The sequence below is a fragment of the Medicago sativa genome, chromosome 6, assembly GCF_051527215.1.
Source record: "Medicago sativa cultivar Bolivia chromosome 6, Bolivia_mono, whole genome shotgun sequence".
Taxonomy (NCBI): Eukaryota; Viridiplantae; Streptophyta; class Magnoliopsida; order Fabales; family Fabaceae; genus Medicago; species Medicago sativa.
In genome coordinates this window covers 28,348,184-28,420,272 of record NC_140754.1, presented here as the reverse complement: position 1 = coordinate 28,420,272, position 72,089 = coordinate 28,348,184, and the positions used below count along the sequence as shown (strand labels likewise).

General features: G+C 34.5%; 4 protein-coding genes and 3 pseudogenes across 4 annotated transcripts in view; 3 read left to right on the top strand and 4 right to left on the bottom strand.

Moving 5' to 3' along the window:
• Window positions 1-15,583: 15,583 nt before the first annotated feature.
• On the bottom strand, window positions 15,584-17,903 carry LOC146914337 (extradiol ring-cleavage dioxygenase-like). The gene is made up of 3 exons (XM_085717191.1): window positions 17,609-17,903; window positions 16,163-16,533; window positions 15,584-15,968 (listed from the first exon to the last, which is right to left on the bottom strand). The coding sequence occupies exons 1-3, from the start codon at window positions 17,837-17,839 to the stop codon at window positions 15,773-15,775; spliced, it is 798 nt and encodes a 265-aa protein (XP_085573317.1). The 5' UTR covers window positions 17,840-17,903; the 3' UTR covers window positions 15,584-15,772.
• An 8,193-nt stretch (window positions 17,904-26,096) lies between these two features.
• Window positions 26,097-27,122, top strand: LOC146914336 (uncharacterized). The gene has a single exon (XM_085721048.1). The coding sequence runs from the start codon at window positions 26,097-26,099 to the stop codon at window positions 27,120-27,122; it is 1,026 nt and encodes a 341-aa protein (XP_085577174.1).
• Window positions 27,123-35,382: 8,260 nt separating this feature from the next.
• Window positions 35,383-36,960, top strand: LOC146914335 (isoflavone 7-O-methyltransferase-like). The gene is made up of 2 exons (XM_085717190.1): window positions 35,383-35,991; window positions 36,526-36,960. Exons 1-2 carry the CDS (start codon window positions 35,422-35,424, stop codon window positions 36,823-36,825), a joined length of 870 nt encoding a protein of 289 aa, XP_085573316.1. The 5' UTR covers window positions 35,383-35,421; the 3' UTR covers window positions 36,826-36,960.
• A 2,211-nt stretch (window positions 36,961-39,171) lies between these two features.
• LOC146914334 (soyasaponin III rhamnosyltransferase pseudogene) lies at window positions 39,172-40,755 on the bottom strand (annotated as a pseudogene).
• A 2,403-nt stretch (window positions 40,756-43,158) lies between these two features.
• LOC146914333 (uncharacterized) lies at window positions 43,159-45,018 on the bottom strand (annotated as a pseudogene).
• Window positions 45,019-50,258: 5,240 nt separating this feature from the next.
• LOC146914332 (albumin-1 pseudogene) lies at window positions 50,259-50,649 on the top strand (annotated as a pseudogene).
• An 18,279-nt stretch (window positions 50,650-68,928) lies between these two features.
• Window positions 68,929-72,089, bottom strand: part of LOC146914331 (uncharacterized) — a 3,781-nt gene continuing 620 nt past the window's right edge. The window contains exons 2-3 of the mRNA XM_085721047.1: window positions 70,181-70,665; window positions 68,929-70,101 (exon numbers count right to left, since the gene is read on the bottom strand). Coding sequence (XP_085577173.1) covers window positions 69,073-70,101; window positions 70,181-70,665 — 1,514 coding nt within the window. The 3' untranslated portion in view covers window positions 68,929-69,072. The remainder of the gene's footprint in view (window positions 70,102-70,180; window positions 70,666-72,089) is intronic.

Sequence of the window (72,089 nt, the reverse complement as noted above, 5' to 3'; positions counted from 1 at the left end):
TTATGTAATATTTGTTTGAACTTTGAACCCATGTCATCCTGCATGCATGCATATACAAGTGCCAATCCTCTACTAAATTTTTTAAATTATATGAGGAAGCATCTTAGTGAAAATATGAAGTCTCTCCATAATCTTTCACAAATTTTGCAATAGAATTTATGTGTATTCTATCTACAACTAGTCACTAATTTTATTTTTATCTAATAATGGTATATTGTTCAAGTTTTTATTTGCTTCGCCTTTTACAGTAATGTTCCCGACGAAGAATATAGAAGCACAAAGTCGTAGCGGTCTTTGTACAAGACTTGGTGCAAGTTGCGGTGGTGGCAACTGTCGTTGTAAAGACGCTTTGCCAGTTGGTTATTGTGTCGTTGGATTAACATCTACAGATGTTATGGAAATGGACGAGGAACATCCTTACCTATGTCAGTCTCATGATGAATGCAACAAGAAGGGAATTGGGAGCTTTTGCGCTCATTCTCCTAATTTTGAATACAAAAATGGCTGGTGTTTTGCATCTTTCTCTCAGGCACAAGACTTCATGAAGTTTACCACCAAGTATAAATTCACAAGAGACTTCCTTAAAACAAGGTTATCAAAATCGGGACTTTACTTCAAGTCTAATGGGAGTAGCAAAATCGGGACTTGTAAAATCGCAATCAAAATCGAAGGACTTTACTCGAGGACTTTTGTAGAATCGATATAGGATAGTAAAGTCGGGACTCCTAAAATCGCAATCAAAATCGAGGATTCTACCAAAACAAAAATAATGCTAAATATATGTTTATTGAAGGAAAGGATGATGGATTGAAGGAAAGAGGCAATCTAGTTAGATTTAGTTCATTTTGAATTAGATGAAAAGTGAACAATCCCGTGTAACTATTAAGGAAGTGTGGGGGAAGTGAAAGATTGAAAATGTTTGGCCTTTAGGGTATTTATAGAACCGGATTATGGATTCAAATTGAGTCAATTTACAAACCATGTTAAAAATTGACCCTTATCAAAAAATGAACAAAATCCTTCAAAATCCATCAAAATCCTACGATTTTGAACGGATTTCACGATTTTGTGCGATTTTGTGCGATTTTGATAGGATTTTGCCTGTTTTTAGGACTTTGCTATAGATTTGAGTCGTTGAAGCTATGCAAAGTTGCAAAAACCAGGATTTGGGACTTAAGTTGCGTTTTTGATAACAATGCTTAAAATGCCTATCGCCGCTTAAAAAAAAGGCTTAATTGGATTTTTGGTCCCCTAACTAATTTGTTGTTTTCATTTTGGTCCCATAAGTTCTAAAATCAACGTTTTGGTCCCTTTGTTTTTGCTCCGTCAGTCAATATGGTCCTTTCCGTCAAATGGTTCTCTTTCCATTTAGTGACTGCCTAATTTTTTTTAAATTTATACCGTTCGATCTATTTTAAAAAAAGAGCATTGTTGATCACGAATGTCCATTGTATCTTATAGCGAGCCAACAACAGGTAATTTTTCTTTCCTTTCTTCATCTTCCTCCTTCATCTTCTTCATCATCCTCATACAACTTCATCATATCTTTATCAATTATACCCAGGAAAAAAACCCAGAAACATTCCTATTTTTCTTCTGTTTTCTTTCCAGATTCATTTGTTTTAAAAGTTCATTTTTTTAAAAAGCTCAATCTTCTTCATCTCTTATTCTCTCAAAAACCCAGCTGTGATTCAATAATCAGATTTGCAGAAAGGAAAAAAAATCATCATCTTCACTTTTATGCCATGTCCATCTTCTTCATCATAACACCATTTATCTTCTTCTCCAAATCAATCAAAACCCCCAAATCAGACAATACAAATCCAAAAACCCAATGAAGAAAGAAGCTGAAGAAATAGAAGGTTCTGATTCAGAATTTAAACTGAACCATAAAAAAGAAATCACGATTCACGACCTAGATTGAAAAGGTGGAAATAAATCAATTGTGTATGAAGCTATTGAAGCTTGCGAATTGATTGAATTGACTGTGGAAAGAAATCAAAAACCAGAACAATAAAACTAGTATGAACAATAAAACGAGTATGCACAACAACCTTGAACGGTAACCTCGACTGGGGTTTGGTTTCCGTCGCCAGATCTACAACCGTTTCTGTCCAGCGCCAAACGCTTTCTCTCTCTGATTTGCAAGCTATTTTAGTTCGCTCAAATCTGGATGAAGATGAGTAGAGAGGATTGGTCGATGGTGGTGGTGATGGTATACTGTAAGATACAGTAAACCTTCATGATCCAACAGTCATTTTTTGATAAGAAAATATCGAATGGTTAAAATTAAAAGAATCAACAAGGTCTATGGTGGACCAACAATGTTTTTATTCCACTTAAGACATTTGAAGTTAAAATTAACAGTTAGGACTAATTTGACTCACAAAGATGCTTGAATTACACTTCTCTCCCCTCTTATGTTAAAATATACACTCCCCTCCCCTCTTATTCAAAATATTTTAGAAAACATTTCACTCCTCTCCCTAAGAGAAGCTTGAATTACATTTCCTTCCCTTCTTATGTTAAAATCTACACTTTACTCCCTCATTTTTTTTTAAATTTTTAATAACCTATCCACTAATAATCTAACACACTTTGAAAAAAAAAAGTATTGTGAGTATATTTTAACACACTTTGAAAAAAAAAATAGTATTGTGAGTCTATTTTAATATAATCAAAATTTGAATACATATTTTTCGCTATTTTTTATTCACAATTTCTTTATCATATAGTTTTAAACACTAATATAAAATACGAAACAACCAAAAATAAAATTAAAATATGTGGAAAATTGCTAAAGACAATAAAGTATGGTTATTTAAAAATTAATTTTATACTATCAATTATAAACTTCATAGCAAAATATTTAAATTTCATTATGATCATTGACATTTAAATTATAAAGAAATGAATTTATTTTTCTTAAATGGTGGTTCAAAATTAGTATATATCATAAAAATATTTATTTATGTTAAAATAGATTAAAGTGTAGTGCATATTTAATTATTAAGGGGGAGGGTTGTAATTCAAGCATCTTATAGAGGAGGGGAGTGTAGATTTTACTATTCAAAGGAGGAAAGTGTATATTTTAACATAAGAGAGGAGGGGAGTGTAATTCAAGCATCTTTGAGGGAAGGGGAGTGTAATTTATTCTTTAATATATGCTGGTTTTGGTGTTTTATTTTCCTTTGGTGTTTTATGGATCTGCTTCGGCTATTTCTTCTAGTTATTATAGTATACACAATTTCCATTGTAATATTTTCTCCTATCTATCTATCTATTTCTTTTATCTATAATTGGAGAATAGTTACATTACAACTCCTGAATGCACTTTTTTTTTTCTTTCTATTATTAATCTTATATGATAAAAAAATATAAAATATATATCAACCGTATGATGTGCCCAAAAAAAACTAAGCTTGAGTTAAAAAAAAATTTCTCACCTTTTCTTATTCCAATGGTTTCCTTAAACGAGTGAGTTCAATTTTACTCACATAATCTTCTTATTTGTTGACATACCGTTAAATACATAAACTTCTTATTTGTTAACTTGCTTTAAAAAAAATATGTGCTTATTTATCTCTAACATAAATGCATTCAAGTTAATTATTTTTTTCGGTATAGACATTCAAAAGTTCAAACAATTAAAATATAGTCAAAATTATTTGATTGCACCAAAGCTTTTCACATATATAATCTCACTCTCAATTTTCGTCTATTATAGAAATACAAAGGTCAAAAGAGTAGGTAATTTTGTCCATCATTTTAAGTCCTTTTCAAAATTAGAACATAAAAATACAATTGATTTGGATGCATTTTATTTTATTTCTGTGTGTTGTTGTCTGTATGTTTTTAATGAAATTTTTATTAATTTTAATATATATTAAAATATAACACCCGTCGGTCGAACGGGTCGACTGTCTAGTAATTCAGTAACAAAGGAATATAGTCATGCAAACCCTAATTGTCAACACTAATATCTAATATGATAACCTCAAATATGATAATCCCCTGCTGAGAAAACATATGTGAAACTAAAAAACAAGGCTTAAATGCATGTTAAAAAATAAGATCAAACTTAGACACATAATTTTTAAAAAGGCATGTTGGATGGTGGTTTCATATATAGGGCGGTTTATGTTCGTTTCTTTCTTGAGAAGAAAGAAAGAAAATTAAAAGGAAAAATATTCAAAATTGGAATGCTCGATCTCTTTCACATGCAGGTAAGGAAGTACTCCTAAAGTCAATTGCCTAATCTATACCTACTTATTGTATGAGTGCTTTTATGCTCCCTACCTCATTTAGGGAAGAAATAGAGCGCATGATGAATTCATTTTATTGGGGTTCAAAGAAGAATGGTGGTAGAAGTATTAATTGGCTAAACTGGGATAAGATGACTGCTTGTAAAGATCACGGTGGTCTTAACTTTCGCGACCTTGAAGGTTTTAATCTTGCCATGCTAGGTAAGCAAGGATGGAAGCTCCTCACAAACTCTTCCTCTCTCCTCACCAAAGTTCTCAACGATAAATATTTCCCTAGAAGCGGGTTTTTGGGCACCACTATTGGTCATAGTCCAAGTTTTACGTGGAGGAGTATTTGGAGCACTATTCCATGTTATCTCTTTGTTATAGGTGGAAAATACGTGACGGTAATGATATTAATGTCTGGAATGACCCATGGATCCGCACTCGTCAGAATTTGCGACCTACCACATTACCGGCAAGCAATCTCATCAATCTGACTGTCTCTCAACTTTTCAATCCAACAACCAACACTTGGAATCATGACTTTATTGCTTCTATAATGAACACACAAGACACATCTGATATTTGTAAGTTGCCTTTGCATTCTCGAACTCACTCTGATACCATAATATGGAATGCATCACCTAATGGATCATACACGGTTAAATCTGCGTATAAGATGTGCGTGAGTATTGATGACATGCTGTCATTACGTAATTTTTAGGACTTATTTTGACATTTTGATAGAGTTCTAAGCAATATTAAGTATCCAGGAGATGTTAAAAGCAACAAAATTGGAAGAACTGGAAGCTGCCAATCGTATTGCGATTTTACCATCGTAATACGATTTCTTGAAGTCAGAAGCATGTTTTTGAAGGAGTTGGATCGCACTACGATCCATCTAATCGTGATACGATTTCAAGAAGGGCTTTAAAGGAAATTAGGGTTCAAAGTACCAATCGTGGTACGATTGTGCCATCTTCGTACAATTTTGGGCGATCCAGATTTGCCTATTCAAGCTGAAGTCAGTCTCAAACAAAGGGGATTACGATTTTGGAGAGCTAAAGTGCGATTTTAACACCCAGAAGACTGCAGCGGAGAGGATTTCATCATCTCTAACCCAGTTTATGTATGTTTTAATTCTTTCATTGATTATGCTATTTGTAAACTCAATTATGAGTAGCTAAATCTCTTAGAGATTAGGTCAGAGATGAATCTATGTAACCCTAATTGATCATATGTTGCTGTGAAACTCTATTGTTTATTAATGAATTTCTAGTCTTTATTCAATTCAATTGTTCTTAATGCTTTTTATATCCTGATCAAATATAAACATGATTTTGTGATAACGAATGACTACTGACCATAGCTTTTGACTTAGTCCTAATTGAATTGTTCTAATAAACATGGTTAGTCTATGAATGGATAATTGTTTGTTAGTGATATTAGGTTAACGTTCATAAAACCTTCAAGGATTATTAGACCACCTAAGGAATTAGGGGCTGTAGTTTAAGAAGAGGGTCCTAACTCAAGGGATTGATTAGGGCTAATTTGTTAACTATCGTGAAACTAGAGAATCATTAGTAATTATAGGTGCAGTAACCAATTAGGGGAAACATAGAGGATTCGACAGACCTGATCTCATCTCTCTCCATATTTTCTTAATCAAATATATTTCTTTTATTTGATTTCATAAAATCAAACCAAATCTACTGCCTAGTGGCAAACCAAAATAAACTTTTATACATCCTATTTTTATAACGCGATTGAATTATTGAAGTTAAAAACAGTCCTCGTGGGATCGATATTTTTACTACTTCGATACTATTTGGTGCACTTGCCAAACGCCTATCAAGTTTTTGGCGCAGTTGTCGGGGACTGTTGATTTATTTCAACAAGGCAATTACGTTATAATTTAGGATTTCTGCAATTTAATTTTCTGTTTTTATTTTATTTTTCTGTTTTAGTATTCATTGATTACTTTGCATTGTGCAGTGCTACTAAGGTATTTTGTTGTTTATGCGAGGTAAGGTGAGCGCCGACGATCTCGAATTCAATCCAGAAATTGAAAGGACTGCTAGAGCACTCCGGAAAGCTGTCCTGTTGCAAAGGTTGTCTCATTTCGTTCCACCGGGTGTTCGAGAACAAATACTGGAGCAAATCTCTCTTGAATCTGTAACATCTGCTATCATGGGAGACCAAGTACCACTGAGACCTAAGCTAGGAGACTATGGGTTAGCAACTCATCGCGGTCAACTGACCCACACTTTTCAACCAGCTAACCCCGTTGCTTTTGACATCAAGACCACTGTCCTCAACGGTTTGAGGGACAAACAATTCGATGGGACTGAAGCTATGAGTCCACATGAACACTTGAGCCGCTTTGCTGAAACTTGCAAGTTTTGTGTGCAACCAGCCTCCGTGACTGAAGCACAAAAGAAACTAAGGCTATTTCCTTTCACCTTGACGGGAAGAGCAAAAGATTGGTTGCTAACAATACCAAACGGGACTGTCCAAACATGGGAAGAGTTAGAGCTGAAGTTCTTGGAGAAATATTTCCCTATGTCTAAATATTGGGAAAAGAAGATGGAGATCTCTAACTTCAAGCAAGGGGAGAATGAGTCGTTGTATGATGCTTGGGAGCGATTCAATTTGCTTCTTAAGAGATGCCCTAATCATGAGTTCACCGAGAAACAATACCTCCAAATCTTCACTAAGGGGGTAACACCAAACACTAGGATGTTCTTGGATGCTTCCGCGGGAGGTAGTCTCAAGAGCAAAACTGATCATGAAGTCCAAGCTTTGATAGAAAACATGGCTGGAAATGAGTATCGTGCTGAAGCTAAGAAGAAAGAAAGAGGAGTGTTTGGGGTAAGTGAACAAACTGCTATCTTAGCCAACCAAGAAGCTATGAACAAACAAATCGAGGCTCTAACTAAGGAGTTTCAAGGCTTCACTTTGGCTCACAAGCAACAACAAGTAGCTGCAATCAAGTGTGACTTATGTGGTGAGGAACATCCCAATGGTGAATGTCTGCCCGAAGGATCAAGTGAGGAAGCTAACTACATGGGAGGATATCAGAGGCAAAATCAATACTACACTCCAGGAATCAACAAGCATCCCAATCTAAGCTACTCAAATAACAACGCTTTGAACTCTCAGATGCTTGCTCCTCCACAACAACAACAAAGAAAACCTTCAGCTCTTGAGGAAACTATGATGAACTGTATGAAGATGACTCCAGGAAACTTTGAAGAGATGAAGAAAAGCAAGAAGCTGAAAGAAAGAATAATGAAGCTTCCAGGAAGATGCTTGAAACTCAGTTGGGGCAATCAGCTAAGCAATTAGCTGAACAAAACAAAGGCGGATTCTCAGGTAACACTAAAGAAAGCCCTAAGAATGAGTCTTGTAATGTTATTGAATTGAGGAGCAAAAAGGTTTTGACACCTTTAGTTCCAAAAGCTCCAAAGAAGGTTGATGATGTAGTAGTTGAGGTGGAGGAAGATGGTGAAGTTGAAAAAAATAATGACGGTGTAGTTGAAAAAGAAAATGATCATGAAATAGTTGAAAATGAAAGGAAGAAAAAAATAGAGGGAGAAAAAAGTGAGAAGTTAATAGATGAAGATTCAATCTTGAGGAAGTCGAAGAGTCAAATCTTGAAAGATGAAGATAAACCACAAGTTATTCCATCATATGTGAAGCTTCCATACCCTCACTTAGCCAAGAAGAAAGAAAAGGATGAAGGTCAATTCAAGAAGTTCATGCAACTTTTCTCACAACTTCAGGTGAATATTCCTTTCGGTGAAGCTCTTGATCAAATGTCATTATATGCTAAATTCATGAAGGACTTGTTGACTAAAAGAAGGAAGCCTAAGGATGATGAGAACATAGCACTTTCAGAGAATTGTAGTGCTATTCTCCAAAAGAAGCTGCCACCTAAGCTGAAAGATCCTGGTGCTTTCACTATCCCTTGTTCCATTGGACCAGTAGACATTGGTAGAACTTTATGTGATTTAGGAGCAAGTATCAACTTGATGCCTCTTTCAATGATGAAGAAGCTTAAGTGTGGGGAGCCAAAACCAACAAGAATGACCATTACTTTAGCTGATCGGTCAATCTCTTATCCTTTCGGTGTGCTTGAAGATGTGCTAGTCAAGGTTAATGACTTGGTGTTTCCAGCAGATTTTGTAATCTTGGATATGGATGAAGATGAAGAAATGCCACTCATTCTAGGAAGACCTTTCCTTGAAACTGGTCGTGCTTTGATTGATATTGAGAAAGGAGAGCTAATGTTGAGATTCCATAAGGAGCAAGTCGTGTTCAATATATTTGAGGCAATGAAGCACAAAGATGAAAATCCCAAGTGTTACCGGATTGACGTTGTTGAAGAAATAGTTGAAGATGACTCTTGTGAACCTCAACCAACACAACCTCTTGAACGTGCAATTATGAATTCTATTGCAAGTTGTGATGCTGATGAAGATATTGAAGTAAGTGATTGTGTCAAGCAACTTGAAGCAAGCAAGCAAGAGTTAGGAACGGTAAAAATTGAAGAATTGAGGGGTAAGTACTCTATGGATGCTCCTATTTTGAGTGGAGAAGGAGAGAAAAATCCAGAGTTAAAAGAACTCCCTTCTCACTTGAAGTATGTTTTTCTCACCAAAGATGCCTCTAAACCAGTAATTATCAGCAATACCTTGACACCTTTGGAAGAAGAAAAATTAATGAGGGTGTTAAGAGACAATCAAGGAGCTTTGGGGTGGAACATTTCTGATTTGAAGGGTATTAGTCCAGCTTATTGTATGCACAAAATACACATGGAAGCTGAATACAAACCGGTGGTTCAACCTCAAAGGAGACTTAACCCAACAATGAAGGAAGTGGTGAAGAAAGAGGTGCTGAAGTTACTAGATGCAGGTATGATCTACCCTATCTCAGATAGCTCATGGGTAAGTCCAGTTCATGTGGTGCCTAAGAAAGGAGGAATGACGGTGGTTGCTAATGAAAAAAATGAATTGATACCCACCCATACCGTCACTGGTTGAAGAATGTGTATAGACTACCGGAGGTTGAATACCGCAACAAGAAAGGACCACTTTCCATTACCATTCATGGATCAAATGATTGAGAGATTGGCTGGCCAAGCCTTTTATTGCTTCTTGGATGGGTATTCGGGGTATAATCAAATTGCAGTGGCTCCGGAAGAACAAGAAAAGACTGCCTTCACTTGTCCATTTGGTGTGTTTGCTTATCGAAGGATGCCCTTTGGGCTGTGTAATGTGCCGGCGACCTTTCAAAGGTGTATGCTCTCCATCTTCTCTGATATGATAGAGAAGAACATTGAGGTATTTATGGACGACTTTTCTGTTTTTGGTAAGTCTTTTGATCAATGCTTGTTCCATTTAAATGTGGTACTTAAAAGATGCACCGAAACTAACCTTGTTTTGAATTGGGAAAAATGTCATTTTATGGTAACTGAAGGTATAGTTTTGGGGCATAAAATAAGTGCTAAAGGCATTGAGGTGGACCAAGATAAGATAGAGGTTATAGAGAAACTTCCTCCACCTGTTAATGTTAAAGGAGTAAGGAGTTTCTTGGGGCATGCCGGTTTCTATCGGCGTTTCATAAAAGACTTTTCTAAAATTTCCAAACCCCTCTGTAACCTCTTGGTCAAAGAAAACGAGTTTAATTTTGATTCTGAATGTCTAAATGGTTTTTCTTTGATTAAAAACAAGTTGGTGACTGCACCAATAATCATTGCACCCAATTGGGATTTACCTTTTGAACTTATGTGTGATGCAAGTGATGATGATGTTGGTGCAGTCCTAGGCCAACGCAAGAACAAATTTTTCCATGCTATTTACTATGCAGGCAATGTTTTAAATGAAAATCAAGTTAACTATTCCACGACTGAAAAGGAATTGCTTGCGGTAATCTTTGCATTGGAAAAATTTCGTTCTTATCTAATAGGCTTCAAAGTCATTGTTTTTACAGATCATGCAGCTCTTAAATATCTCTTAACTAAAGGGGATTCAAAGCCTCGACTGTTGAGGTGGATCCTATTATTGCAAGAATTTGATCTTGAGATTCGTGAAAAGAAGGGAGTCGAGAATGTGGTGATCACCTTTCAAGGCTGGAGAATGATGAGGTGACAAAGAAAGAGAAGGCCATCAAGGCCGAATTCCCCGACGAACAACTGTTTGCTATTGGAGAAAGGCCCTGGTTTGCTAACATGGCAAACTTTAAGGCCGACAACATAGTTCCTGATGATATGACCTATCCTCAGAGGAAAAAGTTCTTCAAAGATGCGAACAACTACTTGTGGGATGATCCTTATCTATTTAAGGTAGGTACTGACGGTTTGATTAGATGTTGTGTTGCAGGTGAAGAAGCACATAGTATCATGTGGCACTTCCATAGCTCAACTTATGGAGGCCACCATAGTGGAGAAAGAACAGCTGCAAAAGTCTTGCAAAGTGGATTCTGGTTGCCCACCCTTTTCAAGGATTGCCACCACTTTGTCACAAGATGTGACAGATGCCAAAGGACAGGTAACATATCAAAGAGGAATGAAATGCCCCTAAAAGGAATCATTGAAGTTGAACCATTTGACTGTTGGGGTATTGATTTTATCGGACCATTCCCTTCCTCTTACTCTTATCTCCATATTCTAGTATGTGTAGATTATGTCACAAAGTGGGTTGAAGCGATACCTTGTGTTGCTAATGATGCCAAAACTGTTGTCAACTTCCTTCAAAAGAATATTTTCACTAGGTTTGGAACCCCTAGAGTATTGATTAGTGATGGGGGAAGCATTTTTGCAATAATTTTCTTGAAAATGTGCTAAAAAGGTATAACATTAAGCACAAAGTGGCAACTCCCTATCACCCACAAACTAGTGGTCAAGTAGAGGTTTCAAACCGACAGCTGAAACAGATTCTAGAGAAAACAGTTGCGTCAAATAGGAAAGATTGGTCTAGAAAATTAGATGAAGCACTGTGGGCATATAGGACAGCCTTTAAGACTCATCTTGGGTTCTCACCCTATCAGTTAGTCTATGGGAAGGCATGTCATCTTCTAGTCGAGCTAGAACATAAGGCTTATTGGGCCATTAAGGCCCTAAATTTTGATCAAGTAGCCGCTGGTAAGAAAAGACTTTTGAAACTTAATGAACTTGAGGAGATAAGGCTTAGAGCGTATGAAAATGCGCTCATCTATAAAGCTAGGACAAAAAGGTATCATGACAAAAACTTAGTGTCTAGGGATATTAACTGTGGACAACTAGTTTTGTTGTATAATTCCAGGTTGAAGTTGTTTCCTGGGAAGCTCAAGTCAAAATGGTCTGGACCATTCTTGGTCAAAAGTGTGTCACCATATGGAGCTGTTGAACTAGTGACACCTGAAGGAGAGCGGAGTTTCAAAGTGAATGGACAAAGAGTTAAACCATACTTAGGTGGCGACCTACCAAAAGGAAAGGGTGAGACTCATTCTAAAGGACCTCTAAGGATCCTTGGCAGTCAAGCTAGTGACGATAAAGAAGCGCTGAGTGGGAGGCAACCCACTAGATTTACTTTGTTTTCGTTTCATTCTGTTTTTATTTTCCATGTATTTTCAAAAGTCCGTTGAACTTATTTCCCCGTTTGTGATAAATTTGCACTTGTTTATTATTGACGAATTTGTTTGTTAGTTGACTCTCTACAGTCTAGTAACAAATGTTTGATCAAAGTGATATTCCAAAAGTTCAAAAGGAGGAGTGACTTGGTATCTCAAAGGCAAAGTGTACGGCAGTAAAGATAGGTAGTCACAACTCCCAGAAATCTCAGCCATAAGGTTCATTGCCAAATTTTGTTTTTCAATTTCCATATATTAGAATATTCCATGCATCTACATTTCTAGAACTTGCGATTTTTCTCTATTGTTGATTGATCTTTGTCATTAGCACACTGAGGCAAAAATGCTTGGTCCTGCGAGCCTTTTGAAGCCTACCCTGATTTTAATTGTTACATATTATCCATTTCTTAGCCAATTTGAGCCGGTAGGATTAGAACTTTTTGTTCGGTGACAAACTACATTACAAGCTTAGAGACTTTTAGGACTTGTCCGTCATTGTTTTTTCTGAGTTAAGGCATTGTAGAATGTTGCTAAAAATTAAGTTTGGGGTTGCTATTGGAATTTGCAACCAATTAAGTTTGGGGTGGGGGTACTAGAGAATAAGAGAACAAAGAATAATGAATGAACTTTATCAATGAAAAATATACACAAAAATGGTGTATCAAAAAAAATGAAATTGAATGATAAAAAAGGGACAAAACATTGAAAATCCGAGTAACTTCAAACTCGATTGTCCCAACTGTTAAAAATATTCTCTAGTACCTTTGCATTGATTGTTGTTTCATAAGGTGAATGAATGATGGATTGAATTTTGTGCTTAACTTCCGTAGGAATGCCTAACTCAAATTTTGTGTAGCCTACTTATCCAAATATTATCCCACCTTCACCTAAGCCCCGTTATAACCCTTAAAGACCTCAAAGTGTGCATTGACGTTGATTTTGATTGACGTTTAGAAACTTTTCAAGCGTATGGCAATATGTAGATTGCATGTCGACTGTGAACCATATTCAATTTGTTGCGTGGAGTTGTGAATTGGTGGATGCGAACAAGTCAAACTAGCTCATCTTTAGCTAGTAAGGAGATTGAACTTTTTGGGTACTATTACTTGATCAGGTATTTTTTATGTTACTGTCGACTGTCAATTTTGCAAATGAATTCCTTGAGGACAAGGAATGGTTTAAGTTTGGGGTTGTGATGACATGCTGTCATTACGTAATTTTTAGGACTTATTTTGACATTTTGATAGAGTTCTAAGAAATATTAAGTATCCAGGAGATGTTAAAAGCAACAAAATTGGAAGAACTGGAAGCTGCCAATCGTATTGCGATTTTACCATCGTAATACGATTTCTTGAAGTCAGAGAGCATGTTTTTAAAGGAGTTGGATCGCAGTACGATCCATCTAATCGTGATACGATTTCAAGAAGGGCTTTAAAGGAAATTAGGGTTTAAAGTACCAATCGTGGTACGATTGTGCCATCGTGGTATGATTTTGGGCGATCCAGATTTGCCTATTTAAGCTGAAGTCAGTCTCAAACAAAGGGGATTACGATTTTGGAGAGCTAAAGTGCGATTTTAACACCCAGAAGGCTGCAGCGGAGAGGATTTCATCATCTCTAACCCAGTTTATGTATGTTTTAATTCTTTCATTGATTATGCTATTTGTAAACTCAATTATGAGTAGCCAAATCTCTTAGAGATTAGGTCAGAGATGAATCTATGTAACCCTAATTGATCATATGTTGCTGTGAAACTCTATTGTTTATTAATGAATTTCTAGTCTTTATTCAATTTAATTGTTCTTAATGCTTTTTATATCCTGATCAAATATAAACATAATTTTGTGAGAACGAATGACTACTGACCATAGCTTTCGACTTAGACCTAATTGAATTGTTCTAATAAACATGGTTAGTCTAGGAATGGATAATCGTTTGTTAGTGATATTAGGTTAACGTTCATAAAACCTTCAAGGATTATTAGACCACCTAAGGAATTAGGAGCTGTAGTTTAAGAAGAGGGTCCTAACTCAAGGTATTGATTAGGGCTAATTTGTTAACTATCGTGAAACTAGAGAATCATTAGTAATAATAGGTGCAGTAACCAATTAGGGGAAACATAGAGGATTCGACAGACCTGATCTCATCTCTCTCCATATTTTCTTAATCAAATCTATTTCTTTTATTTGATTTCATAAAAACAAACCAAATCTACTACCTAGTGGCAAACCAAAATAAACTTTATACATCCTATTTTTATAACGCGATTGAATTATTGAAGTTAAAAACAGTCCTCGTGGGATCGATAGTTTTACTACTTCGATAGTATTTGGTTCACTTGCCAAACGCCTATCAAGTATTTCAGACCAGCGGTCAAATTATCATGTCTCAGGGGATTGGAAGTTGCTATGGTCATTATGTGTCCAGCCTAAAATCAAACAGTTTTGCTGGAGATTGCTTCGCGGTTGTTTACCTACAAGGTCTAATTTGCAAAGTCGTGGAGTTCATTGCCAGTCAACTTGTGTGGTATGCAATTGCGACCTGGAAGATGAAATGCACATGTTTATGCATTGTAAATTTGCTACAGATTGCTGGAAAGCATCGAATCTTTGGGGTAAGATAGCATCGTATATGACGTCAAACGGTAGTTTTTCCTCTATTATGTTTGTCATCCTTAGATCGCTTGAAGTGGAAAATCGTGCTGAATTTATAGCTATATTATGGAGTATTTGGCGTGCGCGTAATGCTTGCTTATGGGAACAAAAATCAGTCAATGCACACGTAGCTTGTGTTCTAGCATTGGATACTGTTTGAGATTTCATGTGGTGCAACCGTCCCAATGATACTATGCAGTCAGCTACTCCAGGATGGACTAAACCGCAGGCAGATTGGATAAAGTGTAATGTTGATTGTGCCCTTTTCGAAGCCGAAGGAAAATTTGGTGTTGGTATCTGTTTTCGAGACAGTCTTGGATATCTTATCCAAGCTCACTCAATGGTTTTTCCCTCTATTTCAACTGCAGCTGAGGGTGAAGCTACTGCTCTACAACAAGCTCTCCAAATTGCTCTCGATATTGGTCTCAATCGCATTGTTTTCGAAACTGATTGTCAGCTTGTTGTGAATGCTGTTCTTAGTAATAGCCCATATGTTAATGAGCTAGGAAGTTTACTCTCTAACTGTAGGACATTGCTTTTTTCTAATGCTACTTATGTTTTAGCTTATGTTAGGAGACAAGCTAATAAAGTCGTTCATAATCTTGCTCGAGCGTCTATATTACATGCTAGTCCCAGTATTTTCAATCATCCTCCCTATTGTATTGACTCTATTATTTTAGATGAAATGAAATGAGCTATCTTTCCTTCAAAAAAAAAAAAAACATTTTTTTTCTCTTACCAACAATTAGTAGTCTATTCGCGGGAACTCACACATTTTAAATTTGAAAAAATTGTATTCAAGATTTGATCTTTTTTTTTTTAGCAAAAAAAATATTGTTTCTTCTTCTAAAATATCGTTTTTATATGAAAATAAAATATTGTTTCCATTCATAGATTTAATAAATTCCCTAAAAAAGAATTAATAATTTAGCTGAATAAAAACTGCCATCCATAAAAAAATTTAAGACCCATGCAGTTTATTTACCTTGAAAAAAAAGGATTCCACTTTCTCTGGTAAATCAATAATAAAAGATACCCTTGTACTTTTTTAACCGAACAAAAGATTCCATACTTCTTATAACATGTTATCTTTATAGAATCACTGCCATTGAAATTCTAAATTATAGATCAATGGCTAGCATTACTTTTGGGTATGGTACACAAAAAGAGTCACTTGTGTATTCTAAATGCCACCCATAAAACGGCACCACAATTTATTTGATTATTACATGAAAGAGAACAGAGGAAGCAATGTGATTGATCAAGTACAAGCTGCTGTGAAACCAAAGGAAACATAAGAAAAAGAACCAAGATCCCAGCTATCATGGACAACTTTGGCCTTTGAATTTTCACCAGCAGCTCCCATAGCTACATGCAATGGAAATAAGTGATCAGGCCATGGATGAGCCCACTTTGCATATGGGGCCTTCTCTTCATAACGATTTACATCATCATATCTACAACATCAATACATTGAGCACTTGCGTTAAAAGATGTACAACTAATAAATTTGACAACACTTTGTACTAAATTGCATAACACTAAACAACCATTATTTGTTCGAATTCAAATACACTGTAACGATATATCCATTATTTGACAACACTGATATTAGTGTGACATGAAATTAAAAACGCAACATAACACATACCTTCCTTCGATGAGAGAATTTTTTAACCAGGAAATAAATTCAACAGCCCAGGGATGAGGAGGGCTTTCGCGAGGAGCAACTACTGTCCTGTTCTGAGTGGCATTTCCGGATCCGAGTATCAGAACACCCTCATCTTTAAGAGGAGCTAATGCTTTTCCTAAGTTATAATGGTAAGTACCATTTCTATTTGTTGAAACAGATAGTTGACACACTGGTATATCAGCCTCTGGATACATCAACATTAGAGGCACCCATGTTCCATGATCAAGCCCACGTTTTTTATCTTCGTCTACCTGACTCAACCCAGACGCTTCGATAAGTTCCTTCACCCTCTTTGCTAACTTTGGTGCACCTGGTGCTGGATATTTGAGCTGCCAATAAAGAACAAGTTCAATGACATAGGTACAAAAGAAAAAGGGAAGAATGCAAAAAAAAAAAAATCGTCTACATTTCCTGTTCTTTGTGGGATAGATTTGAAACACGTCAAATTAGAATTATTTGTTCCTAAACTTAGGCATAGCTAAAGTAACCAAAAGTAAGACTGTGCCCAAATTAGATTTCAATAGTTTGTTAGAATCCGGGTTCAAATAATGATTATTTTTTATTTTTTGTGTTAACCTTGCGATTCTTGCCTAATGTTGAGTTCGGCTGTGAAATAAGTAAAGTCTGACCACGGCTGACTGAAACAATTTAGAGGAGTCAGATTCATATGCATATTATTACAAACTCAAGGAATGGAATTCAAATCTCATTTAATTAGGGACTAAAACTGGGTGCAATTTTTTTTTAAAGGGACTAAAAAAACAATTAAAATTAAGGGTTAAATATGTTTTTAGTCCCTATAAATATATCAATTTTTCGTTTTAGTCCCTCTAAAATTTTCCTTCAACTTTTGGTCCCTATAAAATTTTCAATCTTCACTTTTGGTCCCTCTTTTAAAGTAAACTCATATGTAGAATTCATATTTTTTAATACAATTTTCCAGAAAAATCCAAAATATCATAAGAATCACTCCCAAAAAAAATTAGAATTTTTTAACAAAACATGAATTTAATATGAATTTTTATATTTTTTACGGTTAAAAATTCATATTTAATTTGTGTTTTGTTAAAAAATTATAATTTTTTTTAGAATTTTTTTTTAGAATATTTTACACATTTCTGCACAAATTTGATTAAAAAATAAAGAAATTAAATTAAAAATAGAGACCAAAAGTTGTGATTGAAAATTTTATAGGGACTAAAAGTTGAAGGAAAATTTTAGAAGGACTAAAACGAAAAGTTGACATATTTATAAGGATCAAAAACATATTTAACCCTATTTTAAATAAGGAATAAACTTAAAATGTCCCAATTTTGTAGGGACTTAAAACATATCTAATAAACCCATGTTTAAATACATCATTGACATGAGACATAGTGAAAAAGTACAAAGAAACGAACAAACCTTGTTCAAGCTGCTGGGGAAGCCTTCAAAGTCATACATGGTTTCATTGTGATCAACAACGTTGACGGTTGGAACTAAGGTGTCCCAATGAGCAGAGATAACAAGAATGGAAGAGGGTCTTTCAGGAAACACCTCTTTCCATGATTTAAAGAATTTCCATGCAGGAGTTGTTTCATCTATGGCTAGTGTTGGTGTACCATGTGGTATGTAAAATGTTTCCTTCAATGCCATTTTGTGTATTTTCTTACCTGAATTAATTATTTCTCATGTATTGAACCGTGCTATGATAAAATCATAATATGCTATTCCTTTTATATAGTTTAATTGAACAGTGTAATGATTAAATCATAATATTCTATCCCTTTTATATAGTTTATAGAGCAAGGAAGACGTGGAATAAAACAAGAGTGAAATGGTGATAGAATGGACATTGCATTATGTTATTGAACTGTTGCATACGCATTTAAATGTTTGACACTTGACCTAACTCTTTTTTTCTTTTCTTTTTCTGTAATAAAAATTTAGGGTGGGCGATGACTAAACTCTATTTTAACAAAAATTAAAATCATATTTATCCTTACTTACAATGATTAGATTAATCTTCTTCACTAATATAAGCATGATTATTTTTTTTGGTGGCTGGGGTTTGAACCCCAGACCTTGCATATATTATGTATTGTCCCTACCAACTGAGCTAAACTCACGAGGGCAATATAAGTAGGATGTCTATAACAAATTGATCATTTTTACTTTTTAACATCGAATTAATTTTTTAATTTATATGTGAAGGAAAATCGTGATATAAAAACAGACTTTTTTAAATTGGAAATCGTTTCCTATTTACGTCGTCTCTCTCTAAAAAGCCTCTCTTTTCTCTCTTAAGCCTTTCCCGTTCCGTCGTCCACCTCCACCCTTTCATCTCCCGTCAAGATGTAACCTCCACATATGGTGGTTGCGACGAGCGACATCTGTCCTCCGCACCACTGCCGATCCCTCCCATTCTGACGATGGTTCAAGCACATGTTGTTTCTTCTTCCGTCATCCTTGCCGGCATGTTATAATGTTTTTGCTGGAATCTCAACTTCCACCGCGTCAGATTGTTTGGGTCTGTTTTGATTTTTGAAACCCTTTCGGATTTGGGTGCTAAAATCTGTTTGGGTTGGTTCTTTTGGTTGTTCTGGATGAAACGTCACTATTGCGGTTGTTGGTCTTAAAAAATTTGTCACTGCTTTATTCTTGGATGTGGTCTTTTTGGCTTGGATTCTTGTCAAATGTCTGCTATAGTTCATTCTATTTATGTAATACTCATTGTATGATGATTATGGACCTAATTAACAAGTTAATTCCACATAATAAAGTATAAATTAAGTTCGTCTCCATAGGAGGACCTTTGGTGACCAAAATTTTCTCCTACATTTTTGGCTTGGATTCTTGTCAAATGTCTGCTATAGTTCATTCTATTTATGTAATATTCATTGTATGATGATTATGGACCTAATTAACAAGTTATTTCCCTATAATAAAGTATAAATTAAGTTCGTCTCCAAAAGACGAGATTTCTAGTTGGCACTGGAGCCCTAGAACTGGTGGTTGGTTGAGGTAACACCGGTGAAAGGAAAGGACCGAGAGAGCGAGGTGTTGGCTTTGGAATGGAGGAAGAGGAATTCACATCTCTTTCAATTTTTCCAGGGTTACGGTGAACTGATTTGGTATTCACCATGTTTTCAATTGTAGAGATTGTTGTAGTTGAGGAATGTCTTCCCTAGTTAAGTCAAAATTGATCGGGTTGGACATAAGAACATGGTTGACTGGTTGAGATTTGTTACGTCCTCCTTGAGCCTAGCTCTGTTAAGTTGTCTGTTGTAGGTCCTTCTTCGTCGAAGGGGGGATGGTGTACTTGCTTGTGCTCTGACGTCCAAGTCATTGAGGGGTTCAAGATAGTATGTGTCTTTCCAGCTATGTCCGGTGGTACAAACGTGAATGACCCTTGGGAAAGCGAGGAACACTCAGCCCGTACGGACGTGAGTGACTTTCGGATCCTCTGTGAGGAACTCTCAGCCCGTACAATGGTCCATTATTAGGTTTTAGGGTGTGTTCATCATATGGTATCGCCTGCTTTGTGGACTCGGATCAGACCAAAGTTTTTCCGGTTGGGCCTTACCAGTCCGAAACATGATCTTTATTACAAAAATGCTTCGGCAGAATACATGGCATTTTCGTCACTTGAATGGCAACGACATATTGCTAGATGTCTATCGTTGTTTATAATATTAATAAATGATTTGGTATTATTACAAATGTGACGACAATTAATATGGTCACACACATAAGATATATAGATAGATGAATGAAGATAAATAAATAAATAAAGGGTAGTGTTAACTTGTGCCATTAGGGCACATGTTAAGAAATCTAAATTAAGAAACATTCTCTAAAATTTTGTGTATTTAAATGATTAAAAAGTTAAATATTAAATGCAATGCACACATTCCAATAAATTTTTTCTATATTTGAATCATTAACTTGTGCCTTGAGGGCACAAGTTAACATTTCCCATAAATAAATAAATAAATAATACTTATTAATAAATTAATTGAAGTAGATAAAATAGTCACAAGAAAAGGGGGGGTTTGAATTGTGACCCTTTAAAAATTATCCTGAAACTTAAAAGTTATTCTCAAGTAGTTTACTTGGAATGGTTAAGTTAACTTTCTGAACTCAGAACGTTCTGAAGTTCATACACAGAAACTAATTAATAAAGTAAATGTGTTGGTGTGTGTTGTGTATACTGAAATTAAAGAGTATGTCGAAGAAAGAAAGAACACACAGAGATTTATAGAGGTTCACCCAATGTGGGCTAGTCCTCTCCTCACAATCTTGTGAGAGTTTCCACTATGATGCTTGAGATAACCTCTCAAGTCCTGCACCTTACAATCTTTGTTCACCTGAACAATTACAATCCTCTATTCTCTATGCCTCAGCAGGCTTGCACCTTCTTGCTAAGTTACCCACTTAGACTTTTACAACCTTTTCTCAAACTAACACTTTAGTACCCCTAAAGCTAGATGAGACTTAGTTACAATTTGTATGGAAGTTGAATGTTTGTGAATCAAACAGAGGAGGAAGAAAAGAAAGAAGTTATCTTAGAGATAACAGAGAGTATTGATTTGCACTAAGTAATGAAGGCCTTAGAGATTGATCAATTTTAGTTTGCAAGAGCTTCAAACAAAATCAAAGTTGTTTTCTTGTATGCTTTGCAATGGTGCCAGTAATGCTGAGCCTTTGAACTGTATTTATAGAGTCTTTGGGCTCAAATAGCCGTTGTGGGGTGTCCAATGGTGTTATGCCATGTGTCCTGGGTCCCACAAGCTTTTACTTGAAATTCTGGGCAAACATTCTGATCTCTGATGAACTTCAGAATGTTGTTGCGTTCATGATGATCTTCATCTGGGTTCATCATGTTCTTCATCTGGGTTCATCATGTATGAATGAACATATGAAGTTCTGGGCGTGTCATATGCTTTTCATATGAGTTTCTGGGCAATAACCAAAGTATGGACTTTTCTTCATACTTCAGAAAGTTCATTTCCCAGATCTGCCTTGGAACTTGGTGCAGGAGGATATAGTGGGATTCTGCATCTTCATACACATGCTTTGAGAGATTGTGTGGTCCTTGTACTGTACCAACTCTCATGCGTGTCTGTCTCTCATTGAGCAAGACAGATTTGCTTTGCTTTGGCTTTTTGCTTTTTACCTACTGTACTGTTCATGAGGTAAGCATGTGCTAGCTGAACATTCTGATCATCAGAATGTTTCATTTGTTTCACTTAGGATGATTTGTAAGACTACTATTTGATGTAATCAAATCCTAATAGTGAAACACAATGAAGAGCTGTGAATATAACATCTAGAATGATATTCCTCTTTGGAATATTCCTAGGACTTTAATGTTCATAGTCTTAAATGAACATAAAGTATCCTTTTTGACATAATCCTTGTATATGCCTTTATTGCTTGATTGATCCATGCAGAAGTACTTCTCATGACATTTATTTATGTCACATGTGCCTTACATGACCTTGATCCATGTTCTTGAGATTCTGAGCTTGTGTAGAAGCAACCTTTTGATCTCTTGTGCGAACATTCTGATCTCTGAGCAACATTCTGATCTAACTTTCTGATCTCAGTGTTAGATCTTGAATTCAAATGTCCTTTGATTTCTTGATTCTTGGTATGATTTAAACCTTGTTCTTGGCTTAGTAAAACACTCAAGAGCACAAGTTAAATACCAAGGAAATAATCAAAGTCCATTAATTCTTTAATCATATTGGTTTATTATCTTTAAAATTAATTAGGGATTTTGCCTCAACATTAATAAGTGAGACTTATTCATAATTAAGTTAGTAAATATGATTTAATATAAAACACAATACATGATAAGGAACAGTTTGTTAAAGTTAAACGTAGTACACCATAAACTATGTTGCAGATAAGTGAGTCTAAAGAGAATCCACCTGTGCTGAATTCAGTTACAGTTTTTACAAACCCTAACTGTAAACCGTAATTCTCTTAAAGCTTTTATAACTTCACAACCACTAGGAACAAGAGAAATTTGTTCATGTGGACGGGTAGAGGCATAGATGCTTTGTTTTGCTTATGATAGAAATTGTTTATATACTTCAATAGGTAACAATATTGTCAATAATTCATGTGAAATTCGTATTGATCCAAGGAAGAAAAAAACAAAAATTTAATTTCAACTACGTGTTTTTATATATTTTTTATAAGCCAACAACAAAATGACATCAAAAAGAATAGTGAACAACTAAGTTGGTACCCTACTCTAATATGTTGTCAATCGCTCGTATATATTATTAAAAGAAAAGAAAAATTACCAAAAAACTACGGGGTCATCAAACCTGACCCAGTCAACAACCCTAATGGGCAAAACAAAACAAAAAATCCACAAAGTGGATCCAACCTTACATAATTCTAAGAAGCTCGGGTCTAAAGTTTGGCGAATGAATCGATCATCAACATGAAGTTGACTCACGTACCATCAATTTACGACTCTTTCAAGTCCATACATTCCCATGACCATGACAATCAACATGATGACTGGGATACACAATCACGAAAGCATCACATAATCTAAAACCGAGCAATTCTTCAAAGCAGGAAGCGGATCCGACCGCCAACATGGTAACTAACGAATCCACGATCACCAACTGTTTACTGCGAAGAACAATAACAAATTAACAGCCATTTCTGGCCCTCATACCGGTACCGGAGTGGAAGGAGGCTTGAATCTTCGAACCTGAAGATCTCAACAGTTCTAAAACATCAGAGAATCATCGATCAGAAACGCCAACCTCAACCGATTTCCTATGAACATTAAGCGTGAAATAAGTATCCTTCCTTCAAAAAAAAAAAAAACAAGTAATCCATTAACAAACAATAATACATGATTATAATCGAATTGAAGGTGATGGGACCAAACCAATTCAAGTCGATAGCCACTTATAAAAACAAATCTTAGTCAAAAGCCCAGTTACATAATCGTCCGCATTCATTCAAATTAATTGCATCATTCAATTAATTTGTGGTCATTTTCTTCTCTAGTCATGGTGGTAATGGTCGAAATTTAGTTGAAGCATTTGGTACAATTTAAACCTATATATTCTACCTTTGGCTATTAAACCCAATCAAAGTATAAAACAAAAACAGAAAAACAATAATCATCATTCAATTGCACCATGGTAGGGCTAATTTTTAATCACGGGTTCCATTTAACTTTCAACAAGCATCTGCATATTTGTGGAGAATTGAAAATGATGCAAATGGGAAAGAAATAAGGGTAGGATTGTGTGTGGAATGGAATAAATGTTCTTATATTTATTTTCAAATAATCTAGACCATTGATTCAATCTAATGATGAGTTTTTTGTGCTCCACCGGTGGGATCTTTGGTTCGGCTAACTGTGATTGTGATTTGCGATCTGTGTGTGAGAAAACGATAAACATATGATTTTCTTTTTGATAAATAGATGAAATAAAAAAAAAAATTGAAGGAAAATAGATGAAATAAAAATAATCATTGCAATAAGTGACGAATTCATGGTTCAAATCCCGATCAATTGAACGGTGACTTGAGGACTATTTTTTGTTTGGTCAATACAATAAGAATGAAATTGATAGGTTTCGGTTGTTGAAAACGTCCAAAAGGTTAGAATTATAAATAGAAGATAAGAGATAATAAAAAAATTTGTTTGGTCAATACAATAAGAATGAAATTGATGGGTTTCGGTTGTGGAAAACGTCCAAGAGGTTATAATTATAAATAGAAGATAAGACACAATAAATAAGTTTATGTTATAATAAATTATATAGACATAATTATTAGGGTTAAATATGTTTTTGATCCCTATAAATATGTCAACTTTTCGGTTTAGTCCCTCTAAAATTTTCCTTCAACTTTTAGTCCCTATTTAATTTTCAATCTTCACTTTTGGTCCCTCTTTTAAAGTAAACTCATGTAGAATTCATATTATGTAATAAAATTTTCCAGAAAAATTCAAAATATTATAAGAATCACTCCTAAAAAAATTCAGATTTTTTTAACAAAACTTGATTTTAATATGAAATTATATATTTTTTACGGTTAAAAATTCATATTAAATTTGAGTTTTGTTAAAAAATTCTAATTTTTTTTAGGAATTTTTTTTAGAATATTTTTCACATTTCTGCACAATTTCAATAAAAAATACAAAAATTAAATTAAAAATAGGGACCAAAAGTAGTGATTGAAAATTTTATAGGGACTAAAAGTCGAAGGAAAATTTTAGAGGGACTAAAACGAAAAGTTAACATATTTATAGGGACTAAAAATATATTTAACCCTAATTATTATAGTTGAAATATAAACATAATTATTATTGTTGAAATATCTATCCAAATTGTCAACTTACAATAGTAAATGATAATTACCTATACCTTCTTTTTTTTTTTTTGAGCAAATAATTACCTATACCTAATTAAATGTCAAATTAGAATAGTAAAATAAATAATTTCACACATGTAATAGTGGTAAATTTAGTAGTATAAATATCACACTTTGGTTCATGTAAAAACACACCATTTTTGAGAAATCAAAACATCATCCTACTTCTTTCTCTCTTGATTTCCTTAGTTTGATAAATCTTAGTGTTATATATTATTTAAAGCATTATAAAAAAAGTAGTATTTTATATCATCTTATTAGTTCACTAATATCATAAAATAAGTATTTAAATATCTAAATCTTTAACACGTTATCAGCACGATCGTTTCTACCGGAAGTTTACACTACTGCTAGGTATGTTATCTATACTCATCACTTTAATATCATTACTTAATATTGCTATGTATATCATTTATCTTTATCATCTTAATATTATTATTATCTGCCCCGGTTATAGAATACTGACAATATGTCAAGTGATTTATAACTAGAGTGGCTATTATTGTTATTATTACTTTACCTCTTATTATAGAAAACTGGCAACCCGTCAAGTGATCTATAATAAGTATAAATATTATTATTTTAAGTGGTGGTCTAAAACCCCATATATACTATATTATCACGAAAGTTAATTTCGAGTAGTGATACTAACTTTTATTCTTAATGGAGGTCTAAAACCCCATCTAATCTAATTTTACTTTCATGCTTAATGGAGGCATAAAACCCCATCTAATCTAATTTTACTTTCATGCTTTATGGAGGTCTAAAACCCCATCTAACTTTTATATTTAATGGAGGTTCAAAACCCCATTTATAATTTTGATTCATGAGATATTATTAAAATAAATAAATAAATAAATAAATAAAATTTAATGTGATAATCATATGTATTCATTCACCATACATGCTATCTTATAATTTTCTCTACTACTTGTGTGTCATAACAGTTAGATGATATTTAACACTTAAAATATTTTTCTCATTATCCAACGTTAATGAATAGTGAAATCAACGGTCATGAGCAGTGATTTAAACGGTCGTGAACAGTGAAATCAACAGTCATGAACAGTGATTTCAACGGTCATGAATAGTGAAATTAACGGTAACAGTAACGGTCATTTTTACAAAATTCACTCTATAAATACCTCACCTTCATTCATAATTTTCACATCTCAAAATATTTACCCATACTTTCAAAATGGCTAAAATCTTTCTTCTATGCATCACTCTACTTGTTATTTTGTTCTTCATCACTTTCATCCATATTGAAGAATTAGGAACAAATTTTGCAGGATTAGTTATAATTAACGTTTTACCATTACTGGGCTTAGCTTGTGTGGTTACCTTTTGTTTTGGTAGAGACTTAGATTAAAATATTACCATGTTTTTGTAATCGATGCTATTAAATAAAATGATATTTTTATTTTCGTCATAGTATATTTATATATATTAAATGTTGATTATGCTCTTCTGTATTCTAGATATAATCATGTCGAATGTTAAGCACCAATTCAAAATTTTAAACATAACTGGAGACAACTACATAACTAGGAACAACAACTTAATTGAGTATCTTGCATGCGAGGGACTCGACAAGATTCTTGAAGGAGACTATTTGGGAGATGTCCCAGAGGAATTGCCAAAGAAAAAATCGAAAGTAAATTGGATAATCAAACACCACCTTGATGATGGATTACAAACAGAGTACTCGAATGCAAAAGATCCCAAGATCTTGTGGGACAAGCTTAAGGCAAGATTTGGACATCAGAGGAAAGTCTTATTGCCCTCGTTGATGGATCAATGGAACAAATTAAGGTTCCAAGATTATAAAAGTGTTGTTGCATATAACTCTACCATGCACCAAATTATAGCACAATTAGAATTTTGTGGCATAACTATAACTGAAGAGGAAGAGTTGGAGAAAACATTCTCAACTTTCCGTGCATCTCAAGTGTTGTTGCAACAACAATATAGACTGAGGGGATTTACTGAATACTCTGATTTGGTTACAGCCCTTCTAGTGGCTGAACAAAATAACGAGCTCCTCATAAAAAACCATCAGTTGCGTCCTACAGGAACAATGGCATATCCTGAAATAAATGCCACAACTTTTAATCAAGGGCATGGTGGTTATAGTCGCCAAAAAGGATGTGGTGGTCATGCTCGTTTTGGTGGTCGTGGTCGAGGTAGAAACCATTTTCGTGGTGGAGGCCGTGAAAGAGGTTATATGAATTATATGCCTCTTAAATATGACCAAACCAACAAGAATCATCAAGGTAAGGGTAAATACATCCAAGAAGGTCCCTCTAGAAATAATGATGATCTTTGTTATAGATGTGGAAAGAAAGGTCATTGGTCTAAAGCATGTAGGACACCAGAGTATCTGTGTAAAAGATACAAGGCATCTGTAGATGGAAAGGAAAAGGAAGTAAATTTTAATGAAATTGAACCCAAGGATGATACAACCTGCCTTGAGGCTGCTGATTTCGTTGGAGGAGAAATTAATATGGATTAATTAATTACTTAAAATATATATATATATATATATATATATATATATATATATCTGTGTGTGTGCGCGCGCGCGTGTGTGTTTTTGAATAATGTGAGTTGTGCTTGAATTACTTTAATATTTTTAATATGTATTTAATTAAGAATTTGCTTGTTGTGTGACTTGCGTAATATGTAATATTTTCATGGTCTATATAAAATAATATTGTTAAATATGTTGTTTTGCTTTACTCTATCTCTTTCTTTAATCTTATTTTTATTTTAAGAAGGTTAGAAATGGATCATGACAAAGACATTTGCATTCCAGACAGTGGAACTACCCATACGATCCTCAAGAGTAAGAAATATTTCACCAAAATATTTCCTACTAAAGGTGTAATAAATACAATCTCAGGTCTTGCAGATTTAATCGAAGGAACATGTAATGCTATGTTCATGTTACCAAATGGGACAAAGTTTGTCATTAATAATGCTCTATACTCTCCGAAATCAAAGAGAAATTTGTTGAGTTTTAATGACATATATAGTCAAGGATATGATACTAAAACTACAACCGAAGGTAATATGAAATACATTAATATTACTAATAATATTTTGGGAAAGAAGAAAATTTTAGAAAAACTACCAAAATTGCCTTTTGGATTACATTATACATATATACATGAAATTGAATGTAATTTAGTATTAAAAGAAGATCCCAAAACTATGACTTTATGGCATAACCGCTTAGGTCACCCTGGTTCAACAATGAAGCGTAAAATAGTTGAAGGTACCCATGGCCATCCATTGAAAGGTTTAAAGCTTACAAGAGAAGATAAACCATGTGAAGCTTGTTCTCTTGGAAAGTTAATAACAAAACATTCGTCAGGCAAGATTCAGACAGAATCACCTACATTTCTTGAAAGAATCCAAGGAGATATATGTGGACCCATCCATCCACCGTCAGGACCATTCAGGTACTTTATGGTATTAATTTATGCATCTAGTAGATGGTCACATGTCTGTTTACTGTCAAGTCGTGATATGGCATTTGCAAAATTTCTTGCATAAATAATTAAATTAAGGGCACAATTTCTTGATTATACTATAAAGAAAATTCGACTTGACAATGCCGGTGAATTTTCATCTGAATTATTTAATAATTATTGCATGTCAATTGGAATTACTGTTGAACATCATGTTCCTCATGTACATACACAAAATGGTTTAGCTGAGTCATTAATCAAACGTCTTCAATATATTGCTAGACCTTTAATAATGAGAACTAAGCTACCAGTTTCAATTTGGGGTCATGCAATTTTACATGCTGCAGCACTCATACGTCTAAGGCCAAGTGCTGATCATAAACATACCTCTTATCAACTTGCAATTGGTAAGGAACCAAATATCTCTCATTATTTTTGGTTGTGCAGTATATGTACCAATAGCTCCACCACAAAGAACAAAAATGGGACCTCAAAGAAGGTTAGGAATATATGTGGGGTATGAATCACCATCAATTATTAGATATCTTGAACCTTTAACAGGTAAGATTTGCTGATTGTCATTTTGACGAAACAAAATTTCCAACACTAGGGGGAGAAAATAAACCATTGGAAAATGAAATAACATGGCATGTACCACATTTATTACATTTGGACCCATATAATAAATCATGGGAAGAAAATGTAAAGAAAATAGTACACTTACAAGATTTAGCAAATCAACTGCCAGATTCATTTACTGATTTAAAAAGGGTAACAAAGTCACATGTACCAGCTGTAAATGTCCCAGCTCGGATTGAGATTTCGAAACCAAATGATGTAGCAAGTACATCTAAGGCACGCTTAAAGCGTGACCGACCTATAGGTTCCAAAGACAAAAATCCCCGAAAAAGAAAAGGAACAGAAAAGGTGAATATGATCAAAAGTGATCTTGAAAAGACACTAGATAGTGATAAATCTGAAAATAAAAAGTGTGCTCTCGAAAAAGCACAAGATGATGATAATGATATCATTGATAATGAAACTGAAAAACAAGAATGATGTCGAGATTTCAATTAATTATGTTAATACGGGAAATTTGTGGAGCCGAAAAGACATAAATATTGATGAAAAATTTTCATTCTCCATTGCATGTGAAATTACAAATGAAAATGATGATCCCGAACCCAGAACTGTTAATGAATGTCAAAATTGACATGATTGGAAAAACTGGAAAGATGCAATAGATACTGAATTAAATTCTCTTAAAAATCGAAAAGTATTTGGGCCTATTATCGCTATACCTGAAGGTATGAAACATGTTGGGTATAAGTGGGTTTTTGTAAGAAAACGAAATGAAAAAAACGAAATTGTAAGATACAAGGCCCGTCTTGTTGCACAAGGTTTTTCCCAACGACCAGGAATTGATTATGAGGTAACATATTATCCTGTTATGGATACCATTACTTTTCGTTATTTAATTGGTTTGTTAGTATTTAATAATCTTAATATGTATCTTACGGATGTTGTTACTGCTTATTTATATGGCTCACTTGATAATGACATATACATGAAAATACCGGAAGGACTTAAGATGCTTGATACATCAAAACCTAGAGAAATGTATGCAATTAAGTTGCAAAGATCATTATATGGATTAAAACAATCTGGGTGCATGTGGTACAATAGGCTAAGTGAATATTTGCTTAAAGAAGGCTATGAGAATAATCCAATTTGCCCTTGTGTTTTTATAAGAAAAACAATATCCGGTTTTGTAATAATTGTTGTTTATGTTGATGATTTAAATATCATTGAAACTACTAAAGAAATTAAAGAAGCAATAGAGTACTTAAAGAAAGAATTTGAAATGAAAGATCTGGGGAAGACTAGGTTCTGTCTTGGTTTACAAATTGAGTATACTAAAAATGGTATATTAGTACATCAATCAAATTATACAGAAAGAGTATTAAAAAGGTTTAACATGGACAAGGCAAACCCTTTGAGTACTCCCATGATGGGAAGAACACTTAACGTTGAAAAGGATCCCTTTAGACCTAAGGAAGATAATGAAAAGGATCTTTGCTCTGAAGTGCCATATCTAAGTGCCATAGGGGCACTCATGTACCTTGCTAACTGTACAACCTGATATAGCTTGTGCAGTGAATTTACTGGCTAGATTCAGTTCATGTCCTACAAATAGACATTGGAAAGGAATAAAACATATATTTCGATATATATGAGGTACATCTAATCTTGGTTTGTTTTATTCTAACAATACAAAACCAGTTTTGCTTGGCTACGCAGATACAGGATGTTTGTCAGATCCACATAATGCTAAATCACAAACTGGATATGTATTTACATATGGTGGCACTGCAATATCATGGAGATATCAAAAGCAAACGCTTGTAGCAACTTCTTCAAATCATGCTGAAGTAATAGCCCTTCATGAAGCAAGCAAAGAGTGTGGATGGTTACGTTCGGTTTTTCAACATATCCAAGGAGCGTCTGGTTTAACAGTTGATAAGAGTCCAACAATCTTGTATGAAAACAATGCTGCATGTGTTACTCAAATAAAGGAAGGTTACATCAAAAGTTATAGAACCAAACATATCTCTCCTAAATTCTTCTCATTCACACAAGAACTTGAAAGAAATAAAGAAGTGGATATTCAATATATTCGCTTGAGTGATAATGTGGCAGACCTCTTCACAAAGGCTCTCCTTACATCAGTTTTCAAGAAGCACATACAAAGTATTGGAATGCGCCAGATTCGAGATCTTTAAAGAAGAATAATATGTGTTTTGTTGAGGGGGAGCATAATGTTGTACTCTTTTTCCCTTATTAAGGTTTTTATCCCGATGGGTTTTTCCTAATAAGGTTTTTAACGAGGCAACATATGTTTCAATCAAATTATCCTCAACAAGACTTCAATGGAGCACCGTGATAGATATTTCAAAGGGAGAGTGTTATCATAAATTATATAGACATAATTATTATAGTTGAAATATCTATCCAAGTTGTCAACTTACAATAGTAAGTGATAATTACCTATACCTAATTAAATGTCAAATTAGAATAGTAAAACAAATAATTTCACACATGTAATAGTGGTAAATTTAGTAGTATAAATACCACACTTTGGTTCATGTAAAAACACACCATTTTTGAGAAATCAAAACATCGTCCTACTTCTTTCTCCCTTGATTTCCTTAGTTTGATAAATCTTAGTGTTATATATTATTTAAAGCATTATAAAAAAGTAGTATTTTATATCATCTTATTAGTTCCTTAATATCATAAAATAAGTATTTAAATATCTAAATCTCTAACCGTTTAAAATAAAATACAAAAAGAATCTCACGCTACCATCCATTTCTATGGGTTTATTATTATACCCGTGGGGGATGGATCATCTCCAGATAAATTTGTCTCCTGTTTTCTCATGTGCCAATCCTAACCATCCATTTTTAGATCAACGGCAACCAATAAAAACAATTAATAAAATGGATTTTTGCTGTTTCCTTTCTTTCTTACTCACGAGATCCCCTTCCTCACAAACCCATCCCCGCAGAAGCACACATCTATTCGTACAAAAGTGATTTTGAAAATTAAAACAACTATTGCACAAAGTTTTGAATAATGAGAAATCAAAGCTTAATTTAAGTTCTTATTCGACTACAAGAATCAACTCCTACAATGGAACAAATTATACACCAAATCATAGATAGACACTTTTAATTGTTGATCTCATGATTTTTCTTCCACACTTCCTTTAGTGCTTGAAGAGCAACCATAGATCCTCCACCAACACTCATACCCTTCCTTTCTTTCTTTCTTATTCACAATTAGTTTTCTGCAAAATCACCGTTGTCTCGCCGCAAGTCGCACGGTCTCGAAAGGGTTGCCACCGCCGGTGTGAAGATCTGAATCAAGGAGTTGCTGGGCGATCGTGAAAAAGTAGAATTGAGATGAGTTTGTTAAGAAAACAAGAAGAGACCCAAAACGACATCATATATGAGTTTTTGCTCCTATCCATTGATCAGTCATTAAAACAAATGAAGGGCTGAGATTGATTCATGGGAGAAAACTTGAGAAAAAGTTAACTGGAGACAATCCATTCCCATACCCGTGTGCCATGCTTCTCAATTCTATATCACCACACTAGACTTTTTTTTTGGGGGGGGGGGGGCACACTAGACTTCACTCTATGGTATTGAGACTAATAAATTACACAACAATGTATCATGTAATCTTTATATAAGGAAAATGCTAGATATCAAGAATGATTTTATCAAGAAAGATTTAAGAATGACATGGCAGAATAATCACCCTTAGATTTCAGTCTTATTTATTAACGTTTCATAAAAAAAATACATAACACCCACCATCCCATGATTTCTTGCAAGTAGGGATAGGAATAGGCCAGGCCGGCCTACAGGGGCCTACGACCTAGCCTACGACAGGCCAGACTTTTTTCTTAAATAGAGAAGGCCTAGGCTTTTTTTTAAGCCTATTTAGTTTAAAAGGCCAGGTCACATGCCTCTCAAAAAGCCTCTTAAGCCTATTAGGCCGACCTATTTAAGTAATATAAATAATATTATTTATTATTTTATTATATTTTGTACTTTGAATTAAAATATAAATTTGTAAACTTCTTCAATAATTTAAGCTTTATTAGTATACATTAATTTTTTGCATATATAAATGTAATATTATAAATTAGAATAGAAATATGATACAATATGTAGTCGGATTCCCTAAAACCTCGTTTTGATTATCAAAAGAGAGTTTAATCTAATTGAATTATTAGTTCGCTAGTCCATTTAAACTTAGATCACATTGCTTAGTTAAAGATGTTCATAAGATATAGGCTTTTAAACAGGCTAGCAGGCCATATCAGACTTTCAGAAGGCTAGGCTCAGACCTAAAAAGTAGGCCTATGACAGACCGCAGGCCAGACTTAGGCTTTAAAAAAATATGGTAGGCCAGGCTTAGGCCTTGCAAAGCCTAGCTCGGCCTAGCCTATTCCCATCCCTACTGGCAAGGCTGAGATTTTATTGGCTAACATTAATTTCACGACAATTTCTTGATAAAATCTAAAGGTGATTATTCTGCCATATCATTCTTGAATCTTTCTTGATAAAATCTTTCTTGATATATGTCAATGCTCATATTTAAAAGAGCTAATGCTAAGAAATAAATTAGAAAAACATTCATCCACTTCTTTCTACACGACATCATAGCCCCCGATTGTGGGGGTCTCACTTCCGCATAAACCCTATTTTGGCCACGGTGTGTTGTAGCCTATATTACCAATATCAAACCACTATTTGTGCCTGATCATTACCCTACGTTGGTCGTATCAAACAACTGACCAAACCATCAGAACAAGAACCAAAAATTGAGACGACCTCCAAAAAAAGTATACCATTAACCTTGCCACTCGCTTCCATATGCTACTTATTTATCGGCGTGTGACGCCCACTCTCGATAATGTTACCGATGCGTGCATTCCACACGCCCCCTTCTACACTGTTGTTCTTGGCAACTTTTCATCAGATTCATCGCCCTACATTGGCTGTATCAAACAACTAACCAAACCATCAAAACCAGAACCAAAAACCGAGTCGACCTCCAGAAAAATGGCTGACATTAACTTGGCCTCTCACTTCCATGCACTACTTCTTTACCGGCATGTGACTCCCACTCTCAGTAACATTACCGACGCGTGTGTTCCACATGTCGCCTTCTAGATCACCATTCTCCACAAGTTTTCATCAGATTCTTCCCCAGAGCTTTCTGGTTCTATTGGGCGTTTATGTTCAATTTTTTGTTATTTGATAACAATTCACTTTATATTGCAGAAGGAGTTCTTTTGACCATACCTTTTTGCTTGGATGAAGTTAAGGTTGCAGTGTGGGATTGTGATAGCTACAAGAGTCCAGGACCGGATTGAATTCATTTGGGTTTTATTAAATACTTTTGACCGGAATTGAAGGATGACATTATGCGATTCATTTCACAATTTCATCATAATGGTCGGTTATCAAAAGGAATTAACAATACTTTCGTTGCTCTTATTTCGAAGGATGACAATCCGCATAGGCTAAATGAGTTTTGCCTTATTGCTCTGGTGTGGAGTCTGTATAAAATTTTGGCTAAAGATTTTGCGAATCGTTTGCGAAAGGTTATGTGAATTGTTATTTTTTAGGTTCAATCAACTTTTGCAAAGGATAGGCAAATTCTATATGGTATAGTTATAGCTAATGAGGTTGTTGATGAGGCTCGTAAGCTAAAAAAAGATGTAATATTTTTCAAAGTTGATTTAGAGAAACCATATGACTCTGTTGATTGGAATTACCTGGATGTTATCATGGGTAGGATGTCATTTCCAACTTTTTGACGGAAGTGGATAAAAGAATGTATAGGTACGACAACGACTTCTGTGTTTGTTAATAGGGGTCCGACTTACGAATTTCAGCTGCAGAGAGGTTTGAGACAAAGTGATCCATTGTCCCCTTTTCTTTTTCTTTATGCAACAGAAGGGTTGCATGTGTTGATGATTGTTGTGGAGGACTCAAATTTTACCATGTTAGACACCAAATTATAGAAAAAGAGTGTATACAAAATTATAGAATATTCCCTTTTAGTCATTTCAATTTTTATAAATAAAATAGATTAAACAAATAAAAAGCATTAAGTGAGAAGTGAATTGTAAGGATGCCATGTGTACTTTTGATTTGAAGGAAGATAAATGTTTATAATAAGAGCAATGTTATATATCAAGAAAGATTTTATAAAGAAAGATGATATGGCAGAATAATCACCTTTAGATTTTATCAAGAAATTGTTCTGAAATTAATGTTAGCCAATAAATCTCAGCCTTGCCAGAAATCATGGGATGGTGGGTTTTATGTATTTTTTTTTATGAAACGTTAATAAATAAGACTGTCATGTCATTCTTGAATCTTTCTTGATAAAATCATTCTTGATATCTAACATTTTTCTTTAAATATTAAGATTACAACTTAATTATCTCCTTAAATTAAGGTGAATAATAACAATTAAAGGAAGATTTTAAATAAGCAAATATTCCGACAGAATATGTTGTTGTAAGAACACTACTATATAGGAGAACAAATGCAACTCATCAAAACAAAACAATTCAAACCATATAGCAAACATAACACATATCAATTGTAGTTGGCACCCCGATAGACCTCCATCCTATGCCGCCACGCTCTAAAAATGGCTCTTAAATGGGTCGTTCAACAAAACATTCCAGACATAATATACAAGTTCCACCGGCTAAAGCTAACTTTGTGAAAAGACTCACGCATGCGTTTTCTAGCACACAATGGAATCTTTGCAATCCAAGAGAGAGGAGAAAATGATCATGATCATGATCATGATCAAGCATATGCTTTGACCCCTGCATCAAAGCTCCTTTCAAAATCATGCTGCAAAGACTATTGTTTAACACCAATTGTTCTTAATGCAACTGATCCAATTATGATGAGTAAATTTCATCAAATGAGTGATTGGATTTGTGGAGAAATTCCAACTCTATATGAGGCAGCTTACGGATCTACTTTGTGGGAATTTCTTCATAAAAATCCTTCACATATGAGTCTCTTTAATGAGGCTATGGCAAGTGATTCTCAAATGGTAAACTTGGCTTTGAAAAATTGTAGTTCAGTGTTTGAAGGGCTTGATTCTCTTGTGGATGTTGGTGGTGGAACTGGAACCACAGCAAAAATTATATGTGAGGCTTTTCCTAAGTTGAAATGTGTTGTTTTTGATCTACCACATGTTGTTGCAAACTTGTCATCAGAATGTGACAATTTGCGTTATGTTGGTGGTGACATGTTCAAATCTATCCCTCAAGCTGATGCAATTATGTTAAAGGTACAAACACATATAGTTTTGTGCATATAGAGACAATAGAGTTAATCAGTTTGTTGGAGGATATTAGAACAATTGTTTTTATTAATTGACTTGGCAACATCAGATGAGGCTTGTAAGCTCCCTCTGAGTTTAAGCAGCCAAAGATGCTGATTCGGACGTACACATCCTAAAAAACTAAAATTTTAGAAAATTCAAATTTTATTTCTTCAACGATTTTAGTAAATAAGATTAGTTATTATAATTGTCAATGATAGAGAATAATTCTTTTTCTTAAAAAAAAAAAAAACAACTCATTTAATTATTAATTTAACGATTTGAATCCACTTGCGTTAGTCTGGTGGTATCGACTTGAGACCTCAGGTCTCAGGTTCGATTCTCTCAGTGCAAAATTTAGGTGGGCTAATTTATCTTAAATAACGATATGGTTAACCAATACACTCAAATTTTTGGGTGTACTATAGAATTTGTAAATATACATGAATAAATAGACAGTATAACCCTCAGTTTTGAGGTTGTTGTATGTATATTTTGTAGTGGATTTTACATGGCATGACTGATGAAATCTGCATAAAGATTCTGAAAACATGTAAAGATTCTGTTTCAAGCAAAGGCAAAAACGGAAAAGTGATTATAATGGATATAATAATAAATGAGGAGGAAGATGAGAAAGATATGAAAGAAACAAAGCTATGTATGGATTTAATCATGATGGGGAGTAATGGAAAAGAGAGAACTGGAAAAGAATGGAAGCAACTCTTCATTGAGGCAGGGATCAAAGACTGTAAGATATTTCCATTATTTGGCTTTAGATCTCTCATTGAAGTCTATCCTTAGGGGTATTGTTAATGGCTATATTATCCGTCAATAACATAGGTTATAAATAATCGAAGACAAAAAAACGGTTTTAATTTGTGCAAACTCAGATGAATAACCTCTATCCACCTTGTGTTGATGGATGGATAACTATGAATTTGCCTATACTATTTTATAATAATAATATGATTAATTGTCAAGGATTTGAAACCCTCTCTCATGTCAAGTGTTTAAAAAAATTAGATGGAGTGATTATGTCCCGACCAAGACAATGAAGACTTCACCGCTCAACAGGACTTACATGATATTTACATTTATCTCTTTTCGTACACCCTCCGGTCACAAATATAAGCAAAAATTTACTTTTTAGGTTCATTCAATAAATGATGTATGTGGTCTATTTAATAGTCCACATACATCATTTATTCAATGAACCTAAAAAGTGGAGTTTTGCTTATATTTATGACCGGAGGGTGTAGTTATTAGCGGAGCTCGAACTTAGAACCTTTAGATTTTACTCTATCCCTTTTTACCATTAAATCAAGTCTTGAGTGTTTCATTCCACATGTGCTTCTAAATGTCTTCCTCACCTTTCTTGATTAAATTTTCGGTCTTGCTAACAAGTGTTCTAAGGACAGTCGTTAAGAATTCAAAAAATGAATCAATTAATGAATTTTATATTAAAAAAGTGACTTTTTAATATTTCAATGTGTTGAATACACAACTTCTAAGATAAACGTTCTATAATTTTTTTTATCAAACGTCCTTACCCTGAAGGTATTTGTCAGCATCTCCCTTAAATCTTAAATGCATTAATTTCTATAATCATCGAATTAATATCTTTAAAAATTGTACTCGTGTGTTGTGGTAGGTGTGTGTGTTTTTTTTTTTTTTTGTTATTTATGTCGTGGGGAATTTGTGCTATTCAGACTACGGTTTTAATCAAATATTTGGCATTATCATAGCATAGATTATGTTTGGTGGTGCATCTTATTTTAATAATATATTTGTTTGCTTCTTCAACAATTTTTTTTATAATAATCACAATTTTTTATTTGGTTCACCAAATACATATACATGATTTGAATTATGATCGGTAATTTTTTTAACTTTTTTTTAAATAAATTAAGGTGAGCCTTGGGACTAGGCTAACAGCAGGATAGATAAAAAGGAATAATAATAGTCACAAAGATGGAGAGAATAGCTAAATACTCTCCTTAAAAAAAATTAACTAAATACTCCATCCCTCTTAAAATAAACGTCTCATTTGTAAAAAAAATAAAAAATAAAAAGTTAACTTAAAATAATTGGCCAATTTCATTTTTCAATGCAATATTTGTTTTTTTGAACAAATCAAAATGAGATATCTATAAAACCGTGGTGATTCAGCCTGCACAAGGCATGCAAAGGGAGAATCACCGGAAAGTATTTACACAGTCACAGTGCCACTAAAGAAACAGCATCAACAAAACGGAAAACAAATTACACCTGAACACTCATACAAAGAATCAGATGTTTTCACCAGTCAATATAACTATAACAGAAGGCAGCCTGCTTAGATTTCAACCAATAGAACGAATTTAGCTTGACTTTTTCAATAAGAGCAATGGAAGTAGAGGCCGTATTTTAGAATATACGGTAATTCCTTTCCTTCCATATTACCCAGATTGTAGCAAACCGAATTGTCCTAGAAAATAAATGTGAAGATCTTGGCAAACCAAATTTTTCAATGCAATATTAACCATATTTTTTGAATACATTTTAATTAATACTAATGTCATCACTTCAATTCAACATTGCTTTCAAGGTTGGCTTCTCTATTGTTTCTGAAAATTCCACCACACGCAGCTAAGTCAGAGTTCCCCAAAGAAGTATAACATTTCACCAACAAAAGATTGGAGGTTACTAAATGACATTACCTTAATTTTTGGAGCCTTAGAATATGATGAATATTCAATATTTTTAGGTGTTTACACACATATTAAGAAATGCAATGATTAAGAGAAAGAGAATGATTATTTTACCAAATTATCCTTATTAACTATTGGTTAGTTTTAAAAGTAATACTTTGGAAGTAGTGTGCAAAGTATTAATTGGAGGGTACAATTGAAAAGAAAAAGTTATTATTGCATTGGAAACTGAAAGCGACACTCATTTTGAAACAAATTTTTTTGGCTAAAGCGTCACTCATTTTGAAACGGAGGGAGTATGTGTTAGATGTTAAAACAAACAATGTTTCAAGCACGGAGTAGAGTGACCATTTTATTAAAAGAAAGAAAATAAAAACAAACTTTTTGTAGAAAAAAGAAGAACAGAGTAGAAACCTTCAAGCCCCCCTCCCCCCCAAACTGATAGTTTGATATTGGCGTATAAATGGAAACATATGAATATTCTTAATTCTCATAATGAACCCTATACTTTTGAAGAGCAGCAATGAAATTTTGAATGTATTTCTTGTGAAGTTCTTTTGAACTGAAAACCTTTCCCATCTCTTTTGCATTGTTCCTGTAAATAATTCCTTCCTTATCCACTATTGCTAACCTCAATGTCAGGGCTACAGAATCCTTAGTAAAGGACCCATCATGCTCACTTCTTGGAACCTCAATGGCCACTTTCTTTTCTGCTAGTTCTCTTGAAAACAAACATTGATCTAGCAAATAAGGCAATGTAACAAGAACATGCCCAAAATGGAGCTTCTCAATAACAGAACCTGAACCACAATGACTCATACATCCCCCAATTGCTCCATGAGATAAGATCTTAAGCTGGGGTGCCCATGTTTTCCAAACAATTCCACGTTCTTTGGTTCGATCCTCAAATCCTTTAGGTAACTCAAGTGTACCCTTTTTTAGGTTTTTCAAAGCCCAAAAGAAAGGCAACCTTGAAAGCTCAATTCCATGAGCTAACTCGATAAGATCTTTTTGCGTCAACCTCAACTCACTCCCAAATCCAATGTAAACAACAGTAGATGATTCTCTTAAATCCAACCATCTTTTGATTTTCAACCAATCTGGATGGTTATCTTCCTCGTCATCGTCTCTTATCTGCATAGATGGTGGAAGCAACCCAACAAGAACAACGGGAGCCTTGTATTGTTCAGAGATATAATCCAACCAATCATCTTCTAGCTCTCTTGATGTTCTGAGTATATGAAGGTCACAGCTTGAATATACTTTGTTGACATTCAAACGAGCCATTCCTCCGGAATCATCTTTAAAATCTGATATTGTTCTAATAATCTCATAAGGTTTCAAATGAGTGTTAGTTTGGAAAGGAACCCAGTTCGGTGTGCCACGCATTTCTTCAGGATCGAAATCTGGCTTGATCATGATTTGATCCTTAGGTGGATCCATGAAAAATGTGTTCCAAGCCGGTATTATATTATAATGAGCACAAGGAATGTTCAAACTTTTGGCTATTGACGGTAACCATTCGGTAGCAAAATCGTAGAAAACCCAATCAGGGTTTGAAGTCTTGAGTATCTCAGTAACATCATCTTGGAGACCATCATAAGCCAACTTAAGGCAACCAAACATGTTGTGTGGAATGTCCATGGTACTCTCCGCACCATGTGGGAGTTGTTCTATCTGAGGTAAGGATAGTTTGACCAATTTGATGAATGGTTGAAGAATTTTAGGGGTTTTTGGCATGTGGTCAATATTTTTAGGGCTGTTTATGAAGGTAACATAGTGACCATTTTGAGCTAGAATCTTGGCCAACTCGAAATAAGGGTATATGTGGCCCATAGCTAGCCATGGAACCATTACAACATGAAGAGGCTTGTCATCATCAATGTTGTTGTAGCCATTGCCAATGGAACCCATGCATGAAGTATTGGATTAGCTAGCAAGGTACAATATGAAGAAAGGGATGTATGTAGTGGCAGTTCTGATTGAGATATAAGTAGATATAGCAAGTGTACTAGTATTGTTTTATTTGAAATCAACATAGTTTTCTTTTATTAAAACATTACAAAAAATTTGTCATTACTTATCTGCCATGTAAAACAAAAGTAGGTGTGTGTATAAAACAAACATTCTATTCTAAGCAAGCATCTAACTCATTTTTTTTCTTTCTTTCTTTCGAATATGCAAAGCATATAACACTTGTCAGCGAACATCCAACATTAATTTATCTCCACGACCTGTTCCAATCTACTTCCTCTCGTTTCTAAATATATGTAGCAGTTAATCACTTCACACATATCAATACATAACTTTAATAGTTAATTATCTATAATAACAAATTATAAAAAGTTGGTTTTTTAAAAATATTCATTGAAACAAACCGAATAACATTTTACATACTAACATTTGTCTTGATATATTAGTAAAAAAAAATTACCATCATATTAGGTTATGTAAATAGTGCACGTAGTCAAAGTGTGACATGTCTTTTTAAACTAAGGGACTAATATTTAACACAATTAAGTTATTCAAATGTATAATTTGACGATAAAAATGGTTAAAAATAACAAAATGTATTGTTTGTTATGAATATTATAAGTGGAGAATATGCAAAGTATGATTGGGCGGTAGTGAAGAATTACATCAAGAACTTGGACATCTACTTCATATAATTGTGAGCTTTATTAACCTTTTTATCTATGCTTGATTTTCCCATACCTTAAACATTATGGACAATATCAAATTCAAGGATGGACCCTCCTTACCACATATTGGATATCTATAGTTTAATTGGACAACTATTAAAATACTAACCAAATATGCTGTGAGCATATTTTTTGAAAGATGCTATGAGCAATTTGGTAATCTCGTTCTGTCGTTTTTCTATGAATCCTATAATAAAATAAAAACATTTTGAACTTTGAAGTGAACTAAATCACCACAAAAGCTAACATTTGTAACTATTGCATACAAATGTTAAATGATTAAATAAGGTAGTGTTTTTTTTTTTTTTATTTAGGGAAAATAAGGTGGGTTGTTGATAACAACAGTGAAAAACCGAAATTCCAACTTAGCCAAACACGTCTTTGATGATAAACCTTTGAAACACGATTTTGAGACATGAAAACAGCTATAAGCACACCTCTGAACTCTGCCCATAAAATATTCAACCAAAATAGCTTTCGTAAACTATGAACAAGGCGTGTCACGGTGTCCGACACTCCTATGACACCTGTACGACACGTGTCGAACTGGTTTCCTAAATAATTGGTTTTTTCTTTACTTCGACACTCCTAAGATCGGTGTCCGACACCAATATAACACTCATACGAGCCGTGTCAGACAACTCACACAGATATCTAAAACAATTTTTTTCTCTCTTGCTTCCACACACCATAGATACAAGAGTTACATATGTTTTGAGAAATGTTGATCAATTAGGGGTTATAGACATTATAGTTGATTATATCATTTTTAGCTTTTTTGATAGTAGATGAATAAATAAAGGTCAAATCCTATGATATCTTGTTGTAGAACTTTTTCTAATGAAATAAATTGCTCAAGTTAGATGTTTATATATGTATTTTCAATTTCATTTTAGACCGTCTTTAAATAAATTAACATATATGTAGCGGTGTCGGTGTCCTATATTTTTTACATTAGCGGTGTCAACATGTTTGTGTCAGTGTCGTGTCAAGTGTTCGTGTCGGAATCCATGCTTCATTGTTCGTAAACCTCAATTTCAAAACGTGATTATTCTTGATACTGATTGAAAGTTGACAAATCAATTCAATGATTTTGATTCTTGTGTTTAAGTGCAGGAAGAAGAAACAAATGTGCCTTTAGGATAAAAAATGAAGTGCGGTGATTTAAATGAATGAAAACATAGTGATAACATCATCGCAAGGAAAAGGGAACAAAACTCTGTCCCAAACACATTTGACGGAAATAGAGAAGATCAAAACAAATTTGTTCCATCTGGGTTGACTACAAATGCATAGCCTTCATCTCGAAACAAGTACAAAAGCGAACACAATTGATTGTTGTTGGGATCGAAAACAAAAATACTAATAGAAACATAGGAAACGAAAACTGAACTTGATAGAAGTAAGGACATTGAATCACAACAATTTCCACTAGGATTTAATACTTTGATGTAGACGCCATGGAAATTGTAGAATAAATTGACATCTTCCGGCAGAGTTGTGGTTTTGCTGAAACCAACTTCTCAATCTTGAAGCATGAAAACTGAATGAAACTGGAATGGGAAACAAGAATGCGGTGATTCTTGAATCGGTAACTATGCCAATCTTGGTTGAACTGTTGTTAGCGACACTAGAAATTAGATGAGGCATATCGAACTAACATTTGCACTACGTGATTCCAGATTCAAGAATCGAATCTTGCTGCTTTGTGAAGTCGGGGAAGAGATAAGTTGTCTTCTGTATCATCTGTGAAGCACAACAATCATCTTTAACTTGTTGGAATGGTGATGCTTGATGTAGAGATTCAGAGGATCAATTTCATCTTCGCTAAGAACTTCATCATCACTGTTAGAAACAAGTTCCTTGTCTTCATCTTCAAAAGCGAATTCTTCACCTTCATGATTATTATTGCTTGATGCGCAATAGTATCTCTGATACCATGAAAATAATAGGATTGTAAAGGTTGAGATTAACTTCAAATGAGAAATATGATTGATAGGTAGAAACCTAAGGAAACCCCTTATAATTCATATTGAATTGTAATTGAAAAGATTAATTAATGAGTTCAAGGGTGGTCTTATTTATAGACATCAATTACACTAACTAATTGTGTAACTAACTATAGTTCCAACTAACATTTAACCAACTCTAACTACCTTGACTAACTATAATTATTGTTGAGTTTTGACTTAAAATTTGATGTTTGTGTTTTAGCAAAATCATGGCACGATTTAGAGAAATTGTGGCACGATTTTCGTTTAGAAATTAGAATTTCTCATCACAAAAATCATGGCCCGAGAGGATAAAATGGTGCAAGATTTTGGATAAGGTTTAGGATTTTCACTACACCATTTGTTGTCTATGGCAATACCTTTAATTTTTAGGCAACATGTAATAATTGTTGCCTAAAAGTCGCTAAGGCAACGTTTTCAGACTGTTGCCAGAAATATTTTCGCAACAATATAAAGCGGTTCTTCACCTCCTTGTAGAATTCTTTCCAATCTATATATCGCTACATCGACATTACTTCCCCTCATAGGCTTGTGTCGTGCACTGATTAAGCAATATGCTTGCATTGAAGTGCCTCATTAGCATCCTCCATACTAACACTGACACTTACAACATCCTTGAATTCCTGATTATCCCGTTGGACCCGAGCAACAACATTAACAAAAGCAATCTCCAATACATACAAAACAACATGAGCATCTCCATCACAATTGTTAGCTATGAAATCAACCACATTGATACTAACATTAACATCAACTTTGGATGAACCAGAACCAAAACCAAGGCATTGAATCAAGCCTTTGTCTGTATCAGCGACAACACGGTTGAGAAGCAAAACGAGGTGATGTGGTTGAAAAGGGTTAAGAGTAAGGACACGACAACGATAGAAAAGAGGTGTGATCAAATGAAAAGAAGAGTTTTCAGTAGTGGCGCCAACGAAGACAATGCTTCCATCTTCAACGACGGGTAAGAAAGAATCCTGTAGATTTATTAAACCTATGAACTTCATCAACAAAGAGAATAGTGGTTTGTTTTGTTCTGTGTCTGAGTTTTCTGGCGTCTTCAACAACATCTCTAACGTCTTTAACGCCACTAGTAACGACAAATAAAGAGACAAAGCTATAGAAAGTGGAATTTGTTGAGTTAACAATAGCTTTGGCAATAGTTGTCTTACTAGTGTCGGGTGGACACCACAGGATAATGGAAGGGAGACGTTTGCATTGGATTGTAGAACAAAGAATGGAATTTGCAAGGAGATGGTCTTCTCCGACAACTTCATCCAAATTTCTTGGAAACAGACGTTCGTATAACGGTTGATGAGTGTAGGGTTTGTTTTGTTGTGTATGTGTTTGTGTTTGTTTTTGCGAAGGTGATTCTTTAATGCGTTTGGTCTATTTTTGTTGGAAGAAATGATTGAGTTTGGGTTGGAAAGAAAAAGATGATGAAGGGTTATCAATAAAGTTACCTTTGTTAAGGTTTTGAGTGAGAATCCATTATGTGGCCTCGAAGATGGATTTGCCGCCGATGGCGGCCAAAGCTTGGGTGGCTAACTCCTCAGGAAAACCCATGCTTACCAGTTGTTCCATCTCCATCGATCTTCCTTATTCTCAAACCTTCCTCATTTTTAATGTCTTCCTATCTTCATTTGTATTTTTTTTGTTAGGAATCTTAATCGTTATTATGAATATTGCATTTTTAATGACAAGAATTTCCAATGTACATTGAGTGGGAACGTTTCTTGAGTATTGCTATGTTATCACTTTGGCAACGAATGTTAATTCTCCCTAAAATACTTATAGGGACATTTTTGGAGTGTTACTTTGTTATCTTTTTGGCAACGATTGTTAATTGTCCCCTTAGATACTTCTGGGGACTTTTTAAATGTATTACTTAGATATTTAAATGTTTGTATGCTAAAGATTTGAGTTTTTTTATAGGTTTGATGGATTCTTGACAAGTTTTTTTTTAGTTTTTGATTTATTTGATGAAAATTGATAACTATGTTGATATTTTATATTAAAAAGGATAAATCAGAAGAAGAAGAAGAAGAAGAAATAACAAAAGTGTTATCAGAAATGCGTGTGTGTGTGTGTGTATACCCGCACACATTATATAAAGTAAATACATGGGTATAAGATTTTTCAATAACCCCAATAATATATGATTTTTAAAAACAAATTTATTTTAAGGGTAGAAATAAAATAGTGAAGAATACAAAATCATGTATTCTAATTATATATTTTTAATATATTATTACTATTATTACTACTATTAAATGTTTTTTTAAAGAATTATTAGTTTATTACTATTATGATTATATTATTATTATTATTATTATTATTATTATTATTATTATTATTAGAGTTAAATAGATTGGAAAACTCATTGTTATTTTTTTCCCTTCTCTCCCTTTGTACGCCTTTCTCTGTTTTCTTCCTTCAACAAACCACCAATGTCCACCAACTTTCCGGCGTCGATCCGATCGCCGTGCTCAAGGATCGGAAGAAATAACATCATTTTTTTATCCTATCAACGAGAGCTTTTCATTAATCTAATTAGTTTTTTGAAAGGAACATCTTTTCCGCCAACCCTTTTCTCCCTCTACCGTGTGGTAATGGTTTTTCAGGCCAGCATACCTGTATGTTCTTATTTTTCTTTCATGTTTCATTCATCTTTTTAACTATCTCCTTCATTTTTATGGCAACAAATATCAGTTTGTGCATAACAGTGTTAAGGTTCCTAAGGCAACCATTAACTTCATTTTTCAGGGTGAGTGTTCTCCTTTCATAACTTTTTGAATTTAAGCTTTAAAAACTTGAAAGATCAATTTTTTTTCAAACCCTAATATTCTTTTTCCTCAAATCCGAATTTGGCACATGTTTGGATAAAATATTGGTTACTTGGTTACTTTATTAAACTCTAGTTTTTCTCCTTTCTCTTAATTCTGAAATTGGATTTTTCCAAACTATTTTTAGACTAAATGATTTCTATTTTGTGTTTGGGGAAAAAGCTTGAGAGTATCAACACTATTATTAGAGGTTTTAGTATATATTTAGTTATTTGACAACTTGTAAATTTTCTTGTAGTAAATATTGGTGGCTACTCTATGGTTAATTTGATGTTGTAAAGATACTATTGTTTATGAGTTTGACTTAAGTATCAATAAGATTTTAATCCCAAACTTGTGTCATAGAGATTTCATTAAGTAAGAATAAGAATAATTTGAGTATTTGATGAATTAGTTGTTGAGTAATGTTGCTGCTCTTCTCTTGATTTTAATTTGTAAGTTATTATGGATTAAGGTTATTTTGCAAGGTTAAGAATAATTTGAGTATTTGATAGATTAGTTCTTGAGTAATGTTGTTGATATCTTCTTTTGAGTTTAACTTGTAAGTTATCGTTGATGAAGGTTGATGAGGTTATACTTGACATCAAATAAGTTCAATTAGGATTGGGGTAAATGTTTTGTTTAGCCATGTTGTCTTGGTATTGTTTGTAATTACTAAAAGGTTGTAGAACATTAGCAAACTTATAAGAAAATTTATTTAGTGTAGAGTTGATTCATTTGAGGGATTGTAGAATTATTCTAGTGTTGTTATAATGACTATTTTATGACTTTGATGTTGTAGGAAATTACTCTTGTTAAAGAGGTTTTCTTGTTTATGGTAATACTTTCGTGGTGTTTTACTAATTGTCTTGGTTTTTATTTGTGTTATTTATAGCTCTTAATGACTTTCTAATTGTCCATTGATTAAGATCATGAAAAAGACGGTGCAGATGATAAATTTCAAGAGGACAATATAGATGATGCTGAATTTTAAGACAGTATTTTGCTAGTTTGGTACTTGGTATCTAATTTTTTTGAAGAAGCTAAATTAGCCCACCCAAATTGGCACCAGAGAGAATCGAACCTGAGACCTTGAGGAGGAGCACACTCCCAGATCCCAAGTCAATACTACTAGGCCATTTTCTTTATGAGGAGTGCTATTTCTAGCGAATTATTTGTCGTGGAATTTCCAGAAGCATACGTGTTGAATTTACATTGCATCACAAAGTGGTTTCTACTTCATGGTTTGGTGTTGAGAACGTGGGCCAGGGGTAGCATAAAGCCTATCTGCACTATTCGTGATCCAATCGGGACAAATTATCTCGCGATACACAACATTTCTCTTTCTTTATTATTATGTGTTAACTCATGTATCAAGAATGAATTATTTTAGCTAAATTTAATGTAACACAACTTTTGTGGATGTGTTTAAATTCAATTTTGTATAAGTTTTAAATGATTATATTTACACAATTATTGTAAACTCTTTTCCGAGTACTTTCCAAAAATGTCTCCTATAAGTCATTGCTACTATTTTACTTTTTTTTTTTTACTTTTTCACTCCAAGGCAAATGATTAATAATCCTAGCCGCTTATGGAAACAATTAAAAATTGTTCCTAAATGACATAAAAAAGCATCCCCTTTTCCAAAGGTTTAGGAGACGTTTTCCAAAACTGTGCTCAAAGAGTATGAATAATCGTCACCATAGACAATAGGCAACGCTCAAATAGGAGATGCCTGAAAACTGTCCCCTATTCTTTTAGGTTACGTTTTTCACAGTTTTAGCTATGCTTTTTAGCTGCAGCTGAATTGAATAAATGGTGTAGTGATGTAGTGTGTACTAACATAAAATCGTGGCATGATTTGGAAATTATGGCACGTTTTTGAAGATATTAATAACGTAAAATCGTAAAATCGTGATGTAGTGTGTACTAACGTAAAATCGTGGTGTAGTGATGTAGTGTTTACATGACTTATATTGAGGATATTAATTATGCTATTGCTATTCTTCAATACTTATGGAAGCTTATGACTATTTTCTCTTATATCCTCATTAATAATAAAATATAAGTCTTGTGTATTTCCGCTGCTTGTAACCTAATTTATTTTTTTTTTCTCAAATGTGTGAAAGTATAGTTGTAGCATTTGAGTTTTGAGTGAGTAACTAAAATTGTGAGTAGAGTCTTATATCCTATTTTATAATAATAAGAGACTTATCTCACTCATATGATGCTAAACTTTTTATATAATCATCATACTCTATCATATAAAGGTTACTATATTTATAAAATTCTTTGGAATTTTAATTGTGAAAAGGAGATCTTGTGTTATAAAATTCTTAAATGAAAATTTACATTCTCCTTAATTCCAAATGCAGAATATGTGGTTAACTATGAAACTCAATTCTTGATGATATCTGCCATTGATAAAATATGTATTTAAGGGGTTTTATAGTATCCTTGAGTTACCACTTGTGTTAATAATTCTGCTATGCTTATGTGCAAAATATGTGAGATCAAGAGAAATGTGTACACAATATTATTCTCGTCATTCCCATATACTCTTGTGCACACTATAAAATATGGCATAGCTTGAGAGACTTTAAACTTTAGTCTCATTCTATTATATTGAGATATATATTAAAATTCTATCAATCTCAATGAGCATCATAATTGGATGCTTAAGTCAATTTTGTTGGAATATGCACAATGCAAATATATATTGTGCTTCTGTTTTACCAACATTGCAAATTTTATGAGGTCATAAATAGTAAGTACAATGTATAATATCAATACTCCTATCGAGTATGATATTGTGTTCTTGTGGTACTTATAATTTGAGATAATCATAAATGTTCTTTTGTTATTGACATTCTAGTGGCCACATTAATCCACATCTTTTTCTTTAAATTAAGTGTCTATGTTAATCCAATTTGGGGATTATTGAATTTCCTATTTTGCTTTTATGGATTTTCATAGTCACATTTTTTATAAAACTTGGATTAATTGAATGTCGTAGAACATTTATTGATTTTGACTATATGTAATTACACTCTCTTAATAGGCTATCCCTATAAGTAATTACTATTTGTGTACCTATGTGGATATATGACTTCTGTAATATTGAAAACTCATTGGCAGAACCACTAACCACAGACTTATATATATGAGTATTGTAACTCATCATGATTTGATTAAGTCTATGTTATTTTGGGTTAGTGGGAGTTTGTTATAGCATTTTTTAAAATGTTTGGGCCATTCTTTAATGACACATTCTCTTCAATTCTAAGTGTCAAAATAAATTCATCATTTGTTAGAAAAGTGAGTCTTTGATCTGTATGATTTGTTTTCCCTATCGGATTCAATTTCTGCAGCATTAAAGCTTACTTCTCTTTTGAATGATTAGTGTTTTGACCATACATATAATTTTAAATTTTAAATTCTTTATGACAAATGAATTTTTTATTCTTTTAGTAATTGAGTATTGTCATCCAAGTGGGAGATTGTTGGATTAATTATTTAATTAATCAATTATGGATTGACAATAATCAATTATTATAAGTTGATGTCATAGTATAAATTATGGTCTATTGTGTTAAGCACTAATTAGTTGATGAATATGTGTGATTGGGCTATTCTTTCTAAATGGACCGTGATGGGTTTGACCATTTAGCTAAGCCCAATGAGAGGTCCCTGCCCTCAGCCGTTTAGCTATTTAAACGTCATCCCATCAGATGGTTAATTATTCTGAACAAGCATTGTGAAAACCTAAAGCTAGACGGAATGAGGGTAGTTATCCCTATCATAGTTGTCGGTGTTATCGGCGGTTATCGTCCATCAATCTAATTCAAAGGTACACAATCTCTTCTTCCTTCGTTATAATTGATGATATGCTATAATTTGTATCTAGTGATTCATGGCTAAACACTAAAATTTTTATCATTATTTTCAACTAATAATAATGGTATGTTGTTCTAACTTCTATTTGCTTCGACTTTTACAGTAATGTTCCCAACGAAGAATGTAGAAGCACATCCTTACAGTAACTTCTATTTGCTGACTTGTACAAAGTTGTAGCGGTGCTGTTTGTATAAGATATAATACAGAATGCGATGCTGGTTGTTATTGTCACACGGCTGGGACAGATCAAACTGGTGTTTGTAAAGTTGGTATGTCTGTATATGGTATGGAAATGGAAGAGCAACATCCTTACCTATGTCAGTCTCATGATGAATGCAACAAGAAGGGAAGTGGGAGCTTTTGCGCTCGTTCTCCTAATTCTGATAACAAAAATGGCTGGTGTTATGCATCTTTCTCTGAGGCACAAGACTACTTCAAGTTTGCCGCTAAGCATAAATTCAAAAGAGACTTCCTTAAAATGCCTATCACTGCTTAAAAAAAAAAAACTACCACGCATGAAATCATGTATCTTAGTACTTTAAATTAACGGTCTTTGTTTGCAGCTATTATGTTGAATTTCTGATCTGAAATCCTTTTGAATTTCAATAAATGATACATGTGCGTGAGTGTGTGTGGCAACTTAATGTATGTTGTAAGTTTGCTATTTAATATATGTTGGTTTTGGTGTTTTGTTTTCCTTTGGTGTTTTCTGGATCTGGTTCGGCTTTTTCTTCTAGTTTTATCTAGAGTATACACGATTTTCATGGTAATATTTTCTTTTATATTTCCTTAGCAAATGTCTCAGAGACATTAGCATTTTCCATATTTATATACAGTGGCAGCCTTAGGTATGTTTAGGGTGTGCGGTCGTAGATATCCCCAAAATAAAAATTTTACGATTAAACAATTTTTATAGTTAAAAAATTAAAAGACAAAGTTTAAGGAACAAATTTTTTCTTCTAAGCATAAAATTATAAGTTTACAAATTGTTGTGTTCTTAAGTTTGAATATATAAAGAACATGATGTTCCTTTTTTATCCTAAGATTAATACATAATAAATTATTTATTCATTCTCAAATCTCAATCACATTATAAATCGTAACCCTACAAAACAAAAATGCTTTGTCTTTTTTTAAGTTTTCTTTATTTGGCTTGCAAGTTGCATCGTTATATGTTTGAAAGAAAATGCTATTTGTCCCGAGAAAGCAATTCACGACCATAACGACCGTGTTAAATTAAGTGTAACCTAATCCACTTTGTATTACATCCACCCATGTATTGTGACAGTTGCCAATCTAACGGTGATAGGCTATTCAGGATAACTTCGGGACAAATTGCTTCGCTAGAAATAGCAAAGCTCGTGTTTGAAACTCTACTAACTGCACACAACCAACTATTGAGTCTGCATATGATATTTTTAGAATCCCTCGTTTATCATGTATTGTAGAATCACTCTAACAAAAATAGTTTATTATCATTAGGCAGGACAACACATTCAGAAATTTCAATGTTAAAAACCAAATTGTTATCAGTTCTGAGTTTCGGATAGACTAAACACTTTTAAGGGACTATTTGGATTACCTTATTTGAGCTTAATAACTAGAATATGTTTTGTGAGAATGTTTAGGGGAAATTACGTAAATAGATTTTTAGGATAGTTTCATATGTTCTCCAAGATAGCTTATGAAAAGAGCTTATTGCATACACACAAACATTTTAACTATTCATCTTTTATAATAGACATAGGGCATGTTTGGATAAAAAGCTTGTTTGTTGCTTATAGCACAAACTCTTATCTTGATAAGAGCTTATGTATAAGCTTGCATAAGCAATTTTTATAGCAAAATCTAAAATAATGTTAAATTGTTTTTGTATATGCTATAAGTTGTCATTATAAGCTATATTAAAAAAAAACTTATGAAAATAAGTTGAAAAAAACTTATGCAAATTGTCACAAGTTATTTTCATAAGTTCTCCCAAACTGTATCTCAAAACTTATGTCAATAGATAAACTCAAATAAGGAAATTCAAATAGCCACATAGCTTATATTTTATACATAACACTTATATAATTACAAATAAGTTGTTTATCCAAGCAAAATCTCAAAACCAGTCGGTTTGAATTAAAATTATTTCATCATATTCACAAGGATTAAAAACTTAAAACTAGCAAAATTTGAAGGGGAGAAAAACACACAAGAAGGGAGTTGAATTGTGTAAGCTTTTTGTGTCTACTTTTTCTTTCGTTAGAGTTTGAGTAAAACACATAGAATTTGACGTACATTGATTCTGAAGCAGAGTCTGAGTGCAGCGAATAAGTACAAAACACAAAGATAAAGAGATAGGGATAGAGAAAGCAGACACACAACAATTTTATATTGATTCCTCCTACAATTTAGGAGTAGTCCAATCCCCTTGCACTTCCAATGGATTTCACTATAATCTCAATAGATTACAAGAGCTCAAGGACACATCCAAGAGATTTCCTTATGTTCAAGCACAACTGCAATAGACTTCTATTTGCTCAAGCACACCTGCAAGAGGCTTCTATGCTCTAGAACACTCTACCTAAAGACTTCTGCTCTAGGACACTCAACCTAAAGACTTCTGGTCTAGGACACTACCTAAAGTCTTCCCGTACTTAAGAATACTGCATAAGACTTCCCTTTGCTCAATCCCACTGATTGAGGCTCCTAAGTGCTCAAGGTTTCACCAAGAGACTTATATGCTCAAGCATGCAGGCGAGAGACTTTCTAATGTGTTTGCCCTCAACTGCAAACACATTAATTTGTTCTTACACTTTTTCTAACTAATAAGTGTAAACTGAACAAATGAACAGACTCCCTAAGATTTCTAAGATATGACTTGAAATAAATCGTAAGTGTTTTGCGCTATTAAATTTGACAGAGTAATGACACAATTGAATAGCAGAGTCTTGTTACTTCTTCTTCAGGTCTTCAGCTCCTTTTATAGGCGGTGATTTGAGAGACATTGGAGAAGAGTTCCAGCGCAAATAAAGTCATTGAGAAGTTTCAATCACGAACGTTGGCCGTTTGCCTGATATAGATAATCTCGTTGGAAAGTACTTTGAATCCTCTTTGCTGAAGTAGGAATTATCCTCTCATTTTCTCCCACTTATCCTCTCTTCTTCATTGTTTAACCTCTTCAAAAATGTCTTTATTTGAAAACACCACTTATTTTCGATACCTGTAAACTTCTTTTTTTGTCTTTATTCTATTTATTTTTTTATTTTGTTGATGTTTCTTTTCACTTTTTTTTTTTTAATTTCACTTGCAGATTGAAAAATGCACAATATGATCTATCAAAAAATTTCTGGATTTTATTTACAACTTACAGGAACGGGAGGCTCGCACACGAGAGGAATATTAAAAAAAATTCCTAATTTTAAGTTAAGATCAAAAAAAAAAAATTAAGATACTCCCTCCGGTTTATAAGCAAATTTCTACTTTTTAGATTCATTCAATAAATGATGTATGTGGTCTACATTGTAGACCACATACATCATTTATTGAACGAACCTAAAAAGTCAAAATTTGCTTATAATAGTGACCTTTTGGAGTATATTTTTGTAAGAGTTTATCAGTTTGCAGTTACAATACCTTAAATTTCAAAAAATGTTACAATACCTTATATTCATTATTGGTCCACAGTTAGATTACATTTCAATCATCATTATTGGATTTGACGAATGATCAACTATACCAATATTAAAATGTAAGATACATTATCAATTTACACATTTGTATGAGAAATTTTACAATTCAATACAAGTTCCGATAAATATTATTTTCCAATTATATGGTTGTATCATGTTTAAATAAGGTTTCATATGTCGGTGATCAGAAAGACATATTCCAAGAGATCAACATTGCACGTTGCCAAAATGCCTAATCAATTCGTCATCAACGAACATATATATAGTTAAATTATAGTAAAAAAAAAAAACGAACATATATATAGTTAAATTATTTTTGAAGAATAATTTCGTTGAAGATGTGTATACCCCCATTTGAAATAGGAACATCGTGTGTATCCTCTCCCTACGTTTTAAACTATCTAAATTTCCCCAACATATGCATAAGTACAATTAACGGAAAGACATTTTCTTGTTTCTAATTAAGTGATTATCATGCATCATATTTTGCTTATTTTTAAATTACTAATTTACAATTTATTAATAATCATTAAGTGATTGTTAATTTTTTTCTTGTTAAGTCAATAATGGAAAATTATAGAAACAATAAAACTTATGATGCAAATTAAGTGAAGATAAGTGTGAAATTAGGAAGGGGTCCATCACTTTGAGGATGACACTAGGTCCAGAGGTGACTTTAGGTCCATCGACCCTACTGGTATTGTCTGATTGGAAAAATCTTTGAGCTAATGTGAATCAGGGTGTGCAACCTCATCATCGGCCTAATTGGGAATTTCGGCTCCTCCATGCGGAACCGGCAGTTGGGTTGGTTGGGTTGCGGTGGATCGCCGTCCATCACGCCAAAATAGCCCACCCTTCTACTGGCTGCGATGATCCTTAGATCGTATGTTCTGGGAAGTCGGCGGTTGGCTCTCACGCTGGGGAAAAACCTGCAACTTGGGCCTCTGGAACTGCATGAGTAAGCGCAAGCTGTTGGAACAAAATGTGTTTGACAATGAACCTTAAAGAGTTTTGATGATAACAAGGTATTAAAAATTGTAAATTGGACTAGCTAATTTTTGTGCAAGTGTACAGGACCATAGTTAAAAATTTACATCATATAAAGGTTCTGAAGAACAAAAAGAGAGCTAAGGAATCAAGAAAAGGAAGCTTGAAAGCATCTGAAGAAAAGTGCATCTGAACACAAAAGTGCATCTGAAGAATGATGACGTCATCAGAAGCTGAAGGTCATTAGAAGCTGAAGGTCATCAGAAGCTGAAGGTCATCAGAAGCGGATAGTCATCAGAAGCGGATAGTTCAGAAGCGACTTCATCAGAAGCTGAAGCTCATCAGAAGCTGATTATCACCACAAGCTAAAGATTCAAGGATCAACACTTCAAAAGCTGTCTATTGGATTCGAAAACACTGCAGAAGACTAGTGGAAATTTGCAACGGTCATTTTGGTGAAGATTTGAAGGATTTGGAAGCTTATCTTCAAAAAGCGTTGACATTGTACTTTGTACGAATTGTACAACCACCTTCTCCACTACTCTGTTTTGTGTCCACGCTACAAGACAAGAAAACAGCTCCAGAATAACAGCTATGCCTGCAAAGATGTTCCTTCACAATGGGAATGGATTTCAAATTGGTTCTTCATAGGACAACAACCAAATCAGGCAAAAGATTATTGGTGAAAGATCAAGCTTCAACAACGACTCTTTGATGTGCTGGCAATTTCACAACGTCTCTTTCACACCTCTATATAAAGGAGTGAATACTTAGAGATTTGGTAATGCTGAACGAAAGACTCACAACATTTTTACAAGTGTCAAACCTCTGCTGAAACTGTTCTGCATTCACTTAGAATTTCTGTGTCTCAAAGTCATATCTTAGAAATTCTTAAGTCTTAGAGTCTGTATCTGATTTGTATTGTGAGCACCTCTGATTGTATATCAAGTGTTCAACCTTAAACAATTTTCTGTGTAATTTTGTTTAGCTAGAAGTCTCTTGCAGTTGTGCTTGAGCAAAGGAAGCCTCTTGATTGTGTTCTTGAGCATAGGAAGACTCTTGCAAATTGTGCTTGAGCAAAGGAAGTCTCTTGTTGTGTGCTTGAGCAATTGTAATCAGATATTACATTCTAGTGAAATCTCCTTGGAAGTGCAAGGGGGACTGGACTACTTCCGGATTGTGGAAGGAACCAGGATAATTGCTTTGTGTCTTTCTTCTCTCTCTCTCTCTGTTTTAATCCGCTGCGTTCAGATTCTGATTATCACTTCAGAAGCTGTTTCACTTAGCTTCTGATCAGTGTGTTTAGTTTTTAGGAGAAACGAAGAATTTTCCAAAACACAATTCAACCCCCCCTTCTTGTGTTTTTCTCACCTTCAATTGGTATCTAGAGCATTGGCCTGTTGTCTTAACACTTAACAGTGTAACAGAGAAAGATCTGAGAAAAACATGTCTGGTGGATCATCTTCCAATACTTATCAAAAAAACATGAATGTTGTTCCATATGAGTATGAGAACAAGAAATCTAACTTTGGAAAGATTCCTAAGTTCAATGGAGATGCTGAAGAATTTTCTTGGTGGAAAACCAACTTCTACAGTTATATCATGAGCTTAGACGAAGAACTATGGGATATACTAGAAGAAGGAGTTGGTGACTTGGTTCTTGATGAAGAAGGATTTGTTGTGGATAGAAAGAAACATACTCCTGAGTTGAAGAAACTCTACAAGAAGCATCATATTATCAGAGGAGCTCTTGTCACTGCTATTCCTAAAGCAGAGTACATGAAGATGAGTGACAAATCCACTGTTAAAGCTATGTTTGCTTCTCTCTGTTCAAACTATGAAGGCAGCAAGAAGGTCAAAGAAGCAAAGGCTCTCATGCTTGTACATCAGTATGAGTTATTCAAGATGAAGGATGATGAAACTATTGAGGAGATGTACTCAAGGTTTCAAACCTTAGTCTCTGGGCTACAAATCCTGAAGAAGAGTTATGTTGCTTCTGACCACGTGAGCAAGATACTCAGAAGCTTGCCTGCCAGATGGAGACCAAAAGTGACTGCCATTGAGGAAGCTAAAGATTTAAACAATTTAAGTGTCGAAGATCTTGTTAGTTCTCTCAAAGTTCATGAGTTAAGTCTTAATGAACATGAGTCTGCTAAGAAGAGTAAATCAATAGCCCTTCCATCCAAAGGCAAGTCATCAAAAGCTCTCAAAGTAGTTGAATCTGAAGAAGAAGAACCATCTGGTTCAGACTCTGAAGAAGATTCTACGTACTGAGATGGTTATGATCTCCAACAGACTTCAGTATCTGGTCAGAAAGAACAGAAAGTTTCTAACCAGAAGAAGCAACTCCAGAAGCTCAAGGAAAGAAGATCAGAAGGGATGCTTCAACTGTAAGAAGCCTGGACACTTCATTGCTGAATGCCCTGATCTTCAGAAGGAGAAGTCAAAGGACAAGTCAAAGAAGTCAACATTCAAACCAAGCAAATTCAAGAAGCAGATTAAGCAGAGTTTAATGGTAACCTGGGATGATTTAGGAAGTGAATCTGGATCTGACAAAGAGGAAGCTGATGAAGACGCAAAGGTAGCTGTTGGATTAGTAGCTACAGCAACTTCAGAAGAAGGATCAGATTCAGACTCAGAAGATGAAAACGAGGTATATGCTAAGATTCCCAGAAATGAACTTGTTGAGTCTCTTAAAGAACTTCTTACACATTTTGAAGTAAGAACCAATGAGTTGAAGGATTTAAAAGAAAAATATGCTGATTTGGTAAAACAGCAAAAATCAACTCTATTGGATTTGAAAGCTTCTGAACAAGGACTTAGGGGCTTTGACTTCATGTGTAAAACTTATGAAGATCAGCTCAGGTTCTTATGTCATAAGCTACAAGAAAAGTGTAATGAAAAACCTTTAAGCAACCATGAAATTGCTCTTGAAGATTTTATCATATCTGGCATTGACAGAAGCAGAGTGGCTTCTATGATTTATAGCATTTACAAGAACAATGGCAGAGGAGTTGGTTTTCCAGAAGTGAAACTTGATAAAACCAATCTAAAATCCTGTTGTGAATGCATCAAGGAAGGTCTGAAAACAGTTTTTGTACCTGAAGGTGCTGAGTTGGAAACTGTTGTTCAATCAGAACCTGAAGCTTCTAGCTCTAAGGCTAAGATTACTTCAAAGCTAAAGAACTCTACAGCAAAGGCTATGATCAAATCTGATTCCAAGACTTCAAAGATCAGGATCCTGAAAAGATCAGAACCTGTTCCTCAGAGTCTGGTGAAACCAAAATCTGAGGTTCTGAAGTCTAAGTTTCAGAAGAAGACAGTTACTGCTTCTGAAGAACCAAAACCTAAGGTGATGGTTAATCAGAAGCAACCCAACTCACAGCACAAGGTACAGGAAGTGAAGAGTAAAGCCTCAAGTACTAACCTTTCAGGACCCATAGGACAATGGGTACCTAAATCTAAAAATGTCAATAATGCAGGTATGTCTAAGAGCAGTGCCAAAGCTAAGATCATGGTACCTAGACAGCGGTTGCTCAAGACACATGACAGGAGAGAAGTCCATGTTCCTCAGCCTAACAATGAAAGAGGGAGGAAATGTGAAATTTGGAGGCAACCAGTCTGGAAAAATCATACGTACAGGAACTATTGGTAATTCCTCTACCTCTATTAATAATATATGGTTGGTAGATGGTCTTGAACATAACCTTTTGAGCATAAGTAAATTTTGTGATAATGGTTATGATGTGCTTTTTGAGAAAACCAACTGAACTGTAATCAACAAGGAAGACAAATCCATTGTGTTCAAGGGAAAAAGAGTTGACAATGTCTACAAAATCAATTTTTCTGAACTGGCTGACCAGAAGGTGATTTGCCTTCTGTCAGTGAATGATAAGAAATGGATGTGGCACAGAAGGTTGGGACATGCTAATTGGAGGTTAATCTCTAAGCTTAGTAAGTTACAACTTGTCAAAGGCCTACAAGACATTGACTATCATTCAGATGCACTCTGTGGTGCATGTCAGAAAGGGAAAATTATGAAATCATCTTTTAAAACCAAAGACATTGTTTCAACCTCCAGACCCTTAGAACTACTCCATATTGATTTATTTGGACCAGTCAGTACTGCATCCTTATATGGAAGTAAATATGGATTAGTCATTGTTGATGATTACAGCAGATGGACTTGGGTAAAATTCCTGAAGAGTAAAGATGTTGTTTGTGATGTATTCAGTTGTTTCTGCACTCAAATTCAATCTGAAAAAGAATCAAAGATTTTGAAAGTCAGAAGTGATCACGGTGGAGAGTTTGAAAACGAGCCATTTGAAGCTTTTTGTGAAAAACATGGAATTGTCCATGAATTCTCTTCTCCTAGAACTCCACAACAAAATGGGGTTGTAGAGAGAAAGAATAGAACTTTACAAGAAATGGCTAGAACCATGATCCATGAAAATAATTTACCAAAGCATTTTTGGGCAGAAGCAGTGAATACAGCATGTTATGTCCAGAACAGGATCTATATCAGACCTATTTTGGAGAAAACAGCATATGAACTTTTTAAAGGAAGAAAACCTAATATCTCTTACTTTCATCAATTTGGATGTACATGTTACATTCTAAATAACAAGCTCTACCTAAAGAAATTTGATGCCAAGGCATAAATCGGAATCTTCTTAGGTTACTCTGAAAGGTCAAAGGCATACAGAGTGTATAATTCAGAGACACTCTGTGTTGAAGAATCTATGCACGTTAAATTTGATGACAAAGAGCTTGAAGATAAAACTTCAAAGCAAGGTGAAAGTTTTGCAGAGATACAGGTGTTAGCCAATATATTTTACTAGCTGTAATAAATGTGGTCAAAGTATAGTTGACCTAGATTCAAAGAAGATTCGAACAGAGTGTTGTGTTGAAAGCAAATATGGGTTCGAAGATGGCAGAAGACTTCGATAAAGCAGTTTTCGAAGGTGGTTATCAGCAGTTATTCTTTAAGTCAGTTTTTATTTTAAGTTTGTTTTCAAATAAGGAAAACTGTCGACTTGTGGCAGTTGTAGTTTTAGTTTCAAAGAAATGTAGTTATTTCTAGACTTAGTATAAATAGTAGTTTTTCATAGGAAAAACAGGTCACAATTCCGTCATACAAACTTACACTCAAAGTATCCGTATGGAAGCGAGAAACGAGTCACAAGTTGCAATGTATGAATCTGTGTACCAACTTTTGTTTAATCAATGCAATTTACCCTTTGTTCTTTAAGTGTTCTTGCACTTTACTTTATCAAGTTCGATTGAGTTCAAGTGGATTGAATTCGATTGTTTTTTGTCATATTTCTTACATTTTTGACACCAAAAACACAGAATTTCTAACAACAAGAACAAACACAATATGTCCTAAGATTTACTGGTTGATCTTGCAAGTTACCATTTGTAAACCAGCGGTTGTTTACGAAAATCCAACGTAAACAAATTGGCACGCCCAGTGGGACCGTTTGTGTTTTTGTTTATAGTTTTGTTAGAGTTTCTTTTAATTCTGGTTTGTTTTGTTGTGTATGCAATTAAGAAACAAGAAATTGCTTCTTAATATGACACGCGCTAACAACCAAAAGAAAACAAATCCAACATCTTCAAATGAAGATGTGGATCAAGTGACGGTTGAAGATGATGTTTCATCCCCAGGGAATGTTAGAACATCACAGGCTGTTCCAACTAGTAATACAGTCACTCAAATATCGTCTCAGGCCATGCCTTCGATGGCCACAGTAATTTCTCAAGCCATGCCTTCGATGGTTACCCAAACTTCCCATGATTATCCAAATAATACTTCTATTCAAGGGGTTTGGGATCATAGATCAATGCCGTATGGTATGCCATCATCATTGATGCAAGGCTTACAAACTAGTGGTAATATGTTTTCAGAGAATTTAAATGTTTCATTACCACAACTTTTTGGTCCTGGGGTATCTACAACATATAGAAGTCCCCAACAAAATTTAACCAACGCTTCTATGGCTGCCATTAGGCAAACTATGGAAGAAACTAATCATGATATGGTTAATATGATGACCCAACAAATTGGTACTGTCATAAACCCTTTGATTCGAGATACCAACACTAGTTATCAACGGTTGTCTGATCAAATGGAAAGAATTGCCAATTTCTTTGGCGCTCCACCAATCCAAAATAACCCATCGCCTCAAAATCGAAATGTGAGGGCAATTGAAATAATTGCTGATGAACCAGTGGTTCGAAATCATGAAAATTTTGTCCAACCACAAGTAGTACAACCACAAGTTCAGGCAGAACCTGAAAGACAACCCATTTTGGTTAACAGAAACCAAGATGCCGATCAAGTGGTTTTACAAGCCCGTCGGAACAATTTCGATGGTCAGAATAATATAGCGGGTATTGTCGAGGCTTTGTTAGCCCAAAAGGGTTTTAATATGGGTTTACGTAGACCAAATTTTGCGTCTCCTTTGTCTGAGTATGTTTTAGACGCTGAATTGCCTAGAAATTGGAAAATTCCAAAGTTTACCAAATTTGCTGGAGAAACTAATGAATCTACTGTCGAACACATTGCTAGGTTTCTCATGGAAGCAGGAAATATTGCAGAAAATGAAAATTTGAGAATGAAATATTTCCCAAGTTCTTTGACAAAAAATGCTTTTACTTGGTTTACAACTTTACCTCCTCATTCAATTTATAGTTGGAACCAATTAGAAAAAGCCTTTCATGAACAATTTTACATGGGTCAATCTAAGATTAGTTTGAAAGAATTGGCCAGTGTTCGACGTAAAAGTCATGAGTCAATCGATGATTATCTCAATAGGTTTCGTCTCCTTAAGGCTAGATGTTTTACTTCTGTTCCAGAATATGAATTAGTCGAAATGGCTGCTGGTGGCCTCGATTATTCTGTTCGGAAGAAATTAGATACCCAGTACTTAAGAGACATGGCCCAATTGGCAGACAGAGTTCGACAAGTTGAAAGACTTAAAGCTGAAAAAACTAGAACTCATAACAAATTTCCCAAAAAAGAAAAAATTGCCTATATAGAAACAGGAGATAGTGAACCCGAATTCGATTGGGGTTTAGATATCATTGAAGACAATGATATAAACCTGGCAGAATTAAAAGATGGACCTCCATATGCTTGTAAAATGTTGAGGCCATCCAATGGAAAGAATCCTGAAGATCCCAAGAATGATAAATATCCTTCTAAAACTTATACTTTTGATATTACTAAAAGTGAAGAAATTTTTGATCTTTTAGTTAATGATGGCATAATATTAGTGCCACCTAATATGAAGTTACCTCCTTTGGAACAAAGGAAGAAAAGAGGATTTTGTAAATTCCATGGTTTTTTAGGTCATAACCTATCTCGATGTACTCGTTTCAGGGATTCTGTACAAAAAGCTCTTGATGAAGGGAGGCTGAAATTTGGAGAGAAATCAAAACAACAAGTGGATGGAGATCCTATGAAAAAGGCAGAGTCCATGTTTGCTGATGTGTCTACCAATGTGGTAGAATCCATGTTTGCTGGTATTTCTATCAATATGGTGGAAATTTCAGATAATATTGATGTAGAAATGGTTACTGAGGACCATCGAATTGAAGAGCCAGTGGTTACTGAAGATCAATTGGCCAAGGAAATGGAGAAAGCATATCCAAAGGCTGAAGAAGATTTGGTTGATTTTTTAAATCGATGTAAAATATCTAACACCCATGCTATGCTTTGTCCTCGATGCAGTGCAGTGTTCGATAAAGAAGCTGCGAAATCAGTTGAAGGATATCAACCTCAAACAAAACGTAAAGGAGGGTGGTTCGAGAACCGTTCTAAGTTTGGCTTTAACAAAAGAGGTGTTCCTTACAAGATGAAAACTTCAGAGAAGTATCAAGTGAAGAACCATAAGAAGACGTTCGTTCCTTCATCGAAGTCTCCTATTGATACTTGGGTTTTCTCTGGAGGCAAGAAAACTGGTCATTCTGCGCCTCCAGCACCACCAACAAAATGGGTAAAAAGAGTTGTCAAAGTTCCAGACCAACCAGAGAGTTCTAATCCTAACAAGTATGCTTACAAAAATAACTATAAAGGTAAGAATCCTATGACTAGAACTCAATGGCGCCGTTTTCAACGCCAGAAAAAGGAAGGAGTTTTGAAAGACGTCACTAATGGTGACAAAAGTAAGGGAAAACAACCAATAGTTTTCGAAATGGTTAAAAAACCAGCTACTGAAAGAATTTTCCCTCCATTATCTTCTGCTTTAAACATCCCTAAAGGGGATGATGATATTCTAACTTCTACTTTTTCAGATTCTGAACCAAGTCTTGACATTATATGTGTGGTTTCTGTACTACCAATTGAATATGCACATGATGTATCTTCGAAGGCCAATCATGATGATGAATGTGATTTCACTGAGGAAATGGCTCGTCATAGGCCTCTATGTTATTATGTTATGAATAATGGCTGTATCGAAGATCAACATGCAGTGTTCGAGAAACCTGATGATAGCATGAAGCTTCATTTAAAGCCTTTGTTTATTCAAGCTAAATTAAATGGTGTTGGAATTAACAAAGTATTAGTAGATGGTGGTGCTACTGTTAATCTCCTACCACAATCTTTTCTAAGGAAACTTGGTATTTCTGAATGTGATTTGAAACCACATAATGTAGTGCTCACTAATTATGAGGGATCTACTGGACAATCTCTTGGTGCCATCGAACTAGAATTGGTAGTAGGAAGCATAACCAGAGCAACTGTGTTTTTGGTAGTTCCTTCTAAAGCCAATTTCAATGCATTATTAGGAAGGGAGTGGATCCATGCTGTAGGTGCAGTTCCTTCTACAATGCATCAAAGGATTGTGATTTGGAGGAAAGATGGTTTGGTAGAGAATATTGAGGCTGATCAGAGTTATTATTTCAAAGCTGAAGTTGATAATCAAGATATTAACAAAAAGAACTTTGACAAACAACTTCAATTTATTGCACCATTCATGGAAAATGATGCATCAAGTTCTATGACTAAAGAAGAAAAATTCTTTGTAAAACTTGCTCCAGAATGGGGTTTTCGTTGGAAAACTGCATTCGACGATGACTTCGTAGTGGTGAACAACGAAGATTGCCATGAGAAAATACCTGTAAAGGAGAAAGATTTGCTGAAGACAAGAAGTACTTCGTACAAGAGGGTTACTGATGACCAAGGATGTTCAGCAAAGGGAATCTCACCAACCAGGTGGGATATCAATAATTGATCAATGGTTGAGCCCAGCATATGGGAAAAGATTACGGCTTATGTAGCCGAGAAAAACTTCGATTTGGCTGAAACAGCCAAAGAAGAAGAGGTCTTCGATGCTTCAGTAGGAAATAATTCTGATGACCTCATTGATGATAAAAAATTAGACTGTATTTATGATGATGAACCTTTGGGTTTTGAAGAAGATCCAATGGGATCTACAATAAAAATGAAGGCCCAAGATCCTCTTGAAGAAGTGGATATAGGAGATGGTTCTGTAAAAAGACCAACATACATAAGTTCAAAGATTCCTAAGAGCTTCAAAGATCGAATTGTGGCGCTTTTGAAAAATTACAAGGATTGCTTTGCTTGGGATTATCATGAAATGCCTGGTTTGAGTAGAAAGGTAGTAGAGTTGCAATTGCCAATCAGGACAGACAAGAAACCAGTGAAGCAAATTCCAAGAAGGTTTGCACCAGAGATTCTACCAAAAATAAAAGAAGAGATCGAAAGACTCCTCAAATGTGGCTTCATCAGACCTGCAAGGTATGTTGATTGGTTAGCTAATGTAGTTCCTGTTAAAAAGAAAAATGGTAGTATAAGAGTTTGTATTGATTTTAGAGATTTAAATCTCGCTACTCCCAAAGATGAATATCCTATGCCAGTAGCAGAAATGTTGGTAGATTCTGCAGCAGGTTTCGAATATTTGAGTATGCTTGATGGTTATTCAGGTTATAATCAAATATTTATTGCTGAAGAAGATGTTTCTAAAACAGCGTTTCGATGCCCAGGAGCATTAGGATGTTATGAGTGGATAGTAATGCCATTTGGTCTTAAAAATGCTGGTGCTATATATCAAAGAGCAATGAATTCAATGTTTCATGATTTTATTGAAGATTTTATGCAAATTTACATTGATGATATTGTTGTGAAATCATCTTCTGAAAACAAACACTTAGAACATTTACGTTTATCATTCGAAAGGATGAGACAATATGGATTGAAAATGAATCCATTAAAATGTGCGTTTGGTGTTTGTGCAGGTGATTTTTTAGGATTTGTTGTCCATAAAAAGGGCATCGAAATCAATCAAAATAAGACTAAAGCTATAATGGAGGCTAAAGCACCCTCTACCAAAAAAGAGTTGCAGTCTTTATTAGGCAAAATAAATTTCCTCAGAAGATTTATCTCTAATCTCAGTGGCAGAGCGCAAGCATTCTCGTCATTACTTCGATTAAAGAAAGAGGAAATTTTTAGATGGGAGCCTGAACACCAAAAGGCATTTGAAGACATAAAGTCATATTTATCTAATCCTCCTATTCTTTCACCTTTGTTGAAAAACAAGAAGATGAAGTTATATATAGCATCATCTGAAAGAACTATAGGGAGTATGTTAGCACAAGAGGATGAAAATGGTATAGAAAGAGCCATTTATTATCTTAGTAGAGTTTTAAGTGATGTTGAAACAAGATATCATCCTAGTGAGAAACTATGTCTTTGTTTATATTTCTCATGTATGAAACTTAAACATTATATAAAGCCTTTTGATGTTTATGTTTATTCCCATTTCGATATTATTAAGCACATGTTATCTAAACCTATTCTACATAGTAGAGTTGGTAAATGGGCTTTGGCACTCACAGAATATTCTTTAACTTATCAATCTTTGAAAACTGTGAAAGGCCAAATAGTGGCTGATTTTATTGCTGATCATTCCATTGAAGAACCTGTGACTGGGGGCATCGAAACATTTCCATGGACATTGTATTTCGATGGGTCTAGTCATAAAAATGGTTCTGGAATAGGTATAGTTATAGTTTCACCAACAAATGAAGTAACCAAATATAAATTTCGAATTAGCCAATATTGTTCGAATAATGAGGCAGAATATGAAGCCTTAATAAATGGTTTAGAGATTTTGCTCGAACTGGGGGCAAAATGTTTAATTATTAGAGGTGATTCTGAATTAGTAATAAAGCAAATAACAAAAGAATATAAATGCCTCAAAGAAACTTTGATAATGTATTACACTATAGTTAATGCATTACTTAAACATTTTGTTCAAATTGAAGTTCAACATGTTCCTAGAACAGAAAATCAAGAAGCTAATGATTTAGCTCAATTGGCTTCTGGGTACAAACTTTCGAAGGGACAAGAGCAAGAGGTAATTGAAATTAAAACAAAGCGTAATTCGATAGACATTGTGCCTAACAAATTGTTAAGACCAAAACTTGGGGGCATGGAAGCATCTCAAGGATACCTTCAGAGTGCAAAATTTTCTGAAATTTTGGTCATTAACAATTTGGATGATGATGATTGGCGAAAACCCATAGTCAATTTTTTGGAAAATCCAGATGGCACAACTTGTAGAAAAGTCAAATATAGAGCCTTGAGTTATGTGATAATAGGCAATGAATTATTTAAAAAGACTCCAGAAGGAGTTTTACTTAAATGCCTTAGTGAAGCAGAAGCATATTTGGCTGTATCGAATACTCATAGTGGTGCTTGTGGTACACATCAAGCAGGCCATAAAATAAAATGGCTTTTGTTTCGACAAGGTGTTTATTGGCCAACCATGTTAAAAGATTGCATAAACTTTGCTAAAGGTTGTAAAGAATGTCAAGAACATGCTGGAATTCAAAAAGTACCAGCTAGTGAATTACATTCAATAGTAAAACCTTGGCCATTCAGAGGATGGGCTTTAGATGTAATTGGGGAAATTAAACCTAAGTCATCCAAAGGCTACAAATATATTTTGGTTGGAATAGATTATTTCACTAAATGGATAGAAGCTGTTCCACTAAAAGATGTTACTCAAGATGAAGTTATAAACTTCATTCAAAAATTTATTGTTTATAGATTTGGCATACCAGAAACTATTACTACAGATCAAGGATCTGTATTCACTGGTCGAAAGATGGTAAAATTTGCTGAAGAAATGGGATATAAATTGTTGACTTCAACACCATACTATGCTCAGGCAAATGGTCAGGTAGAAGCAGCAAATAAGAATTTGATTACTATAATCAAAAGAAAAGCTAGCCAAAAGAAAAAACCCAAAGAATGGCATGAGTTTCTTTATGAAGCTTTATGGGCAGTTCGAACTTCTCCTAAAGAATCTATAAATACTACTCCTTTTCGATTAACATATGGCCATGATGCTGTATTGCCAATAGAAATCTTACTTCAATCTACTCGAATTCAAAGACAAATCGAAATTCCAACAAATCAATATTTGGATATGATGTTGGATGAATTAGTAGATATTGATGAAGAAAGATTGATGGCTTTAGAAGTGCTTACAAAGCAAAAAGAAAGAATAGCAAAAGCCTATAACAAAAGAGTTAAATCGAAATTATTCCTGCAAGGAGACTTAGTTTGGAAAGTCATTTTGCCTATGGATAAAAAGGATCGATATTTAGGAAAATGGTCTCCTAGTTGGGAAGGACCATGGAAAATTCTAAGAGTTTTTTCGAATAATGCGTATGAGATCGAGGAACTACAAGAAGATCAGAGAATTCTACGCATAAACGGTAAATATTTGAAAAAATATAAACCGATGTTACAAGAAATTAAAATTACACAAGAGTAATTTGATTCGAAATAAAACTTGGCATTAATTTAAAAATGCCAACTGATGGGCAGGTTACATCGAAATGCTTAAAACGGAAAAACCATTACAAAAGAAAACACAAAGTACTTAAAGACAAAAAGCATTTAGAAATGGTTTTCACCATTCAGTTACAATCCCAAAGCGATCGAGAAACCAGCGAATTTCTGTATCGAGACGACACCTGAAGCAAGCATTGACCAGGTAGTAGTCATGATCTGGCCCAGGTAGAAGTGAATACCAGCCTCCAATTCTCCCATCTCCTGCACAGTTGTGGTAGTTGTTGCAAAAACGACGCCTAGTAAGCCAAATAGGCATGGGCCTATTCCACCAAGGACAGCGAAATCGATAACTCGAAGTTCCTCCCAAAATGTCGCTTCGAAATTCTGCCAATCGATGTGTCCATGCAAGATCTTTGAAGTCTTCGAGGATGTTTTCTGGCATAGGCATGGAGAGCGCATTGATGAGAAGAAGGTAGTACCTTGCACTCAGAGAGCCAGTGGCATTGATAGCAGTAGTAAGGAGGCGTTTCATTTCTTCAACGTTTGGATTAGCATCCAACATGTGTTGAGTGCTTCGAAGAATACAGAACATGGCGTTGCCATGATTCCAGAGTCTAAGTTTAAAAGCAAACTTAGAATGAGCCACCATAGCATTGTTGTACCATTCATTGGGGTCGTAGAGGAAGTAGAGGACATCATCTCCAAAAGCCTTAGAAACTTCAGAATCCTCACTGACGCGCCAATGCCTGCTATTGGTATGGCGAAAGGCGAAAAGATCTTTCCTGCTTTGAGCAGCAATCTTTGTAGCAATCTTGACTCAAAGATCATCACTCAGATTATCAATGGTGGTCATGATGATTTAAGAAAGAAAAGCTTTGAGTAAGAAGGATTTTTTCGGACGAAGACGAAACAAAGAAAAGAATGATTTTTATAAAAGGGAAAATCATATTTATAATGGAGGGAAGTTGAAAGAAGTGGCTCAATCAAACGGTTCTTCTTGCTTTGAAGATGATGACACGTGGGAGCAGTTATTCTGATGGCCAATGGTTACTTAACTTTGTAATCTGAGGGAAGTTTTAAAGGTTTTATTTTAAAAAGGATTAATTCATGATTAAAAGGTCATTTATTTGTTTTATTTCTTTTCAACTTCCTAGGCAAGTTTAACTTGTTGGGTTAAACAAAAAGTTACTTTTTTGTTTCCTCATCATTAAAATGTCTTGGAAATTGTTCCAATCTTATTTGGATTTAAATAAAATTTAAATTCGATACAAGAAAATAAGAAAGGAATTTCGATGATTGAAAAGAAATTGTCGTTCGAAATAGAAAATGGTCCACAGATTGTTATAAAGACATTACAGACCAAGATATTCGATAAGGCTGAAACAAAATAAAAGTCTTAGAGAATAAAATAGAAACAGAACTAAATCTCAAATGATGAGATGAGTTTCTCAATTTGGCTTTTGTATTCAGCCAGTTGGGTATCGAGAGTATGGTTGTCATTTGCAAGTTGAGCAATGGTAGACTCTAGTTCCTTGGAGAGCTTGAATTTGTTAACAGCTTCATTGGCTTCTCGATTTCTGGCTTCATCCTTAGCCAAAATTTCAGCTTTCTGAGCTTCCAGTTCTTTAATTTTGGCATCGATGTCAACCACTTGCTGTTTCGCATTGTTTCTTTCTTGCTGAAGAGTTTTAAATTTCTCTTGGAAGGATGACAGTTCGATCACAATTTGATCATGATGCGCTTTCTTCTCTGCCATTTGAGCTTGACCAGTTTTCCTCTTCTGGAAATTTTGATTAGCACTCTCCAACATTGGTTCAAGATAATTAAACAGGTTTCGAAATTTCCAACCAGTTGGGAGAGCATCAAGTTTTTCAAATAAACTCTTGATTTCAGCGAGAGCTCCAGCATCCTTTTCAATCAACTCTAGCAAGTTGGCTTCGATGATCTTCTTTTGAAATTCTGCTAGCAGGTTGTTTTTTGAAGTCTCAGAGGGATTTCCCTTGGATGAATCAGAAGTTTGGCCAGTGCTAGTTGAGAAAAGAGTATTACTCTTAGCTATCAAAGCAAAGGCATTGAAAGGATCATCTTTGGCCAATCGATCGATTTCTTCCAGATCGATCATAGGGGCATCTTGTTGAGCAATCATCTCTGCATCACCAGGAGCATCTTGTCGAGTAGTTATGTTTGTATCTTCAGTAACAAAGTTCGATACATTATCTCCAAGGGTGGGTGCAGAATGAGATTGGTCATTGTTGAGTGATTCATCATTTACCAAGTCATCAGTGGGTGTTTCTGCCTGTTGATGTTGAGGAGGATCCACTTTAAGACCTTCTGGACTGCTAGCATCATCATGCTCATCCTCTTTATCTTCAGCAATTGGTGAAGTGGTCTTCGAAGAAGGAAGAACTTGCCCATGTTGTGATGGAGTAGTTTGTTCTTGTTCGATACCCTAAAAAGAATAAGATAGATGCTTAAAAAAACAGGACATTTAGAGATATTTTGTATAAAATATGGTTTTGATAAAATACCTTCGAACCATTATCACCAACATGTGAATGAGCACTAGAATGAGAAGTCTTTCGACGACGTTTGAGTGGTTTAGATGGCGAGATGGGGGGAGAACTTTCAGAAGCTTCCACTTCGACTTCTTTTTCTTGGACAAGTGATATTTGTTCTTGTTTTCTTTTCCTTCTTCCTTCAGTATGGACTTTGGGAAGTGTTACTTTGGAAGCTTCGATCTGTTCTTTAGTTATCTCCACCTCACTATCATCATCAGAGAGATCAACAGTTGCTTGTTCTTTCTTGCTCTTCGATCTAGAATGTCCTTTTGATGAAGTTGTTTTCACTTTGGGTTCCTTTGATTTAGGAGGTTCCTTCGATGCAGCCTCAGATTTCTTCGATTCAACTTCTTTAGTTTGGGAAGCTTTCTTTTTCTTCTTGTCAGACTTGCTTTTCGAAGTGTTCTGGGTGCTGGCATCATCAAGCTTTGCTTCTCCTGGAGTTAAAGGCAAAGCTGAAATATGTGATCATACAGATAAGTACTATTTCTTTTAACAATAGTATTAATGTGTTTTAGCGAAAGAAAAAATCATACCCATGATACTGGGAGTTTCGATTCGAACTTGGGACAATTCATAGCCAAGTTCACCATTATATTGGTATAAATTGCATTTAGCATAGGTTACTAAATTATTTTGTGGGAATTTGAAATTATAAAGTAACCATTTTGGGTATGGTGGCCTGAAGGCCAAAGCAAGATTACAAGATGGAAGTCTTGCTAGTCTCATTTTCTTTTCTAAAACATAAAGATATTTATTGGGTGTTCCAGGGGGAAAAATTGTTTCTGAAATTTTCTCTCGAACTTTATCTCTCAGAGTTTGAGCAGCATAGTATACTGTCCTCTTTGGATGTAAAGGGTCATATGTTGTTTGATAATATCTTTGAAATTGCTGAATTTCTTTAATGTGCGTACCTCTAGTCTTCTTGTCTTTGTTCTGCAAAGTGTGAAAAGTACTGATCAGTTGAGGCAGCAATTCATCAGGATTCCCTCGATTGGATTGGCGTATGTAATAATTTCGCCACCATCGAAAAAATGCTTCAGAGCATGCAAATGATGTTGAGAAATATGTAGGCTCGAACACAGTTGTTCTCTTGGCTTGAATTATGGATTTCCATACAGGTTCGATCAGAGGAATTTTCCATTCACTTATACTTTTGAACAAAGAGCTGGGTTTTGATTGAACCATACCAAACTGTCTAGCTACATGGTTAGGTTGATAACCATATACTCCATAAGGGCTACCAGGTGTAAGTCTGCTAGATAGATAGGTAGGGGTCAAATAAGCTTCCCATATAGCATTGATTTCTGTTTTATTGGTTTTTTTCGAAGTGGTGGGAAAGTCTTCTTTGAACCAGTTAGGTCCATATTTCCTAGTGGTAAATGGTGCCATCATAGGGGTGAAAATGGGACAATCAAGCAGGGTTTCATAAGCATTTGCAAAAAGTTGTTGTGAAGACTTGTTCCCATCGGGGTGAAACATAGCTAAGCCTATACCTTCAGTGGTCTTGTCTGAATATGCTGATGTGTAAAAGGAAGGTAGGATCGAAGCAAGTTTTGATCCAAAAATGGCTAAAAGCCATAGTTGGAACAACCATATGGGTCCTGATACAACTAAATTTCCACCAGTTTGGGGATAATCTCTAAGATTATTAGTTGTTTGGTTAAGGGTTTCATATAAAGAACCTAGAATCAGTTTGCTTAAACAGATATCTGTTCCTTCATGTAACTGACTAGCTAGACACATGAATTTCTTAGGGACTTGGACTGACCTTGAGCAAAAAACATGCATAGATAACCAGTAGGTCAAAAAAGCTACATGTTCATCTGCAGATACTTCAGCACATTCGGTATCATGGTTGTTAGCTATAAACATACCA

What these genes read in the sequence shown, in the direction of transcription:
- LOC146914337 (XM_085717191.1), bottom strand. Translation starts at nt 17,839, where the DNA reads ATGGCATTGAAGGAAACATTTTACATACCACATGGTACACCAACACTA. An exon ending in TCCCCAGCAGCTTGAACAAG is followed by an intron (nt 16,534 to 17,608) that starts GTTTGTTCGTTT and finishes CTTTATTGGCAG; the next exon opens with CTCAAATATCCAGCACCAGG. An exon ending in AATTCTCTCATCGAAGGAAG is followed by an intron (nt 15,969 to 16,162) that starts GTATGTGTTATG and finishes TTGATGTTGTAG; the next exon opens with ATATGATGATGTAAATCGTT.
- LOC146914336 (XM_085721048.1), top strand. Translation starts at nt 26,097, where the DNA reads ATGTCGAATGTTAAGCACCAATTCAAAATTTTAAACATAACTGGAGAC.
- LOC146914335 (XM_085717190.1), top strand. Translation starts at nt 35,422, where the DNA reads ATGCGTTTTCTAGCACACAATGGAATCTTTGCAATCCAAGAGAGAGGA. An exon ending in CTGATGCAATTATGTTAAAG is followed by an intron (nt 35,992 to 36,525) that starts GTACAAACACAT and finishes TATATTTTGTAG; the next exon opens with TGGATTTTACATGGCATGAC.